The sequence below is a fragment of the Podarcis tiliguerta genome, assembly GCF_965153285.1.
Source record: "Podarcis tiliguerta genome assembly, chromosome: 1".
NCBI lineage: Eukaryota > Metazoa > Chordata > Lepidosauria > Squamata > Lacertidae > Podarcis > Podarcis tiliguerta.
Genome location: NC_139534.1, coordinates 43724512 through 43796355, shown reverse-complemented (window position 1 = coordinate 43796355; position 71844 = coordinate 43724512). Strand labels below are relative to the sequence as shown.

The 71844-nt window shown below is 46.0% G+C and overlaps 1 protein-coding gene and 1 long non-coding RNA gene across 2 annotated transcripts; one reads left to right on the top strand and one right to left on the bottom strand.

Moving 5' to 3' along the window:
- The first annotated feature begins 26428 nt into the window (after positions 1-26428).
- On the top strand, positions 26429-37776 carry EN1 (engrailed homeobox 1). The gene is made up of 4 exons (XM_083441944.1): positions 26429-26768; positions 28120-28191; positions 30198-31232; positions 36563-37776. Exons 3-4 carry the CDS (start codon positions 30401-30403, stop codon positions 36877-36879), a joined length of 1149 nt encoding a protein of 382 aa, XP_083298070.1. The 5' UTR covers positions 26429-26768; positions 28120-28191; positions 30198-30400; the 3' UTR covers positions 36880-37776.
- Positions 37777-54954: 17178 nt separating this feature from the next.
- On the bottom strand, positions 54955-62745 carry LOC310672144. The gene is made up of 3 exons (XR_014508428.1): positions 62521-62745; positions 57466-57603; positions 54955-55711 (listed from the first exon to the last, which is right to left on the bottom strand). It is a non-coding gene; the product is annotated as an uncharacterized lncRNA (long non-coding RNA).
- Positions 62746-71844: the final 9099 nt, after the last annotated feature.

Genomic DNA, 71844 nt, shown 5'->3' with positions numbered 1-71844 from the left:
ACTCGCAGAACAAATTAATTTCATCTTGCGAGGCACCACTGTAGTGTCATCTATGTTTAAGCATGGCCACCCCACCTTTATGGAGTTCCATTTCATATCCTGCCTCAGCCATGAAATTCACTGGTTGACATGGAGCCAGCCTCTCTCTCTCTCTCTCTCTCTCTCTCTCTCTCTCTCTCTTTCTCTCTCTTTCCTAACCCATCTCACTGGGTTCTCATAAGTTCTCAAATCCCTGAAGCACATTTAAGATTGGGGAGGTGTTCAAAGGGTAATTAATGTTGCCTGCTTTTCAGGAACATATTCACACCTGCTCATTTGATAAGCAAATAATAGCATTATAAGCTCCCCCCCCCACCTTTTTCTTTACATTGACCTAAAAGGAATCAAAGCATTGGCTTGTTCTTATAAATTACACAGACATTAATATTAAAATAAAATTTCTTCTGAATAAAGACGCTTAGGAGCAGGCAGTTAGATAATATGTTTGCTCTGTTTGAAAAGGTGAGGCAAGCTGAAAACTGGGGCAATATTAATTTAAAAACAAAACAAAAACAAGAGTGATCCCAACTGTACTGAAGAGACAGAAGTGAGTTCATGAGTAGTAAAGGTAAAGGTAAAGGTACACCTGCCCGTACGGGCCAGTCTTGACAGACTCTAGGGTTGTGCGCTCATCTCACTCTATAGGCTGGGAGCCAGCGTTGTCCGGAGACACTTCCGGGTCATGTGGCCAGCGTGACGAAGCTACTCTGGCGAGCCAGCGCAGCACACGGAACACCGTTTACCTTCCCGCTAGTAAGTGGTCCCTATTTATCTACTTGCACCCGGGGGTGCTTTCGAACTGCTAGGTTGGCAGACGCTGGGACCGAGCGACGGGAGCGCACCCCGCCGTGGGGATTCGAACCGCCAACCTTTCGATCAGCAAGTCCTAGGCACTGAGGCTTTAACCCACAGCGCCACCCACGTCCCTCATGAGTAGTAGAGTTTGGTAAAATAAATTTGAAGCTCCCTTTTCAGAACTCAGCCTGCCCACTATCAATCTCAGCTGTGTGTAACTGGAGCCTGAAAGAAGTCTAATATCTCTTGCTCAGCTCTGCACAAGACTATGTTCAAAGTGTGGTCATACAGGGAACTTTTATTTTGAATATCTCCAATCCAAAACATGGTCCTGCTCCCAATCAGGGCCCCACACCAGTTACCACACCAAAAACCCTCCCCTGTGGGTGCTTTATGTCCCTGAAGGTGCTGTTTGCAGTAAACAAACAGCTTCCAAGGCAAAGTGAACAAGGCACAGCAGTGTGCTGCTGGGTCCTAGAGAAGGTGATGCTTGCCTCCCAACCTTTTATCATTTTGGCCTGATCACCAGGGGAGGGGAGGATTCTCTGCCTCTAGGAATGGGGATCAAGTACAAGGTTTGTGTGTGTGTGTGTGTGTGTGTGTGTGTGTGTGTGTGTGTGTATAACCCTGAATTCATTGGTGGAAGGGTGGGGAAGATCGAGAGAAAGTGATGCTAGCCAGTTCTCATTAGGTCTCCACAGGAGTTAGGTTTGTCACAACTGGGATGGATAAATCTGTCAGTTATTGCTTCTCTCTGTTTCTCATTTTACCTGTCTTAAATTCAGCTCTCCACATTTCTGCAGCAATTTGTGATTTTTTTTCAATTTAAAAAACCCCCAGCCTTTTAGTGTGGATTTCTCCTTATATACACTTTTTTTTTTTTTTGCAAGCTATCTTCCCCAATATAATGAATTTATGTATGCTGTTTTCACTGACGTATGCATTTATATGCATGTGTTACTCCAGTATATGCATATTTGTGTATAATGGTCTGCTGGAGAACTGTGCTGCAAAATTCAGAAAGGCACAAATTCTGAACGGTGGCTGCCTTTTGATTCGCATATTGCTTTGGAAAGTGCAACTTTGCCAAGCTGGCCTTTAAATGTGAATTGAATCAAATCTCTCCTCCATCCATAGCCATGACTCATTGGTTCAGTGGGACATGCAGAGCAGCTTGATGCATGTTTTCCCAGACAGAAGTCCTGCTGAGTCTAATGCAGAAATGGGCACATCCCCCCCCCCTTCTGCTGGAGCCTGATTTCCCACAGGGGTAATCTGTTAGGATCCACACACTGTGGGTAGGCAGGGCCAGAGACAAAAGTGGGTGTGATCAGAGCCTCCCTCTCTCTTCCTGCCACCCATATTAACTTAAACCAAAGTCTGCATGAAATTAATGTGAGAGCCACAGGCAGTCCAGCCCCTGGGTCAATGGAACTTCCTACCAACTGCACAGTATTTTCAACCTAAGGCAGCGAATCTTAATAGCCTTACTAGGGAGTAAGCCTCACTGAACTTAACACACTTAGGATTGCACTGTGAGTGACTACTGACTTCAACCAGACTGACCCCCTGGCCTTCACTTCTTTGGGTCATTTTCTGCACCACTATGGAGAAGATCTAGGATGCCTAGCAAAAGGCATTCTATCTCCATCTTGTGGTTTAACTGTGGATTGCTTTCCATCAGCTGCAAACCCTGCATTTCACATCAAACCAGTTTCTGGAAACTTGAGAGGAGAGGAAGTATCCTTCTTCAGATTGCAGCTTAATTTCATTGGCTCTGTAGGAGAAAATTACTGGGGCCTTGTCCCGTGCTGATTCGCATTAGCAGATGCTGAGAGCCTCCACTCTGAGTATCATGTTGATTATTACCAAATTCACATGGCCCTGCTGCTGCTGCAACGCTATATTTCGATAAGCTAATATTGACCTGTGCCGTATCAAATAATGACTCCCTTGTTCCTCAAACAAAATCACCAATGAAAAGAATCTCTGAAGCTTTTTGTTAACACCTCATAACCAGTAAAGCTGACAAATAAATGTTGAGCCTTTTGAAGGTATATTGCTGCCATATGAATCAAGTAATCCACACGATATCTGAAGCTTGTGGTTGGTCAAATACTGAGAGAAACAATTGAGCTTTCTACATACCTGAAAACTATCACATTCCTCATCTGAAAATGTACAGCAGAAGTTGATACTTGGTACTGATGAGCTAAATTAAAATAATAGGAATCATGAGTTATTGATATTTAAAGAGCAACCAGTTGCTTGTGAAAAAGCTCAGCTGAAGTCAGAAGGACTGTGAATGACTGTACACTTGATGGACTTCGAAGAAATCAAACCATTTTAACCATCTGAGTTTGGACAATTCAAGTAATACAAGGAATTCACAGTTTGCTATCCTCACCCCATTTCAAATTAGTTCATGAATCAAGTTACATCTAGCTTTTCCCTCTAGCAAAAAGACTTTCAGGTGAATTAGATTACTCTAAATTTCCAGTGCATTAGAGGCAGTATTCTCTGAAGAGACCCCCCAGTCATCATGTCATGGAGAGTAGTAGCTGTTGTTGTTGCTGCTGTTCTCATCTCCCAGCAAAGACTAAAATCAATATTCTCAACAGCGCAACAGAAGCCTAAACATCTTGAAACATTCAGAAATTTTTATTTTTTTAAAAAAACCAAGCCCTTAAAACATTAAATGGGGTTGTTTCCAGCCTTAAAAAGCCAAACGTTCTTCTCTTTGTGCCAAAGATACCACAGCATAGGCAAGGCTTTCTGGGGTGGACATTTCACAACTGGGGTGTCACCATTAAAAAGGCCCTCATCCCAGTAGCTGCCTTTTATACCTTACTTGGCACAGCTAAGAGCAGTGCCTTAAAAGATAATCTAAAGCAGTTGGGAGGATATGATATTTGAGTTTGGGACGTTATAAGATTAAAACCAGCATCAGGAGCATCCTGGAAGCCATTGTAGACAAAGCACTGTTGCAATTTGATCAAATCGTCAAGTCCCAGTAAACTGTTTTTCACCACTGTTCTGGACGAGCTGAAGATTCCAGGTTGTTTTTCAAAGGTGGGCCCACTTACAGTGCACTAGTTAGACTTCATCCATTTTGACTATGCTTGATACGCCACTGCAGAAAAGATGCCATGGATAAAGAACTATTGACCTTTGGAAATGGATTTATTACAGACACAAGTCAACATAAATCAACACAACAACACTTATATTATGGGGCTTAGCTGATGGACACCACCTGAAGATCAAGCCGGCTTCTTCCTAGTGTTGTTTTGTTTGGATAACAGAGCCCACTGCCACCTGACCAACAGGAATTATTCACCGTTAATATCGAAACAAGCTGCCCATGATTTTTAACTAGCCAGCACCCGATTTACACAGCTGTGTCCCTTCTGTTCTTTAAGCTTCTATAAAAGCTGTGAAGGTATTGCTGCAATGAAAACAACCCATAACCATTTCCATCAGGAGCCCAAGAGAAGGAGGAGGAGGAGGAACATAGAGCCCTCTTCTTCTAAAGTCAAGATGGGAGGTGTGTTAATGAGGGGACAGCTTGCAGGTGTGCTCTTCAGAAGTATTGCTTCTCCTGGGAAAACACATCTAATCTCAACCTGCTGGTTATTTAATATGAAGCAGAAGTCTCACAGCAGCGAGAAGCCAGAGTACTGGCTGGTGAAGCCTGGGCAAGCTATTGATTCAAAAGGCAAAACAAAGCAGGTCCTTAGAAACTATGTGCTCATCTACATGAACCTCTAGCAGTAGTGGCATGTGGATTGTTGTTTCATATTTACTTATTCTAATCATTACACTTATACCCCACCTTTTGTCCAGGGAGCTCAAGATTGGTCCCAGTTTTCATTTTACCATCAGAGCAACTGTGTGGGGTAGGTAAGTCTGAGAGACAATGACTGGCCTAAGCTCACCCAGTCAGCTTTGTGGATGAACGGTGATTGGAAGCTCGGTCTTCCTGATGATGGGAGTTGTAGTCCAAAAACTCCTGGAGACCCAAGTTTGGGAAACCCTGTCCTAGTCCAACATTCTAGTCACAACCCCACACTGACATAGTAACTAGTCACAAAAGAGGCACATCACGGTATCCAGGCTGTGACGCTAACTTCCAGTTTATTCCATGTTTCAAAAGAATATTTGGAGGCACCACCTTAGCTATCCAAAGAGTCTATCAGCACACAAAAAACCATGTGCAAACGATCAATTATCTCAGTGAAATATGTGTTTTGGAGTCAGGAACAGATGCTTTTTGTGCCGTGTTTCCATTCTCAAACCATTGCCCTTTGTCAAGGGTAAATTTATTTCAAAGGCAGCTGTTTAAGATAAACATGTCTATCTTGGACCCATAAGCTATTTTTGATTTTGACTAAGATAGTTTATCATTTTGAAACTCGCAAAGGATGTGACATTCTCTGGGCCTCAGATATGGACAAGGAATTGACAGCAACTCTACCAGTGATCTTGGCTAGGCATCTCTCATGATCCCTGGACTGTTTGGCCATACAAGGCGATCTGTCTGCTTACAGCTGCCAGTCATGGCTTGGATGCAAGGAGGTTTTTCTAAGCATTAAGTGGAACATTTGCCAGAAGGCATTATATGGCTTTAGATAAGAACTCGAAAAAAGTGTAAGTAACCAGGCTCCTGCAGTAAATCTTTTATTGGTGCTCAAACAATATGTGTTTACATAAGGTTGCCTCCCACCTGTTCAAAAATCAGTGCCGGCTCAGGATTGGACCAATCTGAGAAAGGAAAGGTTGCAGTCCTGATGCATTCTTTCCTGGGAGCAAGTCTTGCTGAAAGCAAAAGGACTTCCTTTTGAGTAAGCAATGCCAAAGTTTGCACCACAAGGCTTCTTGCTGGCAGACCATGAGGCCATCTCAGCCAGTACAAATAGGAAAAAGCAAAGCCAACATCATTTGTAGCCTCATGGTATAATGAGCAGAATCATCATCATGGAAATCAACAGGGGACTGGACTACACAGAGGAAAGCAGAGAGTTCAAGGACCTCCCTGGTTTGGATTCAATGGAGAAGACTCGTTCTGTCATCTTTACGTGTATCAGATGCCTTCCAACTTCACATGTGTACTTGTTAAATTTAAAAATCAATACATAACACAATACAAACTTGCCCCCCCCCCTGTTTCTTACATGTTTATTTTTAAATGGATCCATTTTGCCTTCAAATCATTTAATTCGAATCAATGTTTCCTTTGCAGAGAATGGCACCACCCAGCAGCTGCGGTCCCATGGCCAACTATGCCTTTGCTGTTCCACTGAAATCTGCATGGATGCTGGGGATTGGCTGGATGACGAGGAGCAGGGAGAGGCTCCAGCCGGAGAACCCCCTAGAGAAGCTTCAGAGGATGAAGGATCAGAGCCAGGGGAGTGGTGGTGGGACACTGAAGACAGATCAGAGGATGATTCTGGGGCAGAATGGTTAGGTGCTGAACAAGCAACAGGCTTGAATGAGAGGGAGGAAGAAGAGGCAGAAAGCACTTGCAGATGCAGGACAGGCAGCTGAGGAGAAGGTGGGGACAGATTCACAGGAGCCTGCCGGTCCTACTGTATTCAGCTCCCCTCCAAGGGCACAGAGAGGAGACCTTCAACTCAGCATAACACTGCATGCATCTGTTGCAGTGGACTGTAGCCCACAAAAGTTTAGAATGCAATGTTTCGGTCTTTAAGTTGCCACAAGGATCTGCTGTTTCTGCTGCAAGAGACTAACATAGTTATTTCTCAGGTAAAAAAAAAGAAAGAAAGAAATACTCCAGCCCTACCTACCTACCATCTATCTAGCACACACATCTTGCCCTTCCTCCAGAAAGCTCAGAGCAGCATACTCAAGGCTATCTCAGGTTAGAGAGCTTCCAGGCAGGGTCTTAATATTGCTAATGTTGTTGAGAAACTGGAAATGGGTCACTGGCAACATTTCTGCAAGTTCAGGTTGTTGTTTTTAGTGTACATTAATAAGTTTATTATCCTAGCTATGACAAACTTGTGTCAATAATATTAGTAAATAATAATAATAATAATAATAATAATAATAATAATAATAATAATAATATTTATACCCCGCCCATCTCTGGGTGTCTCCCAAAAGAATATTAAAAACACAATAAAACATCAAATATTAAAAACTTCCCTAAACAGGGCTGCCTTTGATGTCTTCCAAAAGTCAGATAGTTGTTTGTTTCATTAACAGCTGATGGGATGACATTCCACAGGGCGGGCACCACTGCCGAGATGACCCTTTGCCTGGTTCCCTGTAACCTCACTTCTTGCAGTGAGGGAACCACCAGAAGGCCCTCGGTGCTAGACCTCAGTGTCCGGATTGGACGATGGGGGTGGAGACGCTCCTTCAGGTATACATCCTGGGTGATGGCTCATATTAAGGATGTAAGAGAGAGAAGTTACTAACAAACTCAAATCCAGCTTGATTTCAGATTAAATCTCCAAATCACCACAACAATCTATAGCAATTTCATCTAACTCCTTTTTTCCTGTTTTGATTTGTTTTTTTTCTGTAGCTAGTGCATAAAGGACCACTTTGTGTGTTACATAGCTATTATTGTCTCTCAAAAGAAACCAGACCATTTCTGCCAGGATGTACTTGCTTGCTTGTGTGACAAACTGACAGATTCACCCTACCTTACTTACTGGTTCACAGCTTTGTTTTAACCACAGGATTGCCCTGTGCCTGAGTGAATGGGGGCAGGGGTAGTAGTTTGACCTAGGGAACAATGACATGGACAATACAATCCACATGGAAATGCACTGAATTTATCTGCAATAGTGAAATGAAGCCTCAGGGGCAAGGCAGTTTAAAACCAGTAGGGACATTTTCTATCAGGGTGCTGACAAAGGCTCAAGTTATTTCAAGTATTTCTGTAACTTGGGCCCACTGCTAGTCCATGAGTTTACTATGGCGAATGAAATGCGTATTAACGATGCCCATGTTGTCGTCTCTGTGATAGTGGTGACACTCCTAAGAAGAATTTCGAATTGTGTGCATTAATATGCTGTGAGTGGACTGGACCAGATAGTGAAATGGTTTGCATCAGCTTGTTTTCCAGGCAACTCCAAAAGTAGGACTGCAGATCCATCTTACGAAATGCTATCAAACCACAAACAACCAGGAAATCAGTGTCCCATCTCTGCATGAGGATTCCTAGTCATATAGCTACACTCCACAGTGCTAAATGCACATGAGAGTTTGCTGCACATTCTCAGACACACTCTGGTTGTTTCTACAGCAGAGCCCCATGCTGCATTACAAATTGCTTCTGAACTGTCTGCGCATCAATAGGGTCTTAATACTCCTCTGAGTATTAAGGCAGAGGAAAGAGTGGCTATTCGATAAACACATGCAAGTCCCACTGGGCACACAGAATAGTTCTGCAGCGCTGTAGAATTTGTAGCCATTCTTCTTCATTAAAAGGGGGTGGTGAGGACCACTTAGGGATGTGCCGTGCCTAAGGAAAGCCACAAGATGTCTCTTGAAACCTGCAGTTGAGAATAAGAGGCACAAGATCTGGGAATTAATCATCACTGCTGCCACCACCATCATTATCATCATCACAAGAGTCCTTTTTAACTTGCAGGGTGTTCTGAGTTTATCCATGGGCATAATCTGAGAGGCTGCATTCCCTGCTGGAATGATAGTGGTGGACAGCACAGCCATGACTCTGACACCAGGGACAACACACACCATAGGGCCAAAATAGGGCTGGTGATGAGGTCATTCCTGATGACTGATTGAGAAGCTCAGGTGCTGGACTGCATTATGCGTGCTGTGAGGCCCATGTCCCTCTCTCCTTCTGATAAACACTGTCACCCCCTGCTACTGAATCATCTCCATCCCTATGCCATGAATCTCAGCGTCAATGGTATTCTTGCATGCCACCCCAATAAGCACAGCATCATCAGCCCAAGAGGTTCTAGCTTCTCCCATAGGCACAGCCTTGGACTCAAACAGAAATCAACCACAGTGCTCTGACCTTCTCTCCAGTTTGCTGCCTTTACCAGCCTGCAACCTTTTTTCCTCTTGGTCACAGCCAACTCTAAACTCTGCCTTTGACTTCTAACTAAGGGAGGGGCCCCACCCACCCATTTGCCAGCTAGCCCAAGCCTTTGCTTTCTTAATGGCCCATCTCCCAGACGATCTCCTCAACAAGGGAAGTTGGGTCCAGGGATTAGGAGCCTGGGATCCAATTTAAGTCTCCAAGCCTTGATTAAATTCTAACGCCTTCTGGACCCAGGAATTTAGTGGAGCTTGGCACCCACAAACTCATAACAGTATTCTAATTTATCTCAACATAATGCTAGCAGAATGGCTGGAAAGGACCTGTGTGCCAACTAAGCTATTTCCTTAGACCATCTGCTTGCCATCAATTGACCTACAGACCACAATCCACCTCAAAATAGGGAGCTGATTCATAGGAGAAAGGGGCCTACAGGCCAATGGCTCCACATGAGCATGCTTCAAAGAAAGACAAACACCAACTCAGTGAAAATTTAGTCTATATTTAGCCTGAAATTGCGTACACACGTTTCTGGAAGCAAATCCCATTGAACTCTAACTCCCAGCAGCTCCAGCCAGCATAGTTTGTGGTCAGCAATTGTGGAAGTTGTAATCCAACAACATGTGGAAGTCTACAGGTTTGTCACAACCATGATGGCAGAAAGTGAGGAGGAATTAAAGAACCTTTAATGAGGGTGAAAGAGGAGAGCGCAAAATATGGTCTGAAGCTCAACATAAAAATAACTAAGATCATGGCCACTGGTCCCATCACCTCCTGGCAAATAGAAGGGGAGGAAATGGAGGCAGTGAGAGATTTTACATTCTTGGGCTCCTTGATCACTGCAGATGGTGACAGCAGTCACGAAATTAAAAGATGCCTGCTTCTTGGGAGAAAAGCAATGACAAACCTAGACAGCATCTTAAAAATACATCACCTTGCCAACAAAGGTCCATATAGTTAAAGCTATGCTTTTCCCAGGAGTGATGTATAGAAGTGAGAGCTGGACCATAAAGAAGGTTGATTGCTGAAGAATTGATGCTTTTGAATTATGGTGCTGGAGGAGACTCTTGAGAGTCCCATGGACTGCAAGAAGATCAAACCTATCCATTCTGAAGGAAATCAGCCCTGAGTGCTCACTGGAAGGACGGATCCTGAAGCTGAGCCTCCAATACTTTGGCCACCTCATGAGAAGAGAAGACTCCCTGGAAAAGACGTTGATGTTGGGAAAGATGGAGGGCACAAAGAGAAGGGGACGACAGAGGACGAGATGGTTGGATAGTGTTCTCGAAGCTACCAGCATGAGTTTGACCAAACTGCAGGAGGCAATGGAAGACAGGAGTGCCTGGCGTGCTCTGGTCCATGGGGTCACAAAGAGTCTGACACGACTAAACGACTAAACAACAACAACACTGTAGTGCTTTGGGGTAAGAATAATTTGAGTTTAGGCTGTTTGGGATTTTCTGTCTGGGACTAGATCAACCAAAATCTATCCAAGTACAGTGTTCCAGTTTTAACTGGACTGAATTGAGCTGAGTGACATTTTGATGACTCAAGAAGCATGGGCTTTCAAAGAGTACTGAAAATAAGACAACCTTAAATCATCATCACCCTATCCAAGGCTCCCTACAAATTTACAATGATCGTGAAATTCTGGGTGGGAAATCTCTGGATCAAAGAGAAATTAGTAAACCCCGTGTTCATAAAATGTTGAGAGATAATTATATGTGCCTCTCAAAGCTCATGGGGGGGGGGAGAGGGAGTCCTTTCATGAGAGGGTTGCTGGGAGCTTTCATCATTTGCCTAGTTTAGGAATGTCATGTTTTTAGCCTGATGAAGGAATTCAAACATGGCTGTAGGGCTAAGCAGAAGTGTAGCATATCAAACCAAGTAGTACATTTTCTTTTCTTCTTTTTTGGTCTACAGCATGGATTTTAAAAAAAGACACACACAAATTGAAGGTGCCTTTATTCAGTGGTGGGAAAACCTTGGCCCTCCAGATTCTGTTGGACTTCCATCATGCCTGGCCATTGTTGATGCTGGCTGGGTCTGAAGGGAGCTGGAGTCCGCTGTGGAGTGCCACAGATTCCCCAACCCAGCCTTTCAGGGAGTGATGAGTAACACTGGAGTCCAAGATTGGCAGCATTGAAAGCAACCCAACAACCCAACTTGCTTAGTCCAATGGAAGCAGGAGTGGATCTACTATGAAACTAATGAAGCTTAAGCCCCTAATCCCAGAATGGCCCCAGAAGTGATTTAAGCCTACAGTGCTTAAATTTTTGGGTCTAGTAGACCCAATTTGAATCACAGAACTCGAAAACTGTAAGCCACGGGAAATTTGTATTCACGCCAGTGACTTTGACATGTAAGATAATGCAGTGCAGTAATTTTAACCGAAATCTGTGATGCAGCAGTTAATTATTTTGTGTGTGTGGTGATCTGTTGTAGAATAAGTCAATTGAAGAAGATAACAGTGGCTACCCAGACACCACTGCTGAATGTGAAGGGTGCCCCATAACAGTTTGAGCTTCAGGGCCTCCAAAATGTAGGTCTGCAACTGCATGGAAGGTGAAGTTGGAAGGTCCAACTGGTCATGTTGTGTGGATGCCTGATGATCGTCTTCCAAAGCAGCTACTCTATTCCAAACTTAAAAATGGAAAGCATAATGCTGGTGGTCAACAAAAGAGGTTTAAATATTCTCTCAAGACAAATCTAAAAAAATGTCATATAAACATCAACAACGGGGAAACGCTGGCCTGCAAGCGCTCCAGGTGGAGAACAGCCTTTACCAAAGGTGTCGTGGGCTTTGAAGATGCTCAAACTCAGGATGAAAGGGAGAAACATGCTAAGAGGAAGGCACGCTTGGCAAATCCACACCGTGATCAACTCCTGCCTGGAAACCAATGTCCCCACTGTTGAAGGACATGTGGATCCAGAATTGGCCTCCACAGTCACTTACGGACTCACTGTTAAAACCGTGTTTATGGAAGACAATCTTACTCGGCTATGATTGTTCGCCAAAGAAGAAGAAGGAAGGTGGATGCAGTTGTCTTTATTAAACTTCCCTCTGTATAGGATCTGTCAGTTGAATAGCGGATGAATAACTTAAAGGAAAGAGAAATGACTCAAACTGTTTAACCAGTTATGAAATGCAGCCCCGCCCGCCCATCCCCCCAAGCATTTTACATCTCTACTGTGCAAATTAGACTTGTGAATATGTGAAGCAGGCCACCTTGGGCTATACTTTACCATCTCCTCTTTTCTGTCTATGGACATAGGAAGCTTTTAAGTATCTCTTTAAACAGTCACAATAACAGCAGGAACTTTTCAGAGGGGTAGCCTTATTAGTCTGTTGCAGCAAAACCAGGAAAGGGTTTTACAACGCCTTAAAGACGAACTAATGTATTATGCATTAGCTTTTGTGGACAATAATTCATTTCGTCAAATGCATGAAGTGCTATTCTGAATTACAGGGGTTTTGGGGGGGGGCGTCGAGGATGGATGCAAAGAGGTCAAAGGGAAATAAAATGTGCAGCGCTCAGGTAAAAGCTAACAAATAGACCACCTGATAGTGGTGCAAGACATCTGTGTGTATACACTGTATCTTTAAAGTACCTTCAAAGCACATCACCCCCTCAAAGAATTCTGGGCACTGTAGTTCACCTCTCACAGGGTTACAGTTCCTGTTAACAAACTACAGTGCCCAGAATTCTTTGAGGGAGGAAATGTGCTTTGAAGGTGTTTAAAAGGTATGGTGCGTACACAGCTCCTCACGTTGGTTGGTGAGCTGGTTGTTTGCAGGGCAGAGTTGGGACCACACATAAACAGAGATCACACTTCAAGGTAGTGCAGCCTTGACTTCCTCAGGCAGGCTAAACAAACCTGATCGGTCCCACCCACTCCAGCCTTTGTGGGAAATCCCTTGTTTCCTTGCAGGTCTTTCCATCACCACAGAAAGCAAGTTTGATGTTCAGATAAGGATGAGTCAGCTTCGCAATTGGCCTTTGATGCAATGAGATCAGCAAAAAATCAGCTTCAAGGGATTCTCGGAGCTGGCTTTGTTCTCTGAAACTTGTTGAATGGTCTGCTGATATACAGCTGACATATATCATGATGAATATCAGAGCTCCCTGCCATAAGAGCGTGGAGTTCCACAGAGTGGGCTGCTGAGACGGTAATGAACCCATCAACATTTTTAGTTGGGGGAAACACTCGAGTCCATGCTGCCGAGACTCTCAGAATCATCATGAGCCCTCTTCACCAACACCGCCCAGTTCCTTCCAGTGCATCAGGGATGGGGAACTGGTAGATCTCCAATCCTCATCAGCCACAGCCAGCCTAAGGTAAAGGGACCCCTGACCATTAGGTCCAGTTGTGGCCGACTCTGGGATTGCGGTGATCATCTCGCTTTATTGGCCAAGGGAGCCGGCGTTCAGCTTCCGGGTCATGTGGCCAGCATGACTAAGCCACTTCTGGCAAACCAGAGCAGTGCACGGAAATGCTGTTTACCTTCCCGCCGGAGCGGTACCTATTTATCTACTTGCACTTTGACGTGCTTTTGAACTGCTAGGTGGGCAGGAGCAGGGACAGAGCAACGGGAGCTCACCCCGTTGCGGGGATTCGAACCGCCAACCTTCTGATCGGCAAGTCCTAGGCTCTGTGGTTTAACCCACAGCGCCACCCGTGTCCCACAGCCAGCCTATGCCTATCTATATCAGCTGCCTCAGTGACTTTCCATCGCCACTTGCTCATTTTGATTATTTTCCAGCTTACGGGAAGAAAGCTCGGTTTCTAAGATGAGAAGGAATGGCCTTGCTGCCCAACACACAGAACAGGGAGCTTCAAGTGCCGGGTGTGGTGCTGTGGTCAGTTTCAAAGGGCAGGAGCTCATCACAACAGCCCCACTAGCCATGGGCGTAGCCAGGATTTTTGTTAGGGGGGCAGGACTTTTGTTGGGGGGCAGAACCGACATGATTGGTCAGTTAGTTAAGTATTTCTATTGTTTTACTTGATCTAGGGGGCACAACTGTCCCCCCTGCCCCCCTTGGCTACGCCCATGCTAGCCACACATCCCAAGGATAGTCCAGAAAAAGAGGCAAAAAGGCTCCTCATAGGAAGTTGTCGTATACTGAGCTGGACCGTTAATCCATCCATTGTGTACACTGACTGGTAGTAGCTTTCCAGAGTTTTGCGCAGGAGATTCTCCCTGCCCTACCATGTTATGCCACAGGTTTCCTATCCCTGCACTGAAATAATATGCTTGGGGTTAAAAATGAGGTTAAAATGGACCATCCTTTTCAGGTTCATTTTAGTCTCCAAACAGACTGGAAGCTTTACAAAGGACCGACACTGGGATGGAGCCGTCTCCATAGGACTGCTATAGCAACGGGATCCCTATGGGAGTGCAAGAGAAGCACTCATTGACAGGCAAGGAATCTTGAGTCTAGGTGGCAACATGGGCAAAGCCAGGATTTATAGGGGGCGGCCAGGACACCCACCTGTCATCTCCCTTCTAGCGGATTTGGAATGAAATGTCTCAATGACAGTTGTTTTAAATTACTTTCTTTGGACCCCAAGTGCTCAGGAAAATCTGCCAAATTCTTTCTACAATTTCTACTTTTAGTTAATTATTTCTATTTATTTATTTATTTATTTATTTATTTATTTATTTGATTTAGGTGGGGTAGCTGCCCTCCTGCCCCCTGGCAACAAGGACCAAGAAATGTGGGGAAGGGCTTTCCCCCCAGCATTTCTCTCTTTGGCACCAGGATCCGTCTCCCTTCTTTGCTTGTGGGTGCAGGGAGAGGCGAAGAGCGCCTATGTGCCATGTGCCTTATGCTCAGAGAGCAGGGGCTTAATATTGGCCTCTGGGCAGGGGCTTAATATTGGCCTCAGATCATTGAGATTATCCGCCTGACCCCCACCCCCAAAAGCTTACTAGATGCTCTGCATAAATCTGGATGAAACAGCAGGGTGGGGAAGAATATAGGCTGACATTCTGATGCAAACATCATCATGTCGATGCTGAGGGGGGGACACCCACATACACGCGTTCCACAATGATCCCACAATGCGCACCTGCCCGGAAGCACCCCAAAAGTTATTGATTCATTTATTTCAACCATTTGTATGCCACTTAATCACAGTTGCTTCTAAGGAGCGTGCAGAAGGCTCAGTACAATGAAATCAATAATAAGTTTAAATAATCACATCAGAATTCAATATAAAAGCCTGCTGGAATAAAGAAGAAGTCAGTAAGTGTGGGGAGTTTCTGCGCTGCTTGGTGCACACTCATGCATGCACAGACACACACATGTCAGTCTCTCTGGCGAATTCTTCACACCTGTGATAGATATCTGTGTGCAATGGCCTAATCTGCATTGAAATCGTCCTTTGTTTTTGTTTTTTTGTTTTTTTCTGGTGTTATGTTTCGCTGACTAGCTGTACGAGTTAATCTGGTCTGTGACCGTTTAATAAAATTTGATTTGATATCTGTGTGCTGCATTAATGGCATCAGCCAGCTTAGCTATCAGTTGTTTTATTAGCCTCCATAATTAACCCTGCCTCCTTTTCCCATCAGCTGCACTTCAGGAGGGTGGTTCTCCTGACCCGCAGGAACCTTTCTTTTCTAGTGAACAGCACCTGTCACCTTCTCTATGCCCTCAGTCCTGTATCAGGAGCCCCTTCCACGGGGACCAAACCTGTGCAAAGATCAATGCTGTTCAGCAGTCTTTCACTCCAATTCCAATGGGCAACATTTGGGACCATGGTGAGTGAATGTGAATCAGACGACTGTCAAACTGCCTTCCACGAATTTCTTTGGAGGGGGGATGAGGATGGTTTCATATTCCTGGCGGGAAGAGGGGAAGGGGTGTGGTTGCTTCTGTTTTTATTCTGCTTGGTACAGGATCTTTTAAGGGAGGTGAGGTTCCCAGTCAGGCCTGTAGCTTGGATGAAGGGTTTAAGCATGTACATTATACCTAGGCTGTGAGCTAATGCCTTAACACCATCAGGGGAGCAGGTGTCTGGAGCAGGTGTAGGCAAACTCGGCCCTCCAGATGTTTCGGGACTACAACTCCCATCATCCCTGACCTGTTAGCTAGGGATGATGGGAGTTGTAGTCCCAAAACATCTGGAGGGCCGAGTTTGCCTATGCCTGGTCTGGAGCAATCTGCCCCAGCCAAGGTTGAAGGTTGCCTTGCTCACTAGGGGGCACCTTCGCTCTCCATTCCTACCTTGGTGCTTGATTCATTGGCAGAAGAAATCAATACCATCTAACAGCACAACCTAGCGTGCCTACTCAAAAGTAAGCCTGGTTGAGTTCAATGGGCTTTACTCCCAAAAACAACAACTGGATGGTAGCCCAGGCAACCTAGAAAACCTATTCAGGTCAAATTACCGATGTGAACATAAAAGTTATTATTTAGTTAAAAATTCGAGAGCAGGACTATATCCTACCTAGGTCCTCATCCTAAGCATCTCAAGTTCAGGATGTCCAGGCCACTGAACCCAGTGTGACCCTCGGGTGCTAGCCTAAGGACACACGAGACAGAAAGTCCTAGTGGAGGGATTTCTCACATTAGGAAAGTGCTGGAAGAGGAACGCAGTCATGGGACTGTGCTGTGCCTCTTTAGGATTAGGTTGGCCCATTGGCAGGCAGAAGAAGCAAGCCAGCAGCATGTGGTACAGGAGGGTGCTGTGTTGACAAGTTAACATCCGAATGCATCCAGCCACTGAGAAGTGGACTGGGGTGTTAAGAGTGCAAACCACTGAACTCAATGGGGAGGGGATGGTGCCATTGAATTGGTGAGGTGCAGATTAGTCCTTGGAACAATAACTATTTCCTATAAAACATTGCACCAGATGTGAATATCAATGAAGACTTGCTTTTTTACAGGTCCTTCCTTATTTTATGCCACGTTGGAGATCTCCCTGTCTCAGGTGTTTGCTACCTTCCTGACAAGTGGCAACTGTCCATAATTCAAATTGACTCCGGATTATTGCTTAGATACTATTTTCTTTTCTCCCAGCCCTTCTGAAGGCTGATTTGGACGCATCTAACCTGGGATCTGTAGCTTCTTACTTCCAAATCACAGCGCAATCCCACGGAAGTAAATCCTCCATGCCTGTTATTCCTAGTTAAGGGAGCGGGTGGCTCTGTGGTCTGAACCACTGAGCCTCTTGGGCTTGCCGATCAGAAGGTCAGCTGTTCGAATCCACGCGACGGGGTGAGCTCCCGTTGCTCTGTCCCAGCTTCTGCCAACCTAGCAGTTCGAAAACACCAGTGCAAATAGATAAATAGGTACCACTCCGGCGGGAAGGTAAACGGTGTTTCCATGCACTCTGGCACTCATCACGCTGTACCATTGCGTCAGAAATGGTTTAGCCATGCTGTCAACATGACCTGGAAAGCTGTCTGTGGACAAATGCTGGCTCCCTCGGCCTGAAGCGAGATCAGCACCGCAACCCCATAGTCACCTTTGACTGGACTTAACCGTCCAGTTACCTTTCTTTTTCTTTTTTAATCTACTCCCAGTTAAGTATGTATAAGGGTTGCAGCCTTAATGCTAGCGCCTTTTCACCTCGGTGTAAACTTGGGGGGGGGGGCGAGCCCTCTTTTGCAGCAGATGGGCTCAGCACAGCGAGGGTCAAGGTAGGCGTCACTTGCTAAGAAGTGGCAAGGTCTTTCTAACCGTAAATTACGCGCACTTCCCCACTCCGCATCCGAAAAGGGCGCAGAATGTTCTAAAACCTACAAGCAACACAGTGGCAGCGTTCCAATACCCTAGAAAATGCTACTTTCGCCGTAGGGACACCATTACGATTCGTCGCAGCAAGAGACGCCTACTAGTGCTAGGAAACCTCTAAAGAGAGGGGCATCCACAAGCGCCGGAAAGAAAACGCGCTGCTTCTTCCTCCCTCCAAATTTGCTGGCGCACGGTGCGAGTTCAGTACAGTACTGACGACTAGACCTCGCGCCTTTCCGAGAGCAGCCAGCAGATGGCGCTTTCCCCTTGCAAATGGCGTCTGCCAGAACCAGTTCCTAAGTAAAAGGAAGCAGAGCGCGCTGGGGGCTCAAAGATAATGTTCCTTTGTGAGATAAAACTTAAAACTGAGGATCGTGGACGGAAGCGAGCATTTGATAACACAGGGAAAGTGAAGGAGCGAAAGTGTCAAAGTGTGGGGTGCGGGGGAGGATGGGAAAAGACCCAATGCGTGTCCGTTAGCCTAACTTTAAATACTTCAATCTAAACAGACTCGATCTGCGCTCGTTTCCCGTGTTTAGGTTGGCTACCCAGATCGGATTTTAAATGAATGCAAGAAATGCTTCAAAGTGACGTCAGTGGAGGCTTGCATCTGCAAAGTACTGCGCAATCCCTTTCAGTGTAGTGTTGGGGAAAAACTAGTCCAGCTTCCCCCCCTCTCCCCCCCCCAAAAGCTAAACATCCCTCTTCCGTGTTGCCTTTCTTTACTTTTCGTTTCTTTGGGAAATTTGGGGAGAAAGCTATTTCCAATTACTGAAATAATTGCCTGGGAGATGAGTTTCTTAATCGCTCCGTCCCTTATTGACTCTGGCGGTCATATTTAGCTTGTCTCCCTTGTATCGCGCCAAGATCACGTCCCGGCCTCTTTTGCATAACCATCTCAAAAAGAGGGACCCGTCCCCGCCGTCGAAAAGAGGCGAAGGGGAGGACGTGACTCGAATGCGGCCGCTCTTTGGCCCGATGGAAGGGACCAGCTCTGCGCAAGCAGTCCCAGCTCCGGCTCCTCTAGGCTCTCCTCTCCCCTAGCAGAGCTCCGTCGGAAAAGTTCGAGGTTTATTCTCGCTCCTCTGGCGGCTGCAATTTCCAAATTCCATTCCTTCTAGTTAGAGTTTCATTTGAAAGAGCAATCGCAGCGCTTTCAACACAGAGACAAAGCGAGATTAAACTATGTTAAGCAGTGGAACCTGAATTCAGTAAATGGGCGAGATTCCCCTTCCCCACTGAATACAATTTGCCTGCCTGCCTATCTATCTATCTATCTATCTATCATCTATCTATCTATCAATCTATCTATCTATCTATCTATCTATCCAGCTATCCATTCATCCATCCATTCATCATCATAAACATCATTTATTTTATTTGGCACCAACCCCTGCTGGTTTCAAGAGAAGCAGGATCAAACCTCGGATGTCTCAGAGAGACCCCACTCAGAGGCGCACCCCTAACGCGAACGGGGGGACTGACAGGCAAAACCTTATTTGCCTAAGAAACAGGGGGAGGGGGTTGTTAAAAATTAAACTTGCAATCCTAGGCACATTTAACTGCCTGATAGTATGCGAGTTTGTTTATTGGGTCCTGATCCCAAGATTGCAAAGTTTCTGGGAACAAAGTCCCTTTGGAGTTAACAGGGTTTGCTCCCCTCGCATTGTAAGGCGTCCAGTATCTATATCGAGTTGGTTTCTCCGCTCCAGACGAGCAGAGATAGAGAGATCTCCGATCTGTGGGACACAAATGTGAAAAAGTGCGCTCTGGGGAAGTCGATCGGAATCAGTGGGGTTTGAGAAGAGGAGAGGGAGAAATAGAAGGGGTCTCCCCGACACCTGAGAAGAAGCCCAGGTACGAAGTTGACCGCGCCTGGTAATTTAACCGAGGCTCCGTGGAGACCTCTTCCAGGTTCAGGGAAACTTGCCTTTGCTTGTACCCAAGGCACTATCCGTGATCCTTGCCGCTTCACGGCACTGCCGCCCCACCCAGGCCCCATATAAGGCTGGTCCATTTCAGAAGGAGGAAATTCACCTGGAAGATGAGAACTGTTTAACAAGAAGAAGAAGAAGAAGAAGAAGAAGAAGAAGAAGAAGAAGAAGAAGGAGAAGAAGAGTTTGGATTTGATCACTACCCGAAGGAGTCTCAAAGAGTCTAACCTTCTCCTTTCCCTTCCTCCCCCACAACAAACACTCTGTGAGGTGAGTGGGGCTGAGAGACTTCAAAGAAGTGTGACTAGCCCAAGGTCACCCAGCAGCTGCATGTGGAGGAGCAGAGACGCGAACCCGGTTCACCAGATTACGAGACTCTTAACCACTACACCACACTTGCCCTCCACAAAGAGAGGAAACGCCACCATCCCAAGCACATCTCACTCGTAGGCACACCTTTCCCTTAACAGAAGGACCCCAAATTCGGTGGGGCAAGGGCTGCCCCTTTGAAATCTTAAAGGTTCCCCCGGCTGACAGGTTTGCGGCCCCAACTGAGAGCGGCTGCTGTCCTCGGCCACTTTTGCGAAAGTCCCCCAGGAGAGCGGCCGTCGGGTGGGACTCTTCCACATGCGGGACCGCCTCGGGGCTTCTCTCTCTCTCGACCCTCACAGATCTTTCCACCTTGGGGGGTGGGGCGAAGCGGTGGGGAAAACGGATTCCTTGGAAGTTGGGGTTGATCGCATCATCTAAACGCAGGTTGCAAAACCAACCCCTACGAGCCGGATCTGCTCCAGGGAGAACCCCCCATGCTAAGACACCCTTCGTCCCAGCCCCCCCCCTATGTTTCCTTCGGGAACCGGCCCCGTCTTGTTCAATGGAGTTTCCTTGCGAATAAGTACGCATATGTACTTGGATGGATGGATCGTACGGATTGTCTTTGACAAGTCTCGTTAGGAGCTAGCGGAAAGGAAACGGGGTTGGTGCAATTGTGGTTGAGTGTCGCGACTCTGCACAGATTTACTCTGGAGTAAGTCCCATGGCGCCCACTCCTCTGTAAAGAGGCAGCGAGGCGCGTTGCTTTCCCGAAGAGAAATTAATTTGTCCATTAATGGCCTTATCCGGCTCCCCACCCCGCTCAAAACATGTCTCCTTACGTAACCTCATCAACAACAAATTAATTACAAATCTCGTGAACCTGAATAAGGGAGAGAGGCGGCTCACACCTGAGTCCTCGGCAATCGACTGTATTTCACCCTCTTTTTATTATTGCTGTGGTGTCGAACCTTGCCCCAGCCCTCGTTTGAGGGAAATTAGTAAGCCACCCATTATTTCTCACATCTCTGGGTTGTCAACTGGCGGCGTCTTCCGACCGGGACGGCGATCGAGGGCGGCGGCGAGGCAGACAGAGAAAATCATATTGGAAGGAGCCTAGGAAAAGACTAGGGGGGGGGGGTCGAGTGTTTGGGGAACCGGGGGGCAGCCTCGGCATAGGCGGGGAGGCGAGCTGGGCAAATGCCCCCGCTCGATGTTTGCCAGTCCACCCGATCTGAATTAGGGCAAGAAGAAAGGGCAGAGACCCGTTTATCTCTGGGAAGTCATATGGAGAAGTTTTGTTTATTTGGCAGATTTCTACCCAGCCTCTTCTCCTCTCCCGAAAGACTCGAGGCGATGCCCAGAGGGGTTCCCGGGTGGTCTCTCCCCTCCAGGCACTGAGAAGAAGACCCGCAGCTCCTGAGCTCCAGCAAAGGTGGCGTTACATCATCAGCTCCTCTCAGGACAGCTCTGGAATGAGTGGTCGTCTTTCCTCCCCTCCTCGGTAGTACGACAGACATGTTGCACACAAAGGGCTCCGGGTTCAATCCTGGTGTCCGAAGCCCTAGAGAGCCTCTGCTAGTCGATCCTGAGACCACTCCAAGAGCTCAGACTTTGTGTGAAGGCAGTTTCCGATGGATAATGGGTGTGACTCCCCATCTCTTCTGTACATCCTGATGAGTGGGGACACCTGCTCCCCCCCCCCCCAAAAAAAAATCCTGACCTGGCAGCTCCTTTCTCTGCCATCTTGCTACAGCACACCCTCGGGACATTATTTATTATTTGCCGGTTGCATTTATATACCGCCTTTCCGCCAAGGCACCTAAGGCGGTTTACAATGTAAAATATTAGAACAAACCTAACGCTGCACAAATATTCTCAGACCAACTTCAGGAGTTGAGGACACTAGCTTCCTGGCTCGGGCTTCCTCGAGGGCCGGTGACTACCCTTCTGCAGGAGTAGGAGTCCTGCTCATGTCCTAGGTGCTTTTAGAAACCGCCCGGTTGTTGTTTTTTAAGCAGTTGTTTCATAACTGAGGACTGAAATCCAGGATACCTCTTACCCCGTCTCCTCTAAATTTCAGTGGAGCTGACTTCCAACCAAGCCCAGGGATTTAGGATCAGAAATCGGAACTTGGAAGAAAATAATAATAATAATAATAATAATAATAATAATAACCTTTAAGGATTGTTTGTTTGTTTTGTCTCTTTGTATCCCCATCGGTGGCTGAAGGTTTAGGGCACAAGTGAATGTCATCGTCCCAGATGGGTGATAAATGGGTGAAACACCAGCGCCCCTACCATGCAGAGGAAGGGGAGAAGCTATTATCAGAAGAGGAGGGGGAAGAATTAATTCGTTTGAACTAAAGGATACGATTTGGTGTCTGGGGCTTCTCTGCCCTCCTCTTCGTTCTCCTTCCAAGTCGCGAGCTTCGCCCTCCTGCATGTAGCAGAGCTGTCCAGATTTGCCAGAGGCAGCCGTGGGCCCGCACCCGATCCTGAGCTACGCCTCGCTGGATTCAAAGGGGACTTATTTCCCAGCAGGCATGTTTAGAAAGTGCAGCCTCCCTCAGTCCCGCTCAAATCCGTGACACGGTCCTTACATAAATCCCGAAAAATTGTAGCTGTGGGTAAAGCTTGGGAACTTGAGACCTGCAGAAAGGAGGGAGGGAGGAAAAGGCTGACATACAAAAATATATATATTTATCTCTCACAATACATCCCTCTAATATGCGCACATTATATCTCTCTCCATCGCTCACTAGATACACAAAAATATACAGTATTCCTACAGGACAGATCTCTCTCGATCTCTCTTTATATCTATCTATCTATCTATCTATCTATCTATTTATCTATCTATCTAGGAAGGTATGGAAGTTTTCCACCTAGTAAATAGATTTATTATACAGTACAATGAGGGGGGTGTCATATCCGTCAGTCTGTAAGGTGGGCAATATTTTCCGCTCATATTCACTGCTGATTCCCTTCTATTCTGTATCAATGTGTCAATTGCATTCGTGGGCACTAATACCTTTATGACTTTCTGCCTCCCCGCTCTCTTTATCAAGACAGACAGACAGCCTGGTGGATATATACATGTTCATATTCGGTCTTAAATTACAAGCCAAGACACATCTCCTGTTGTTGCTGTTGTTGTAGTAGTTTGGGCTAGGGGAACGCGTCCCTAGACGGACGTCTCCATTTTTATCCAGCTGTACGGATTTATTGACTGATTCCCCTCAATAAATTAGGTGTACCAACACCCCCCGATTGTTTCAGAGCATCGGCGAGTAAGTAAGGGAGCGCAAGGTTGCTTGTTAGGCTCCTGTGATTTCTGCTTATTATCTTTCTGCCATTGTCCAGATCATAAGTGAGGACCGATAACGTGCCAGCCACTTTCGTTTCCTTCTCCCTGTCGCATTTATTTTTGTTGCTGCCGACGAAGTTTCCTAGCGCATCTCTATCCTGTCGGGAGATACGTATCGATGCTCGCAGACGTGGACGGGGAGACGCAAGGAGACGGACTCATTTCGTGCGCCTAGATAGACGCAGCGCATCTGCCGTCATAAAAGTGCGTATGCGTATATATATCCATCAATCCGTCGATCAAAATTCTGCCCACCTGACACATGCCTGCTCTGCCTCACCCCACATGCATCGGGGAGGCTCCCTCTTCTCCCCTGCTGGCCTCACCAGGAAAAGTGCGGGGTGGGTGTGTTTGTGTGTATGTGAGAGAGTGAGAGTGTGTGTGGAAGCCCTGAATTCCTGATGGTGGAAACGCATGAAACTTCCAACAACCCCACGCCGAGCTGTAAGCTACAAAATTAATAATAATAATAATAATAATAATAATAATAATAATAATAATTAATAATATCCCCGGACTCCAGGGGAAGGAGGAGGAGGAAGAAGGAAGGGCAGCTTCTGCTCCTGTCACATAGAAACAAGTCGTTGCAAAGGTAATCCTTGCCCATTATTAAACTCTAGACAACCCTTCCATTTCGGAGAGAGAGAGAGAGAGAGAGCGCACTCATCTGTAGCTTCTCCCCCCCCCCCCAATAAGGCACTAGAATGATCAAAGCTTCCACATCTAATCAACACCCTCCAGTCCGGAGACAAAAGCCAGTGAGCAAAATAAAAAGAGGGCAGGGTTGGGGGGATGGGGGAATTCTAATTCTGTCGGGTGCTCTGACTGGCCTCCCCCCAACCCATCACCATTTTGGACCAGGATCCCACTTATCCTGATGCTCAGGCACCGTTAGGATTCTATTTGCGAACTCCTACACACACACACACACACACACACACACACACACACGCCCAACCAGGGTTAAGCCTCGCCGGGATGGATGGGCACTCCTCCCCAATGATCAGGGGTGGTGGTGAGTTTGAAGAGTGGGGAGAGGGAGGAGGAGAGGAAGTCTTTGGCCGCCACGGTTAGGAGCAGAGCAGCTCCGGGACCTGCCCGTGCAAACCTTTCTTCAGCCGCACCCCCCCCCCCTCCACCGACATCCCAGCGTTCCTCCCCACTCCCGCCAATAACTTAAACCAGATTGTCGGGGTGGGTGCGGGGTGGGGGGGTGGGGAAGGACGCCGGGCTGCAGAATGCTACTGAGAGAGGGTCGGCTCGGCTCTGGAGAGGAGGATGTCGCCTTGGCCGCTTCGGACGCCCTCCCTGCTGGGGACCTGGGAAAGGAAGAAACATTTCCTGTGCCGGCGGTGAGGTAGCTCACTCAGGTGGCTCTGCCTGCTTCCGGACAGAGGTAGGGAGAGAAAAGGAGGGAGGAGGGGGGGAGGGAGGGAGGGGGGCATCTCTCTCCCTCTCTCCCTCTCCCTCTCTCCTCTCTTTCTAACACACACACACACACACACACACACACACAGAATGGGGCTCTGTAATTCACCTAGCTGGGAAAAGACGGTGGAAAGATGTTGTTATTGTTTATTAAAAAAATAAAAATTGCACACATACACACACGCCTCCCTTCCCATTGAAACTCCACCTTCCTTGTGTTGTTGGGCGGAAAATCAGTAATCACTCCCTGAATCTTGCCCTCATCGCCTTCGGTCCTGTGAGAGGGTGAGGGCTGTGTGTGTTTGTGTGCGTGTGTGTGTGTGTGTGTGAGAGAGAGAGAGGCGCGCGCGCGCGCACACACACACACACAGATGCCTTGTTTAGAGAGTCCTCCTTAAAACGTGTTTCGAATTCACTGTTCGTTTCAAATCATTATTCCTGGTGATACTGCCTGTTCCCACATATAACTTCGGAAGCGGGAGAATTAACTGCTCATAACAAAATAGGTGTCGAGGAAGACTGGATAGGGACTGGGACGGGAGAGAGAGAGGAATCCATGTCTGTTTGTCTTGGAACCAGACATTTTACAATCCAAATTGCAACAGTCTTAATTCCACGCGGGTCCGAGTCTTGCAATTAATCCGGCGATGGCCCCCACAGTTGGTCCCCCGAAAAGTTGATCTGGCCACGGCTGCCTCCCCCCCCCCCGCCCCCCGCTCCCTCCATCGCCCTCTCTTTCTTCTGCCTTTGCAATGAAGACTGAATCCCCCGAGCGCTAATTGAATTAGCCTATTGAGAAGATTGTCAGGTACAATGACGTGGGATCCCCCTGCATTTCTCCGGGTCTATAGGCTTTGGGGACCCGGAATGTATAGCCTGACCTTCCCGCTCATAATAATAATGCCGCACTTGTAGGAGAAATCTATTCGCATTCACTTTTAACAAAACCTCTGGTCAGCCAGTCCCTGTAGGAAGGATGAAATCTATTGTATTGCAACAACTCATTTATGTCCTTCACCAAAGGCCCCAATGAGATCTGATCTGGCCCTAGAAATAGGATTATCAGCGTGTATATTAAAGGCGGCGATATATACTTCCTAAACGGAAACGGCGAAGGCCAGCCTGGCGAGAGGCGCAGGGTACACACACGTGTCCAGGGGAGAAGGGGTATCTTTTTAAAATCTGGCAATCTGGCGTTGTCTTGCCGTAGAAATCTATGCAACCCTGTGTAGGCCGAAGGAATCGCATAAAATATACATCGAAAAAACAAACTCTAGCCATCCCTCTCTGGTTTTTTTTTTTTAAATCTACACTCTGCTGCTGCTTTTATTATTATTATTAATCCTTAAAAATTCAAAGCGTGCCACGTTTTCGTAATTTTTATTTTTGGCTTATTTTGGTTGCAGCAGACTTATTTTCCATGGTTAATTAACAAAAAAAACGGAGGGGGAGAAGGAAGCAGAGGGGGAAAGGGGGGGAAAACACCCCACTGAAATTCTTATTTTAATGAATGCACCATAGATAGCTAGATAGATATAGATCGAAAGAACAGTGTTCTTTGAGTCTGATTTTTCTATCTTTGGACAAAAAAAAAAAAAGGTCTAATACTGATCAATGTAGGAAGAATCAAAATACCATGCAAGACTCTGGAACTGGGAGGATAACAGTCACCACCACCTCCAATTTCTCTTGTGTTTGGCGATTATAAAAGAAAAAAAAAATGTACAGACTGGGCCCACGAATAAGGAGCCATCCAAAATTCAAAGCGGGGGAGCAGGCTTTTGTGGTGGTCGTGGTAGTGGTTGTTCCTTTCCTACTTGACGGATGGAGTAGGTGGGCTTCTCTTCGTTAACTCACAACAGCTCTGTGTTCGAGAGTGTCATAGGAGCAGCCATAAAAAGTTGCAGTCGTTAGTTTCCCGCACCCCACCCCTCCTCGGAACCTCCTCCTCCCTTCATTTGGCCACCCACCAAACCCCAAACCCAGCAGATGCCCGCACAAGACGGAGAACCCCTGAATTCTCCAGGACGACCCTCCTCCTCCTCCTCCCCCCTCCAGGAAGGACCGGAGGAGTTTCAGCAAACCCCTGGTGCTATGCAGGTAAGCGGAGGCTCCTTCCTTCCTTCCTTCCTTCCATCCATCCATCTAGCCAGCCAGCCAGCCAGCCAGCCAGCCAGCCAGCCAGCCTTCCTAGTGGCAGGTCGGGGCTGGTTTGGCAAGTTCTCTCGCTGCCCGGTTTTGGCCCATTTCGGGATGGCGCGCGTTTGAATGCGCGCGCGCGCGTGTGTGCGCGTGTGCGCGTGTGTATTCCAGTGCCTAATCAAAGCTATGGGTCCGCCAGCGCATTTATCATCCCATTACTGTAACAAATCCGGGCTCCCACTCCATGAAAGGTAAAATGAATTACCGACGTTAAGCCGTCAATAAAGTCATTTCTGTAAATGGTGTCTCCGAAGGACTGCAGCATTATTCAACCAGCTTTATCAGCAGCTGGGAAATTACGTGGAGAGGCGCGCAGCGTGTAATAGGGGCCCTGCTTACTTTGATTAAGCGCCGTGCCAGGGAATAGTGACAGTGCTTTTTGACCAGGTTTTATTCGCCGTCTTCTGATGAACGCCAAGCTGATCAGGCGGAATGAAGAGTAATTAAAACCTATAAATTATCTTTCGCAGCCCTTCTCAAGGCGTCTCTTTGCAGGCGAGATAAGGCGGCGGGCCCCCATTTACGACTCTGAAAGGGACTGAGGCGCACAAAGGCTACGCAGCTAAATGGGATATTGATAGTGTCCTAATTAGAATTTAATTAAGTACCCACGCTCGCTTTTGGGATAAAGATTTCAATTTTTTGTCCTCCCCCCTCCTTTGGCGAACTAAAATATAAATAAAACCCAAATTTAGGGAAATGGGGAGGGGGTTGGCTAAATCCGAGGAGATTTGGGAATAGCGAGATGTGGCTAATTTAATGTTGGGGGCTTTTGTGGGCTTGCGTCGAGTCTCCTCTGCCAGGTTGTAACGTAAATATGTATACGAATGTACATATACATATGCTTGAAGTTGCTTTGAAAATGGGCCTTCTCGTGGGTCTTTCTCGAATAACCGCGATTTAAAGTCGTTGCGCTGTAGAATACTCTAATCCAGTTATTAAGAAACAGTTACTCTTTCTTGGAGTTCCTTGAGGGGGGGATCTCCTCGTTTCAGTGATTTTGGAGTTTTTAATTTTTGTTTAAAATAAACGTGCTTGCACATGTACGTGTACCTGCATGCACACATATCCTGTATACATATATATACATGCACGCACACACACAGAGAGAAAGAGAATTGAAATTATAGGATGCGTCCATTGCAAATCAATTTCAGAAATAAAAAGGGAGAATTAAAGGGGGGGATGAGAGAAAAATAACAATCAAGTCACGTGACTCCGATCTTCTGTCTCTCTATTCTGTGAACAGGTTTTCAGGCCTTTCCACCTGCAGCCTCAGAATGTTTATGAACACCTGGAATTGACGCGGAGTCACTGAAAGGTAAAACTTGTGGCCTCATAAATCGCCACCACGGGGACCCAGCGAATCCTTCTCAGCTCCTCTCCATTAAAAAAGCAGTTTTAATATTTCATAACAGTGTTACGTTTTGACCAGGAAGGGGAAGCGTGTGTGTGTGCGTGAGAGAGAGAGAGGGAAGAATGCGTTGCAGACAATAAATGATCCATGCAAAAATGATTAAAGCAAGGATAACATTATATTAGAGGGCAACGTGGTGCAAACGAAAAGCAACAACAGACCAATCCTGTTTTGTCTGCAAAAAAAATAAAAATCTCAGCGTGCGAATAAACTAAATGAATCCAGTTTGGATTATTGTTATTAGTTTTTATGAGGATGATTTGTTTTTCAGTGTTCTTTCATATCACGTGTGTGTGTAACATTGGCCCGTCACTATCATGTAAACGAACCAGCTGATAAATTGGCCGCTTTTGTACCTGCACGTTCAACCGCAGGTTAGGCTAAGATTGAATACACTATCCTTTAAACCGACACTCAGCTCTCCAACTATTTTCCTGTTCTTTTAAATGCCACCTGTTAATGAGTGAGGACATTATGGGGGCATATGCACGCTGATAGAATTATCTGCAAGAAAGAAATATTGATAAATGTTCCCTGGAATTGACAAGAGTGCTTGCCCAAAAGTCAGCGTTTAACCATCGTGTTTGGTTTGGGTGTTGTTGTCGTTGTTTTAAAAAAAATAGTGAGAGGGGAGCATGTGCTTAAGTCTGCAATCCTATGCACACACATACCAGGAAAAAATTCCACTGATCTGTTCCTGAGTCCACCTGTGCTCAGGATTGCTCAGCCACTTTCCTATTTTAAATCAATGAATCTGGAAAGTGTTGGGTCGAGCCCTTTTAGTCTTTTAGAAACTCCCTGCATGGTCTTTTTGACAAAGCTCATCTATGTCCTTTTTTAAAGTTTAAAACAAAAAACAGCGGACACAAACCATATCTGCCACCGCAAACATACACAGAGTATTGATAAATCTGTTTGGATTGGAACAGAGATTTCATAATTGGTTAGGTTACTAGTCATACTCAGAATACACTTCCACCCCATAAACGTGTTTTGTTTTGTTTCGAATTTAGAAAAGCATTCTATAAAGAATTTAGCATCTACTCTTTAGAAATAATAATAATAAACAACAGAGGAAAGATTTCATTCCGAATTTCTTTTCCGAACCTCAGAAGATACACAATCATCTTGTGGAGTTTCAACACGTTGTTTGTGGGGTTGATTTGGATATTTGCTTGTTGAGAAGCATAAGTAAATGAAAAGTCCTGGGCAGGAGGGAAAAGGGAAGGAGAAGCAGACTCTAGAAAGGATGCGCCATGGAAAGCGCAAAGCTCCCCAGGTCTCCCTCTCTCTCTCTCGTTCGCTCTGAATCAGCCAGCCCCTTGGATAATGTAACTGCAAAGTTCCAATGCAGCTCATTGGCCGACGTCAGGGGCGTCACAGAATTCCCGGGCTGCTCATTGGCTCTTTCCACGTGCGGGCCATCCTCACGTGCTTCCGGTCGGAATGAAAAAAAAGTGTGGCTGAGAGATTTTTTAAGGAGAGTTTGTTGCAAGATCGGAGCTGTCAGAGATTTTTGCTTTCTTTTTTTGCTTTTTTTTTTTTAAAGGAGAAGTGGGGGAAGGAAAGGTGGGAGGAAAAGATGCACGTGCGAGCGGGCGATTAAAGCATCTGCCAAGGCTGATCCGTGGGCAAAGCGGACTCTGACATTTGGGGAAACCCCAAAGCTGCGGCGCTCGGAGAAAGATGGGTAGATTGTGAGAAGACTTGCGGGGAGGGGGAGGACTTTGGGGGGGGCTGGTTTTGTTTTGGTCTCTCTCTCTCTCTCACCCCCCTCTCTCTTTCGGAAGAGGGGTGAGAGAGAGAGGGAGGGGGAGAGAGAAAGAGAGAGCGAGAGAGGAAATATAAAACAACTGCCCCAAAAGCGCGAATCGCTCCAAATGTCTGAGCCTTTGGATATCTCTCTCTAGATTCCTCGGCGAGCCAACAAGTGGATTTTATTTTGCATTTCCCCCATCTTTCCAAGAACAACAGCAGCAGCAGCAGCGAGGACCCAACTACCCTGCCACCGCCCGGAAAAGTGAGGCGTGGTGGTGGTAGGTGGAGGGGGGGACCTCGAGTGAAGAAGTGGAAGACGAGCCAAGACGCCCATCTGCGGAGCTGGCAGCTGACTATGGAAGAGCAGACGGACAGTAAAAGTCTGCGAGACTCTGCTCCGACTCCCGGCAGCCGCCCCAGCAGCAGCAGCCCCAGCGCCAGCGGCAGCGATGGCGAGAGCGTGCCGCTGTCTCCCGGCAGCCACGCTCCCCTGTCCCCGGCCGCGCCGTGCCTCGTGTCCCTGCCTCTCCACCCGCACCACCACCACCACCCTCCGCACCACCAGCACCATCTCCCGCAGCAGCAGCAGCAGCAGCAGCATCAGGCGCCTCCGCAGCAGCAGCGGCCGCCGCCGCCTCCGCAGCAGCAGCAGCAGCAACAGCACCGCACCACCAACTTTTTCATCGACAACATCCTGAGGCCGGACTTTGGCTGCAAGAAAGAGCAGCTCTTGCTCCTGGCCGGGACTGCGGCCGGAGGAGGAGGAGGTGGCGCCGGCGGCGGCGTGGGCGGCGGCCGGGACAGGGACCTTGACCGCGCGGCCAGCTCAGGTAGAGAAAATGTCAACCCTCTGCTCGGCAGGCCCCCCAACCTTAGCGCGGAGTCGCACGGGAGCCCCGACAGCTCCTCCACGGCCTCCAAAGCCAGCCCCGCCGCGGCGGCCGCAGCGCTAGGGACGGCCAAGCCCCCCATCTCCTCCTCCTCCTCCTCTTCCTCTTCCTCCTCCTCCTCCTCCTGCTCGGAAGGGAGTGGAACTAACCCGGCGAAGTACGGGGAGCACGCCAACCCCGCCATCCTGCTCATGGGCTCCAATAATGGAGGAGCTGTTGCCAAGAGCGATTCTCAACAGCCGCTGGTTTGGCCTGCCTGGGTTTACTGCACTAGGTATTCAGACAGACCATCCTCGGGTAAGAATCCTCTTCCGTGCCTTCAGCGTTGCCCCCTTCCCCCCTGTCTTATATATACACCTGCCATTTCTATATATATATATATCTATCTCTCTGTGATATGAGTGTAATCCTGCGGGGAGCGTTAACCATCCCTCCGAACCCAGGAAGCCAAGCCCCTAAACCGGCCACCCTGACGGTGCGCTAAGACTTGAGGCGCAGAGCGCGCCGAGGGATCCCAAACTGCGCTGGATTAAGCAGATGGGAGGTGGCCGCTTGAGACTATTTAGGAGTTTTGTGGGACTGAGTCGGCTATTCCCCTCCCTCGCCCGCCCCAGAACCCTGCATTTTCTTAGGGTGCCCCACTCCGAGGTTTGCGGGGCTTTGGTGTTCAAGAGCGTCTTTTGCGCCCCCCCCGGCCAGCCTTGCCCTTCGGAGACTGCAGTCTTAGGGTGCAAAAGAGCGGGGCCGAGGCTGCTTGGTGATTTCCCCCTCGGCCCGAAGCAGCTTGCGGCGGAGCTGCGACCGAAATGCCCCCCGAGGATGTCCGCAACCTGGGCAGGGAGGTCCGTGGACGTGTCTCTAGTGGAGGCAGAACCTGGAGAGATTGGAGGGCCCACGCCGCCGTCTCTCTCTTTCCTTTTCAGGCCTTGAAGGGTGGGCGGGGTGCCTCTCTCTTTCTGTAGTTAGGAAGGGGGCATAAACCATAGTGTGCTTTCTAAAACTTTTTTCCGGATATATCTATGGCTGGGGAAAAAATTAGTGATTTTGGTGTGGGACGTGGCTGCAGACAATCAGTGCTTTTGTTGTTGTTCAGAAACATTCGCTGCTGTGCAATTGAGGAGTGAAGGAGACAAGTGTTGCCGTGTGAAGGATGCGTTTTTAAAGGAACTGGCACTGGCGGGGGCCGAAAAAGAAAGAGGAAGTGTGTGAGAAAGAGAAAGAGAAAGAGAGATAGAACAGAAAAGGAAAGGGCTTTCTTGGGAAACCCGCGGAGGCCTCCCGGCAGCGGAGCACAAGAATCTAGGCCCCTAGGCCTTCATTTTTCCATTCCCGTCTTCCAGACCGGGAGCAATTCCCACCCCGTAGCCGGCATTTTCGCGCTTCCCAGCAGCCGGTTCTCCCTCCCGCCCCAGATGCTGCCTTGAGAATAAAGGTGTCCTCCCCCCTAGTAGCCCCCCACATCCCCACCCCAATAAAAAACCCCCCAGAATCCTCGATCCCGCTCGGAGGTTGAGGAATCTTCGGTTTCCAGGGGAGGGTTTAAATCCTTCCGGGAAAGGAGGTGTGGGAAGAAGAGTGACGAGAGGAGAGGGAGAGAAAGGAGCGCGGGGGGGGGGGGTCTGTCTCTCTGAATCAGCCCCTCCAACCCGTAAGGGCGAAGGAGTCGAGCGAGGGAGGCGCTCCGGGTCAGCGCCCGCGAAAGCGCCCGAAAAGGGCGACCGCTCGCCTTTGCGCTCCTGTCAACTTCCAGGGCCGAACGAGAAAGGCAGGCTGTGGAGCTGGGCGATGGGAGGCTGGTGGCGAAGGAGCTCCGGCCGGGTGCGCTCCCGGGTCGCCTTCTTCGCCCCACTCCGTCCATCCCTCTCTCCCACAGCCCCCCAACCTCACCAGCCCCGGCTCGGGGCTCTTTATGAACTCCTTTCTGCCGGCGACTGATCAGTCCTCCGCTATCAGCACCAGCCATCTCGATCACGCCGCTATTGACACATCCCCGCTCCTTGGAACTCAGAAAAGCCACTTTGATTGACTAAACGGATTGATTGAGTGATTGAGCTGTCAGCTCTACCTTCCGCGGCCAACTGCAATGATTTTATTACTGCTTTCCCAGGGCCGCTGCCTTGCAAAGTGTGTTTTGATAGGAAGGCTCCCCACCACCACCGGCAGCGGCACCCTGCAAAGACAGCGCCCCGGCTCCCTGGAGAGGCCAGGACGGGCCTCTCCTTGAGAGAGGCTGCAGCGGCTGCTCTGGACGGTGGGCCCTCTCCGAAGCCGGCTAGGCCCCCCCACCAAGCCCTCCTCTTAGCCCACCTTTCCCTGGATGCGAAATAGGGGGTGTTGATCTCTTGAGACTGGCAGTTGCCCCCACCGCCTCTCGCTTTCTCACGCCCCCCACCCGAGATCTGCCCGCTTCTTGGGAACGGCTCCTTTAGAATCTGCTCCCCACTGAACAGAGAGATCCGAGCAGCGACCATCTATCCCCCGGCCAAAAATCTCAGCCCCCAAAAGAGCTTTTCGCCGCTAGGAAATTTCTCTTGGCTGTTGTTATTTTCCGTAAATGAGGGGACTGGGGAAATATCTTGAGATTTATTCAGCCGGCTCTGTTTAATCCCTTTCTGTAGTTTATTCAGCCGTCTCTCTCTCTTTCTCTCATCTATATATTTTTAAGCCTGGTTTTGAAAGCAGCCGGGCTTCTCAGAGCTACTTTTGCGGCCTGCTGACCGGAGAAGGTTTTCCTCACGTTCAAGCGACTGGCCCCAAAGCTGGCGATCTTCGGAGGAAGGCTACATTTTCATTTTGTACCCTTTAAAAAAAATATTCGTGTTTGCGTAATTTTAAAAAATAGCGTTTTAAGGTACTCTTTTTGAATCCCCTTCACGGTATAAACTGCTTTGAAGAGGGGAATCTTACCCACGTATGAATATATCCCTTCCCTAAAATAATTTGTATTTGATACATTTCCCAACAAAGCAAAAACAAGGCGGCTTTGGAAAGACGATGTCTGAACGACAACGACTTAAACAAGGATCTGTCTAGATTTATTCCAGTACTTATTCGGGACACACGGTTTCGGAGTCCTTGGCTGATGCCTAAAGTGCTCGAATTCTTTTAAGGGGACGATTTACTTCCTCCAGTCTATCTCCCTCCACTCCTGCAATTTTTTAAAAAAGTTTCCCACCCATTTCCTTTAACAGAGAAAGAGAGAGAGCGCGCTTAGAAACGAGAAGGGATCCAGAACAATTTGCCTTAATTTCCGAGGGCTCCTCCAAGGCTATGGGTCTAGTTTTGGAGTCCTGCGAGGCCAAGATGTGTTGATATTAAATTGCTGGGAATCTGCTTCTAAGCAGAAACGCGCGGACTTCGAGGAAGCAGCCTTGAGCGCGTTTCGTTGTTTTTAAGAGATGTGCATTTTGAACGTGAGGACACCGGCTGGGCCAGATCTCTCAGTGAAAGATAATGTAGGAACGCCCTCCACTTGAAAATATATTTATCTGCGGCTTTTATTGGAGGGGTTTTGGTGGAGTGGAGACCAGCGGTTTCAGTGAAGTGTTCCCCTAGTCATTGTAGGAGTTGAGGGTTTGTCTGGAATTGTGTATTTGCGTTTGCAGAATATACTTTTGCGGCAGGCTTCAAAAAATGAGCATCCAGCGCAATTTATTTTCCCTTATCATCATCATCATCATCATCAGTAGTAGTAGTAGTAGTAGCTGCCTTTGGACCAGCTTGCAATAGGGGTTGCTTAGTTTCCCAAAATAAGAAATTTATTTTCTGTCTGTGAGGGGAAAGAGGTATGAGTCTACAGCTGAGCACACATTGAAATAGGTATTTATAATCCGAGAGTCTTGCCTAAATTTATTGCCTGATGTTTTTTTGTTTTTTGTTTTAGAAAATAATGAAATTCAAAATTATAATATTAAATATAAATTAAACACACACATATACAACTTCCCAGGCTTGCTTTGTCGAGGGACGCCTTGGTTTGATTTGGAGGAGGAAAGTCTGGGTCCCGCTGCGGATCAAAACAGATTTAAAATCCGGTGTTGTCCCGGCGCATAAGAACCTCCAGCGCCGTCTGAGCAGCTTCTACTACGAAGCTGATCCTGCCGAATTTAATGGGGCGTAATAAAATTCGGTATGACTTGCTCCCGAGTAGACAGGGTGAGGCCTACGCTGTTACTCTTCGTGCCTGCTAGTGGTACCGTTAGGCCCAGCCCAAGCAACAACAGAACCCGCTTCGTAAACAGCTTGCAGTGTTTGTTTTGGGTCCAGTCTTTAAGTCTGTTTACCTCGATGCTTACAATTCAGCGAGAACTTTCTGGTTGCATTATTTCAAACATGTCCTTGTAGTAAACATGTATGTTGAGGGTGAATGACGTTGGGAAAGGTTTCCTGGGGTGTTACCTCTAACACGTACTATTTAACTCTAGCAGCGCCGGAAATGCTGTATGTTTGATTTTTAAAAACAAAACAAATCCAGGAATCCCACGCTTTCCTAAATGAATATAAACTGCAGCGAAGGCCCATAAGTGAGGAGCCCGCTTCCCTAACGCAGCCATCTGCTGAGGAAGCTGTGTGTGTGTATTTGTGTGTTTTTTTTTAAAGAAACTTTCTGATACTTTTTGCTGAAGCTCATAACTAATTAGTCAGACTTCTCCCCCACTTTCCAAGTGTGTGCTGTAAAGTTAAGACGCTTTGCCTTTAAGAGATGAGAGCATTTAAGGGGAAGAGGGCCAAAACACCGCCTCTCCCATACGTATATTTTGTGTATTAGAAATGTGTGCGTGATTCCAGCTGCACCAGACTTGATAAATCCAAATTAACTGATTGATCTACCTCTCAGTCTCTTTCTCAAACTGTCTATCCGCAGATATAGATAGATGGATAGACAGATAGATGGTGATCAATAGAAAACTGCTTTAGATCTGGTGCGATCAAACAATTGAGCTTGGGCCCGGACGGGGAAAAGTTAGCAGAAGCATCCGAGGGCCTGACCAATACCTATCCTGACAAACGTTTCCCTTTGGATTTTCCGCCCCACTCCCCTTTGTTTCTTTGCTTCCCATCTCGCCCCTCTCGCCTTTCTTCCTTGGCGTCTTCTCCTTCGCGCCAGCTAAAAGTGGGCGACGCTGCTCTTCTAATGTACTCGCACAGAACTTGGGACGAAGAAGGGCCTAGACTGTTTTGAAAAGCGCAGGGGTGGTAGTGGAAACAGGCGTCCTGAAGGATGTGGGGTGGGGGAGAAATGCACCCACGTTTTAAACAGTGGAGGAAAAGACGTAGGATATATGTGGGTTGGGGGAAATCCAAGCAGATCAGTTCTGACCCTGCCCATCCATCACGGTTGCCGGGTGCCCCTTTTGGAAAGGGGAAAGGAGGCGCCCCCCTTTCCTTCAAAACAGAGTCTCCCCAATTTCCGGAATGCCCGGCGTTGCTCCCATGTGGCAGGCTCCCCTCTATATGTGTTGCATGTGTGTGTGTGTGTGTGTTTTGGGAATGCTTCTGACCTGGCAACTGCTGTCCCCTTTTCTCTCTCGTGCCCCTCACCCCCTCCTCCTTCCCCTTTGTGTGCGTGTGTGTGTTTCTCTCTCTCTCCCTCCCTCCTCCACCCCTCGCACCCCCCCCCTTTGTAGGTCCCCGCACGAGGAAGCTGAAGAAGAAGAAGAACGAGAAGGAGGACAAGCGGCCTCGCACCGCTTTCACGGCGGAGCAGCTGCAGAGACTCAAGGCGGAGTTCCAGGCGAACCGCTACATCACCGAGCAGAGGCGGCAGACTTTGGCGCAGGAGCTCAGCCTCAACGAGTCGCAGATCAAGATCTGGTTCCAGAACAAGCGCGCCAAGATCAAGAAGGCCACGGGCATCAAGAACGGCCTGGCGCTGCACCTCATGGCGCAGGGACTCTACAATCATTCCACCACTACCGTGCAAGACAAAGAGGACAGCGAGTGAGCGCGCCCGGAGAGCACAGACCTTGTCGGGTTTATTTTGTTTTTTCGTTTTTTGATGCTTAATATTATTATTATAATTATTATAATTATATTATTATTATTATTATTATGAACCTGATCGCCAGGGAAGACAAAGAATAACCATACAAAGCAAAGAGGAACAATTAAAAAGAGAGAGAGCGCGAGAGGACAATTTGGGAAAAGACAAAACACACGACAAACACAAAAGGACTTCTTTCCTGCAGTGACACACAGTTGTGGGGGACTTGGAAGGGTGCTATTTAAGAGAGAGAAAAGAATCAAATTTATTGTCTATTCATAGTTATAAGGATTCCGATTTAAAACAAAACGAAAACCCCGAACACTTACAAACAAAAAGTTATCTATATAGCCAAACATCGTATGATCTTGTATATATTTAATTTCAGGTAAGAAATGATGATGATGATAATGATGTGTAGCGTTTTTCTATTCGCTCAGCCGTTGATCTCCCCCCTCCCCGCCCACCAGCTCCACTTTGGTCTCCCCCCCCCCCGTCTTCTTTTTCTTAATTATAGCTCTCAACTCCTCCAGCCCCCCCTTTCAGCCTCCTGATTTTAAAAAAAATTGTCTGGCTCTTCCCGACTTCCCTGCTCCCCCTTTCTTCTTTTCCCTGTCGCGTTTTCGTGTGTGCCTTTCTCCCTCTCTTTCATTTCGTGCGTGTGCGTGTGGTGTTTCTTTTTCTTCTTCTTCCTCTTCCTCCTCCTCCTTCTTCTCTCCCCCCCCACCCTACCGAGTAAGAACAATAACACTATGACCCACAGACTGCGAGACTGAACCCCTTGCTGCAAGCCAAAGATTTTTTTCTTATGTTCAGAAATCTGTAGTCTGAAATAAAGTGTAGATTGTGTTCAGGATATATACCGATTCTGTAATTCTTCTCTGTTCTCCAACCCCACTCCCCCTTTAATACATTAATATATTAAAATACCCTGTTCTTCTTATTCTTTATATACATTTATCTCTAAAACTATCTGGCATATATCTCTCCCAGATTATTATTTTTAAGTGGGGAGAATTTTTTTTTAACCAACGTCTTGTTTCCCTTGCTCATTTGCTCTCAGCTTCTTCCCTCGCTGTTGGATCCCTGGGTGGGATAGTAGGGCCCCAATCCAATGAACTGCAGTCCTACTAACTGCCCGGCTCTGAGCATGTTTACTTAGAAATGAGTCTTACTGAGTGCAATGGACCTACCCCCTCCCAAAAAAACCCCCACACCCAACAACAACCCAAAATCTCAGCCTAAGTCCCTTGGGAAGAGAAGGGACTTTTATCTTCCGGGCTAACTTGTTTCAACGGGATATGCTTAGGCTGAGCTGGTGTATAATATTTGTGGAGGAAGACTGAACACCACCAAAGATCTAGAAATAGGTGCTTCGGTTCCAGAGATGATATATTTGTGTGTTTGTGTGTGAATATGAAATGAATGAAAGCTAATAATGTCATGAAATTTCCTGGCTCCTTCGAGTTCCAGGATGGGTTGGAGAGAAATTTGTCTGACAGCTCCCTGCCTCGCATCCAAGATTATATTGAATTTCTACTGAGGCGCTTTTTCGCCAGGAAGAGCAATAGAGGCAGGAGAGGGAGAGGGGAGGAGGGGAGGGGAAATGATCGGTACTTTGCAGACGGTTGCTTAGCAGCGCGGCATAATGAATGGCGGGGCGGGGGGGGGGATTAGGTTTCCCTCCGCGGCCTTCTTCCAGCAGCCATTGCCTTTTAAAAATGTTTAAGTAAATTCGGCCTTTTAATGTTAGGGATTTTTTTTTAACTCCTCCTCCCCCCCCCACCCCCAACACTGAGATGGAGCAAATGGCCTCGCTTTCCAAGAGAGTTCCCCCGTGCCCATGAGGACGGCCACTTGAACTAACAGTTACGAGCAGGTGGATAAATCCGCCTTCTCTGGCAGGCCAACATTATTAAGAACAGACACCATTTTTAATTTGCTTGGAGACACCGCGGTCGTAGGAGCTCAGTATTAATTTTGTGTTCTGGTGACTCTTCCATGAAATTGTCAAGTACCTTGTGGGCATCTGGGCGTGACCTCAAAGCCGGGCGCCCTCTTTCTTTCTTTCTTTTTTTCTTTCTTTCTTTTCTTGTCCCGGATCTCAGTCGTTTGCAAAGGGGCATCCTAAGCACAGCCATCCCCCCCCCCCCCACTACGTTCAGGAACAGAGCTCATGCTTTGCCCTCAAAGGTCCCGAGTTCCTTCCCTTGGCATTTCCCGGGTAAATTTTCAGGCAGTGCGTACAATTATTGAGCTACGTGGACCACTGATCCCCAGGTAACAGCGAGTCCAACTGACTCGCAATTCAGAGAGTTTGGGCGGCCTTGTTCCAAAGTATGTCCCCTGAATTCAGTGGGCTTTGCTTTCAAGTAAAACATGGCTAGGACGGCTGCTTGAATTCCGCTGGGTGGGTATGATTATGGTTAGTCGTAATGGTAGTGGTGGTGGTAACAGCGGGAATAGCGGACGTAGCATTCGGGAAAGGGCCTTGGCTCAAGGGTAGAACACCTGATTTTGGTGCAGAGGGTCCCAGCTTTACTCTCCAGCATCTCCAGTTTGGGCTGGAAGAGGCCCCCATCTGATACCCTTGGGGAGAGCTGCCAGCCAGTAGGTTCGTTACCCCAATGGCCTGACTCAGTATAAAGCAGCTGCCGATGTTCCTATTTCGCTTCCCTTCCACTCCTTCATTTATTCATGTATATATTAAAAACTGACCAATGTGGAATTCAGTTCATGATGCTTCGCTATTAAAGCCATCCTTTGTTTACAAGCGTCTATTTCTCTCCCCTTGAAATGCCCGGGATTTGTAACACTGAGTCAGTTCTGACATAACGCAGAACCCCCCCCCCCAAAAAAAAGGGAAGGCACTTCCCCACCAAGGCACTTAAATGCCCTTCCTTCCAGTGGGAAAGAGAAGGAACTATTTAAATTTCTCCCCCTGAAATCAAAGGGCCTCTGCGCTTGAAGGTGCAGTGCTACTACACGCGTGTATCCCGGAGAAAGTCCCATCGAGCTCACAGGAACTTAAGAGGATTGCGCTGCTCTTTTGGTCACGGGCCACGCACGGAAAAGATAAAAATTTAAATGTTTGTTGTTGCTGCTGAATGGCAACGTTGGCACACTAGGCAGTCACGGCGCTGGGTTGGAACGAAATCTAGTCCCTTAAGATAAGATCAACCCTCCCCCCCCCCCCAAAAAAAAAACTTTAAGGGAAATATTGTAGTTTAATGGAACTGTTGGCATGTTGACTCACAGTCTTGCTGCGGACAATGGAACTCGCTCTGCACAAAGCGTGTTAAGGCTTATAGCCCAAATTCAAGTGCGCCCAGCCTACGAATATTCCGCTACGACCCTTCCAGACTGGGGTTTCTTGGGTGCATTGATAAAGTCCAGTGACTGAAATTCTGGAGACGTGTGTGTGTGCGTGTCTGCCCTGTCTGAAAAATATTTTATTTCGTGACAAACACTGACACCCCCCCCCCCACCTCTGTTGCTCACCATTAATTTTACATGCCGTTCCACACTGGCCCAAAGAAGTGTGATCCACCAGTCCCCCTTCTGCTCCATTTCCAAGTAAGGTACAATACCTGCAACGCAATCCTAAGCATGTCTACTCAGGAGTGGACACCACTGAGCTCAATGAGACCTTCTCCCAAGTTAAGGGCACATAGGATCCGGGCGGGACCATTGAATTCAGAGGAGAGAATTGAGTGGATAGGCCCATCGTTCAAAATAAAGCGAAATGATTCAACAGCGCTTCCCCTCTCCCTCCAAACATGGGCACCCTCTACCTTCAGAGAATGACGCAGAGCAGCCTTCCCCAATCTTGTGCCATAGCTCCCTTCAGTTGCTTTGGACTACAACTCCCATCAGCCCCAAGTCAGCTTCCTGATCTGGGTTGATAGGAGTGTAGTCCAAAGCAGCAGGGTACTGGTGGCAACAGGTTCAGGAAGACTGGGGACAGCGTGGCCTGTGAAACTGATGAGAGTTTTGAGGTCTTCCATAACAAACTTAACCTTTCCCGAAAACGTGTGTGTGTGGAGGAAACCCCATCTGAATGAGGTGATTTAGATTCTGGTCAAAGCTTATCCAACCTTTCCTTCCACGGAGTTTACGTACATGGGCGCCCTGCCATGTTCCCTTCACAACAACCGCGTGTAAGGTAGGTCAGGCCGAGAGATGGCCATTGGTGAACTCACACAGCGGATTTCACGGCTCAGCGGGAGGACCACGAGGCCACCATCTAGCTAATTTGTGCTTAACCTTAGAAGAGGCTAGAATTGGTCTCAGGTGACATCAGGGTGGCAGTGAGCGCTGTACTTCATAGAAAATACTACACTAAAATTTGACTCCCCCACTTGCTCGTCCCGTAGGAAACTCCACTCCTTTGCCTGTAAAGTTTGATCTTCTAGCCCCCTCCTTCAAAAAACTAACTAACTAAACTAACAACACCCACAAAAGCCAGTGGCCTAAACACGCACGATGCTCAAATTTATTGCCTTTTGTTTGTTTCGAACCAATTCCATTTCTCTGTGGCAGGGATGGAGAACGCGTCGCCCTCCAGATGTGGTCAGGATACAGCATCCCCGAGGTCTGGCGAAGCTGGCTGGGGCAGGTGGCACTTGAGCCCAACAACATCTGGGAGGGTCACAGGTCCCCTGACCCTGCTCTATGGATTTGGCACCTAAGCTTCCTAATCATGATCTGGGCCTTGTTTTTTTAAGGAGCATCTCACAGCTGCAGTCCTAAACACATCCACTTCCGGTTAGGCCCTGCTTCCTCTTTCTGGGCCCTGATAGGACTGCAATCCTATGCACACTTACTTGGGAGTAAACCTCAAAATTGGGACTAAATTCATGTAAACCGTTTAGATCTTTGTTGATGTGGTTGCTTCAGGGGTATACATAGGAGCCAACTCTTAGGGGCAGTGGGGGCTTTGGCTCCCACGATCAAATATTTGAGGGGGCTGGGCCCATGAAAAGTTGAAAGCCACTCCCATTCAGATAGTGTGTGCGCACTGTGTCATGTGATCAATTATGTGAGGCGCCCACAACTTAGGCCCCCACAATCTTTTCTTCAAGTTGGCACCTCTGGCGGTATATAAATCTTGTTAAATCATAACTAAATAAATTCCCAGTAAACTCTTCTAGGATGAGGCTGCCCTGCTCTTAGCTTCCAACTTCCAGCTTCCAGGCTGTTTCTGCATGGAGAGAGAGAGATTGGGCAAAGTCACCCAGAAGGTAATTTTGAAATACATACGGTAATACTTCGGAGCAACCTCAAAGAATGGAGTTTTCTTTTTTACACTTGCAATGGCCTTAGAACTGTGATGAAGGGGTTTAAAAATATAATTAAAACAAAACAATTGAACCTGAAGCATCAGCTCCTACTCAGTCGCTTCACAGAAGGAGAAAGTTAAATGGAGTCTGGAGTTCAAACAGTATCGATTAAAGGCAAATGATGCGGGTAAACAAACAAACTAACTAACAAATATTAATTTCTCTCGGAGCTGCTGCTTGGCACTGCTTGCCGTTTAACTAGCCGCCCTACCCGCTCACACGAAAATCGACGGCCTTTTGCAAATAGGAGGTGGGGCGGTGCTATTATTGCTCGCGGAGAGATATGCAGGCGTTTTAATTATTTCTCTCCTCTCATAGCCTCAGGGATATTTATAGAAAGGTAAGCCCCACCCACCTGCCACACCTCCTCTTTTATTTGCTGAACAGGGAGGAAGAAAGGGGGAAAAAATAACTACTTGCTGTCGTTAAAACGGCGAAGAGAAAACCCCCTCCCCATTTTGGGACTTTGTTATTTAATTTTTTAATATATATATATAGATAGATAGATAGATAGATATAAATCCTTACAAATCCAGCTCTCAGTTTCTTCCTGTCGACGGACACGCCTTTTTACTGAAGCTGTGAAGGAGATAATGCACTTTCTTTTTATTTAGTCAGAAGCCAGGTCCAGTTACTAACACAAGCCTAATGCGTGCAGATACATAAAAATGTAAGGTGTCATCATAGCAAAATACCCGCTGATTTTAAACAGAGCAAGCTTATGTATCTAATCAGGGGAAATTTTGCTATTGACTTCAGTGGGGACAAATATATTCATATCTACAAACGTAGATCTTTCTCTCCAAAGTACCACATGCGCACATGAATGTATGCAGGCGAATGCCCACTTTATAATTTAAACTCAGCATATGAAAGTTTATGCTTATATCTTCTTCTTTTTTAACCTATCCCATGCACACGCCCTCCTATCTCCTCCAAGGAGCAGAAATGCGTTGACTCATTTGTTGTGAATCGCGGTTGAAACGTGCTAATCACGCAGGGCTTCCCTCTTCTTCTGCAGCGGCCTGCATACATGCAAACAAAGGTTTCTATTGTCCATTTGTTTCTCGGCGTGTTGATCAACACCAGGTTTTTGAGAAGACACCGTGACAAGGTTTGACTCTGTGCCCACTCTGAATTTGCCAGAAAGCTGAATACCAAAGGGGAGAGCTTTGTTTCCATTGAGGAGGAGGAGGAAGGGGAAAAAGAAGGAACCATCAAAGCCCAGTTGAAAAGGGACACGCCCCCGGGTTCGAATGTTCGTAAAGTTCCAACATTCCACCCTCGAATGTTGGCAAAGCGGAAGTGATCAGTGGAATTTTCGACTCGGGCCTGTGCAAAACTGCAGGGAGGCGGAGTGTGGCCGCAGGACAATCGAAATGCCACGTCTTTGGGCATGCTAAAAAGAATGTTCGAGCACACCTCTCTACAAATAAATATCCTAATTTATTTTTAATGTTGAAATCCCAATGGTTTTAATGGACATGTGCGTGAGTGATCGGAATCAGAGGAGGGTAGCCCAGTGTTTGTCCTCTCTCAATAAACATGGCTAACACACACTACATAAATCACGAAAATGTCGACCAGTAAAGAGGACTGTTGCATCCAAGGGGCGATTGCGCTTCGCGTGCTTGTTTGGTCAAGCTCACGTCCATGAGAGGGCAACAGAACACAGGACACGCAATAGATACCGGAGTAGGAAGCAAGGCCAAGCGTTGCTCATGTGAAGTGATCCTGGCTGGCCTTTTGCTTTGGACAGGGTGCAGCAGTTTCCCTAGCTTTCGAGGGCAAAGGGAGGCCGGAGGTGGCCAGTCGCTGCGCGTGGCAAGTTAGTGAAAGAAGGCAAATGCTGTCTCAAGCGGCGAGGCCTGAAATAAAAGATCAGGGCGCGCCCAGCAAGGCGAGGCGAGAAAACCGAGTAAGCATTTGCCTATTAGCCCCGGGATGTGTGCTGGGCACGGCTCTCCGCCGGTGAATCCTCGCCAGCGGTTCCCGTGCACAACCGCGGGCGATCAATCACACCCATCTGCGTGTGAGGCTGGTGGGGTTGTTTCCTGTAGCTCGCAGAAATCCATTCCCGGTAGTTGTTAACAAGTTTCACAGCAAATAGTTCTCACAGCAGAATAAGTCTACGACTTTAGCAGCGGACGCAAAGCAGTTGCTGATGCCGAAGGCGGCGTCCCGTTTGCTAACATTAGCCAAGCAGGTGGGAGGAGGGAGCGAGAGGCACCTGCCCTCTTTGCCACAGTCTTTCCCCCTCAGGGTCACAGGGAGCCAGGCTCACTCTTGGCAACCTTCGGAATGCTTCCCCTTGAATAATGCACCCCCCTCCCCCCATTGCCAGCTCTAACAAGCAAACAGGAAGGCGAGCAGCATCTCAAGAGCCGCGTAAAAGCAACTGAACTTCAACCACCTGCTGTTTCCACCTCCGGCGCTGTGCTCGCCTTGTCCCGTCTTTGCTTTCCGGAGAGGGGCTCCCTCCTCTCCCGATACCTGATCATTTCCAAGAGATCTTAATCCCCTTTCACCCCAAAAAAGCAACGTTGTGTGTGTGTGTGACGTTGCAAGCTGAGAGTGAGAGACCCCAAAATACCACATCGCCAATGCACGCTGATCCCATCCTCTACTAACGATTTGCACCGTGTGTTTGTGTGTGAACTGGGAAGCTGACACTATTTCTTCCTCAAGTGAAAAGGCCTGAAGGAGAATCACTTCTCAAAGCGGCTAGTGGAATTTTAACTGACTGTCCCATCATCTACCAATCAAAACAAAGACAGTGAGTTTTCAGGATATTCAACTGGGTGGTATAATAATAATAATAATAATAATAATAATAGTCTCAGGGCGATTTATAAGCACAAGGTAAAAGTAACTAAAAGGAAGTTTAAAAACATCACAGAAAACGACCACAGTTAAGTCTGAAGACAACAAAACGGGGCACCGTAGCAGTGGCGTAGCGTGGGGGGTGCAGGGGGGGCCGGCCGCACCGGGCGCAACATCTGGGGGTTAGATTTAGGGGGCGCAAATCCACAGGTTAGGGGGCGCAAATCCACGGGTTAGGGGGTGCAAATTACTTGCCTTGCCCCGGGTGCTGACAACCCACGCTAGGCCACTGCACCGTAGGCAGAGACCTAAAAGCAAGCACCTTTCTCTCCCAGCTGGAAAAGCTGGCGGCAACAGAAATGCTTTCGGTGGTTCCCACAAATTACAAATAGTGGGTGTCTGTCGCAGCTCAGCAGGGATGCTCTTCTACAAAACAGGGACAGCCTTTCTGAAAGCCCCGCTGTTGTGATATTTTAGGGACTTTAGAAGCTTTCCTGATGAAAGTAGTGACCCCCTGGGTTTATAGGGGTCTCTCGAGTAACCTGGCTTCCAGCTCCACGTTAGTAAAAGAATGTTGAATATGGCCCAGTAGCAGACTGGGAACCAGTACAGACCCCGCAGGGAAGGTGTCAGCTCCTGGAAGTAGTCTGTTTCCACAAGCAGCCTAGCCTTTTCCTGCATTTTCAGTTTTCTGCATTGGCTGCGGCCTTTTGGGCCTTCCTCACATCGCAGTAATTCAACCGTACCAGGGTCACCAGAGCATGGGCAACTGTGCTCAAGCCATCCCGGTCCAGGAATGAGTGTAGCTGTCTTTACAAGCTGGAAAAAGGCTATCCCGGCAACGGAGGGCAACTAAGCTCTCAGTGTCACAGCTAGTTCCATGACCACCCCCAGACTACACACCTGCAAGTTATGAAGTTAGGGAGGTGACTTGCTGTTGACTATTTAGGACCGTTTCCTCCCCCCCCCCATTCTCCAGAAAGCCACCTCCGGAAGAGGGCTGCTAGAATCAGGAGATCGTCTGTTTACAGCGTTGAAACCATCAACCTTGCGCTTCACGTCAGATGAGAGAGGGAAACGTGTCAGCCCTGTAATGTGGGGAAGCACCCCAAGTTCAACGGGCTTTACTTCCTGCTAAAACGGTACACAGTACAGTGGTACCTCGGGTTACATACGCTTCAGGTTACAGACTCCGCTAACCCAGAAATAGTACCTTGGGTTAAGAACTTTGCTTCAGGATGAGAACAGAAATGGCGCGCCTGCAGCGGGAGGCCCCATTAGCTAAAGTGGTGCTTCAGGTTAAGAACAGTTTCAGGTTAAGAACAGACCTCCGGAACGGATTAAGTAATTAACCCGAGGTACCACTGCATAGCATTGCCATCTAACTTGATGAGTCCGATTGCTTTTGGGAGCAACATAGATTAAGAACCTTTTTTTGCACACTAGGCAAAATAAGGTGGCGAATTAATATGGTGGGATTGTGGGCATCCGATTGCAATTGCAGGAGCATCTTTCTCAATATTTCCCCGCGTGAGGGCAAGTTCTCAAACGAGCACTGCGGGGAGAAGGCGAAGCCAAACCCGCCCCACCCCCATGCTTGTTTACAACATTCATGGAAGTCTAGGGTTGTGCCTACACGTGTGAACCAGCCATTTCTTAGGAGCCTCTTCAGATTGGGTCCTCTGCACGTATCTTTCAAGACACCTATCACTCATCTCTCCCTCCATCTCCTCCATCCACCTCGCCCAAATCTCCACCACTCCCTTCCTCCCTCTCAGCTCTCCGGCCTTTCTGCCCTTCCTTGGTAAGAGGTTCCTGCGTGGCTCTGAGCGCACATGGCAAAGGTCGACCAGCCCGCCGCTATTTTACATATTCAGATGGGGGACTGACTGGCCTCGGCCGGACCCTTTGGTCTTCCCCGGGAAGGCCACGCGCTCATTTGTCCCCGCTGCCCCCTTACTCTGGAGGTGCCTCTACCGATGACTTCTGTCAAGGAGCTTGTTCCTTTGTCCCTCCTTCCAGGAATCAAAGCAGACACTATTGTGAGCTCTGTCTTCCCCGGTCAAAGGTCAGATTTCACCGTCCCAATTACAATGATTTGCTAACGATGTTTATCTTGAGCGCGGCGGCTGTTTTGATGGCCAAACAATGTCAGGGAAAGGTGTGTGTGTGTGTGTGTAATCCGAAATATAGCTTCCCCTCCTTTTTAGTTTCTTGTTTTTAAACTACAAAAACGTTTCTCAACACAGATAGCAAAAAAGGGGGGAAGGATTTCCTTTAAGCCCCCCAAATCACAGAAATAAAAGTTTGCGCGTGTGAGAGAGCTGGGGAGCAGGAGTTTGTGTCCCTTGGTCTACTGCAGCGGGACGTGGAATTAAACGAGAAGGTAGAGCGAGTTGTGAAGGCCGGCGCTTTGCCACCCTCCCTAATGACACCCCTGTTTGCTTAAGGTGCCCCACCCTGCCCGTGCCTTTGAAAACAGCTGCCTGGTTGACCTTCACCTCTAGCCTGTATTTATATGCTTCCTTAAGAGGGAGGGATAAGGAAATATTTCCTAGGAAGTTGAAAACTTGATGGCTCCTTAAGAGCCCGAGGACATGTCAAAATAAACCTTTCTTTCTTTCTTTCTTTCTTTCTTTCTTTCTTTCTTTCTTTCTTTCTTTCTTTCTTGTCGTTCCTGATTATATATTTTCTCCAAGTAAATACCTTATATGCAGGATTTTAAAAATCCTCCTATATACAGACATATAAGGAAACAGATCTGGACTTTAAGAGTGGCTGTTGGAGTTTTTTTAAAACAACAACAACAACAACAACCATGATATGGTTTCTTGTGCCCTATAGCTGATTGCAAAAGGTTGCAAAATGCAGCATCTATCATCTATCTATCTATCTATCATCTATCTATCTATCTATCTATCTATCTATCATCTATCATCTATCTATCTATCATCTATATCTATCTATCTATCTATCTATCATCTATATCTATCTATCTATCTATCTATCTATCTATCATCTATCTATCATCTATCTATCATCTATCTTTCTGTTTGTCTGTCTATTCTGTCGGTGTCATGGAAAAAGCTGTTCACTGTATAAGGAATTATTTGTATATTATTTCCCCCCCCCAATGAAGATGGGCAGAGGTGAAAACACACTCACACTGGGTCTCCGAAACTGAGGTTAAATTTGTCTGAGTGTGCATAAGGAGAATCGCTTAAAAAAAAAATTGCTCGGGTTAAGCAATTTCACGTAGTGATTAGGTGTTGGCAAAGTTTTTTTAAAAAAATTATCCGCGATTGGGGCGGTGTAAATGCAACTTTGGAGGTGTTAATGCAACTTTGTGCAAACTTTGTGCAAAGTGACCAGGATGTGAAGCAACACAAGAATATATAAGCGTGCCTAGTATATTCAGATCATTTGCCTATTAGTCTTCTCCAACCGGCAACATTTGTTTGCTGCTTTGTAAATAAATTTTATTTTACCGAATCAATCAACGCGGTCACCGAACAGGAAACACGATTTTGACTGGACATGAGCTTGAAAAGAAGTTTTCAACTGAAGCATGAAAACGTCGGGAAAAGGCTACATAGGAGAGAATGGACGTTTTAGCATTCCGCCCCCCCTCTCTAGTACTCTTAAGGCTTAAAGTTTCTGTGCTAAATTGTTAAACTAAAGCAAAACATTTAAACACAACCCCCCCCCCTTATTCTTGGAATTGTCAGGAGCGGGGCGGGGAGCAGTACATTGGGTCCTAAATCAAACGGCTTCAAAAGAGTGAACGCAAACTTGCTAACGAAGCCTTTCCCCGGTTGAGTAAGCCGGGGAGCTCAGACGTTGCTGGAACTCAATGCCATTTGCTCCGAGATCCGATGATGACCAGGTGAGCAAATCTTCCATGTAAAAGGAGCGCGCGATTCCCCATCTGCCTTCGAAGGAGCGTGTATTATTTACATAATGAAAGTTTTGATGGCTGGAAGCGACGCAGGGCCAGGAATACGAAAGAGCAACTTGGATCGTTTTGGAAAAGGTGGCTTTCAGCATTAAAAGATGGGACGATCGCTAGTGGCGATGATGGTTGTTTTTTGTTTTAATGTCGGTTGAGGTGTTACCAGAAAAGTAAAAAATGCTCCAGTTTCTTAAAATATTGTATATAAGTGTGTGTGAGTGTGTGTGTGTAATAGACAGAAGTATACTTTTTATCCGGCCCATCCACTACCAATGCACTACTTTGAAATACTTTAAAATATGTTTTGGCGATTTGGGGGAGCAGGGAGGGGGCGTTCATCGAGTACTTGATTTGAGTCTCGAGAACACAGGTTAACGACCAGCTTGACTTTCCTGCAACTATGGGTGGGTGGGTGCGCGCGCGCGCCTGTGTGTGCAATTTTAGAATGAGCGGGTCCAAGCGACAGCTCTTCGCAATGTGAAGGCTGCAATCCGATGCGAGAGTAACCCCCATCCAGTTCAACGGCCCTCCCCCCCTCCAATAAATCTCTGCGCAGCGATGGGCCTTCTCCCTTTATTTTTCCGGGATGGATTTGCATGATGCTCATATCAGAACCACACTATTGCAGTATACTTTATTAGGAAGGAGGAAATCGCGCTGTAAGGTAGCGGTGTAAAGTTCAGATAATTTGAGCAAACAATTTAATGCGGGGAGCGAGAAGGGATAGATAGAGAAATAATTTTTTATTTTTATTTTTAGATAGAGAATGATTTTGAGCGAAAAGTGTGGCAGGTAATTTAGGCCCACAAGGCCACGTTTATTAACTAGAGAGAAAACTCTGCTGAAGTATACAGTCTTTACTTCTGAGTAAACTGAGTGCTTTTATTTCATAAAAAGAAGGGGGGGGGACCTCCATTGTATGTGTGTGTGTGTGTGTAGTGAAGAGAGAAACTATCCCCGAAAGTCACAAGGCCTAGTTTGCTTCAAGCTCCAGATGATCGAAAATATCCTCGTTTTGAAGCGAGACACTCGCATTTGCGCCCTTTTCCTGAATGCTGCTAAACAAAACATTGATTACTTGTCTCCCACAATGAACAGAAGGCGAGCCTTAGGAAAATTAAAGGCGTCCTCTGTGTGTGCGTGCATGTTGGCGTGCGTGTTCTCTTATTATTATCAAAACCAAGACAATAAAAACCAGCTGAAGGCACAAATTTCGGAAGATCAGATCTCATATTTTCTTGGACGTTTTGATAGATAGATAGATGTATTCTCGAAATCTTCAGATCGTCTATTAAAACGTTTTGATAGCTGTCGGTATTTTTTTGCTTTATTTTTTTACGGGGAAACGCCTTCCCGAAGGCGGAGGGAGGCTCAGCCGGATCGGGAGAAGTTGAGTGGCTGTATAGACACGGGGCAAGGTTGTGAAATCGCAAGCACGTTAACAGAAACCATTTCAGGAGATAAGGATCTGGAAGTTCAAACCCAGGAGCGCTGCAAACCACCACCGGAGTGGTGACACCCCCGGGACGGCAAACTTCCCAAGTTTCCCGGGGGTGGGTGGGTGTCTCTCTGGTTTGGAATCGCCCACTAAGGCTGTGCCATTTGGAGATGTGACAGATGGGCATTCAAACACCAATGGATGCTCATTTAAAAACAAAACAAAAGGGGGCCATATTATTATTATCATTATTATCATCATCATTATTATTAAAGATTTTCTTGGTTTACAAAAGTACATGCCTTGTCTCTTTTTTCAAGTTGCACAGTCTTTTCTACAGATCAGTTATATTTGTTATGAGACATTAGTGTTAAGTACAGTATAAGGTCAGGAAGAAGAGGGGGGGAGGTGGTGAAATTTATATTTCTGCAGTCTACACGTGGGGTTTCGTGTCAGCGTCAACTACATACGTTCTCTTTCTATTCACTTGTTACATTTCCTTGGTTGGGGGACCAGGGTATGGTTGCTTGTCTGTGGTTGGCTGCAATGGGGCTTGTTTGCCTTTGTGGGGGTGAGGGGAGGGCTTTCTGGGTCAAGTAAGCCAGTATGCTTTTGGAGGGGTTCTTGTTCTGGTCTTGTTGGGCTGTGTATATGATAAAGGGAGGCAGACTGGGGTGCAGATGTCCTCTTCTATTTGTCCCAATGCCAGTTTCAGTTTATTGCTTAGCTTTTCTAGTAAGGCTGTTTCCCAACGATTTGGTACCACTGGTCCATGTTCACCCTGACAGATCTCTCCATTGTCTGGCTATGAGGCTTCTGGCTGTTGAGAGTTATAAGCTCTGTATAATGTGAGTGGTCATTATGATCTTGGAAGATGTTCAGTAGTGCCGGTTCTGGGGTGAGTTCTAATACCTGTTTAGTTGTTTTGCATATTTCTAGGTCCTTAACCACCTTCAAAAACCTTCTCCTGACAGCAGGGGAACACGACAAAGGGATGGTATCCACAATATACAAAATACTGCTCCAAAAATCCCACAGACCCCCTTGATGCAATCAAAAAACAATGGGAGCATGACATAGGCTATGAAATTAACCTCACCCAATGGACTAGAATGTGGTTTAAACCTCTCTTTAAATCAATCTCAGCTAAAAGAAAAGAACTCACCCTGAAACTCACCTACAGGTGGTACTTAACACCACGGAAACTGATACTGATACACCCAGGAACCTCACCAAAATGTTGGAGAGGCTGCACTCCCACAGGCACATACCTACACATGTTGTGGGAATGCCCAACCCTTCTGGGGCTATAAACATTTTAAAGGCCCGAGTGTTTTGTATTCATAAGTAAATATCAGCCAAAGGGTCCCCTTTGGAGATGGACACACCTATCCAAAAATCTTTTGTCTTTTAAGAAACCATGTCAGCCTCCTGTTGGCAGACAGATGTCTGATCCAAGGTCCAATTAAGCCGAAGCACATGGATTTTCAATTCATACAGTTCCATCAAAGGAGGTGATAGAGCTAACTTTCATGTACTTTGAGTGGGGTCAACCAAATGTATTTTGTTGACTGAGGAGAAGGACCAGAGAGCAGTCCCCTTCTCGTTCCATGTGCAAAAGCTGACTGGACTGGCAGCTGCATCTTGCTTCAGTACCAGTGTTGGGACAACAGACTTAACCACACCTGAAACAGCAGGTAGATTCAGGAAGCCCAGGACAGGCTGTGTGGCAACAGAGCAGGATGCTCAGGAAAAACAGCCCATGAGCACTTGCTGCTTGAGATAAGGTTGCCTCACTCTGCCACATGGTAGGGCTGGCACTGACTTGATTGGACACTGTTGAAAGGTTACCATTCATACCTTTGCAATGCAAGCCTACATGCATTTATTCCAAAGTGAGTGCAATTAAGAAGCAAGATAGGTGTGCATAGGAGTGTATCTTTGGACTGTAAGCTCATGGATACAGTCTATGAAGTGCTGTCCTCTTCCTTCTTGCCCCTGTTAACCTCAGTGGAGGTCTCCATTCTCAAGTCAGCTGACAAAGTGGGTTTGCTTGCTCGTCTTCAAGATCCGAGTGCCTTTAAATCCCATTGCCAATTTGCATCACGGTCCCCCTTCACCCACTCAAAAAGGTATTAAGAAGATGGTTGTCATTAGCATTAATTTAAACTTTTAATGTAAGCCTCTAATTAGCATTCATCAGAGGGAGGAAGAACACGAACTTCACATGAAGCTGAGGATTCAGACCAGGCAAAGCTAAATAGAACATTTTGGGCAGGAAGAAATTAACAGAGAAGGACCATGACTCCTTCATCATCATCCAGGGTGTAAGTGCACAAGCAATTAAGCCACTGCTATTTCTCTGGAGATGCCTTGGGATGCAGAATGAGAATGTGTTTGTCAACCATGTTGCCCTATCTTCACTGGTTCCATCATTAAATGCTTCTTTGGCCCACCCAGGCAGGCCCTGGAAGGAACTTTGGTGTGGGAAAGAAATTAAGCGATTCATTAAAAAAAGAGAGAAGGAAATAAAGAAAAACAACAGGCCTGTCCCAAGTGCTTTGTTATTATTTTGGAGTGGTGACTAAAAAAAATGTAATGAAAAATGGAAGAATGGAGGATGTCACTTAAGAGTATGAGAGAGCCACCTCTTCAAAAGAACAAGGCATCTTTTAAGTCCCCTCCAGTAAATCAATCATAAACATTTGGCAGTTCTTCATTACAATAAGGTGAAGGAAAAGCCTGAAACAATTTTTGTTCTATGCTTTCTTGGCTCTGATAAGTACCTTGTTAAACATGATTAATGTTAACATAAACTGTGTAGCTTGCAAGATCTTTATTGGCAATGTTTAACTGCTTAAAGACACCACCATTCCTCACCCTTTTATCACTTCCCAAATAATGCGGCTTTGGTGCAACCAGACACTGGGAAACGAGGTGGGCTTTTTCTTCTTCTTCCTCTCCAACCTCTTCTTGCTGAGGACCAAAGTCATTTCCAAAATCCTGCCCAACATCATCTCCAACATGCCAAGGCATCTTCATGCATTACATTTTTGGTAGGTGTAGTCCAATACTTTTTCGGTGTACATATGAACACATGGATAGAGAGGGTGACAAAGTCTTTTTAAAAAGCTGTGATTGACTAAGTTTCTCTGTCTTATGAGTAGACATGTGGTGGACCTCCAGATTTGTAGTTACCTAGTATGTAAAATTATGGGACGCGGGTGGCGCTGTGGGTAAAACCTCAGTGCCTAGGACTTGCCGATTGCATGGTCGGCGGGGTGAGTTCCCGTCTTTCGGTCTCAGCTCCTGCCCACCTAGCAGTTCGAAAGCACTCCTAAGTGCAAGTAGATAAATAGGTACCGCTTTATAGCGGGAAGGTAAACGGCGTTTCCGTGTGCTGCGCTGGTGCTGGCTCGCCAGAGCAGATTCGTCACGCTGGCCACATGACCTGGAAGTGTCTCCGGACAGCGCTGGCCCCCGGCCTCTTAAGTGAGATGGGCGCACAACCCTAGAGTCGGACACGACTGGCCTGTACGGACAGGGGTACTTTTACCTTTTTAGTATGTAAAATTGCCCTGGGGCTGCTATTGTGGGGGGCTGGGGAAAGGAAATAGACAGAGATCTATAGACACTCTGGTTCAAGCTAAACCAAGCATCTAAACAAGACTAGTATTGGCTGAGGAAAGACATCCAAGACAAGGTCCCAAATGGAGTTAGGTCTTTTGTACAGTCCCATTGATATTAGTCCTCTTTGCTCTACTCAGGTTCCCACCAAAACTGAAATCACAGCTACTCTCTTGCATTGCCACAAAAACAACATATCTACATATTTTTGTAGACTTAAAGCATCATGCATATCACTGGATACTTGGGCATACCTACTCTACCAGTTGGTTGAACAGTCATTCTCTCTTACCAGGGAACCCTGAGTAATATAGCTCTATAACCAAAGGGCAGAGAAGGAGCAGTCACTGTTCTGCCCTCCAGATATTGTTGCACAACAATTCCCACCAGCCCCAGCCAACATGGCCACTGGTCAGAGGTGATTGTGAGTAGTCCAACAACTGGGGGTCATTATGCTGCCTACCTGGGAACTAGGGAATGTCTTTGACCCATTTTTAAAGGTTGCTAATCTGCTGTCCCATTCAAGGTTCTTGTATAAATTCACAAGGGCCCTAAACAAACTGAATCCAAAACATCTTAAGAACTATCTGATTCCCTTTGCTCCACCTCCATCCCCAAGATCTTCCAATGGGACGTTTTTGCTCATGAGATACAGCCAGCCTTTATTAGGGACTGAGCCTTTAGTGCATCAGGATCTGCCCTGTGGAACTTCTTGCCAATAGGAATTCAGAAAGAGTTGTTGTTTTAAATTGCATTTTTAAAAAAGATCCCAGTTTTTTAAAATAGGTTTTTGATATTTTTTATACTGATGTTATGGTAATATTGTGTTTTTGTGCTGTATACCACCCTGTTAAATTTTCTAGTGGAGTGTGTGGTGTATAAATATTTAAAATAAATAAATAACTTTGAGAACAAAACCACTCATATCTATCACGGCACCTAGGTAGTTGCAGAGTCATTTTCCCATGGATGAATTTCAGTTATTGTGACCCGAGGATGTGGACAGGGTGCTCTGAGGAGTATGACTTGGCAGTGTTTTACCCAATCCTTGCCTGCAACGGCTTAGAACATCTGATAGGAGTGTGATGACTGGTTGGTTCCAAGAGACTGTAAATGCTTCATTTGGAGAGAGAGAGACAGCCTGTTTGCCTTGTAGGAGGTGATCATGAAGCCACTCCTGAAGAAGCTGAGCCTGGAACTGGAGGATAAGCTACCCAACCAGTTGCTAATATCTCTTTCTCTTGAGTGGGTTGGTGGTCCTTCATCTCCAGGCACGCCACTAAAACTGCCTTGGTTGTCCTCAGGGTTATCCTGACCTATGCTAGAAAAAGGATCGGGGTGGGGGCAGAATGTGGCCATGCTGATTGTTTTAGACGTCTCAGCAGCCCTTGACACCATCAAGCATCCTTCTGGATCAGTTAGTCAGGTAGGGACTAAGTGGTACCATGCCCAGATGTTTCCACTCCTATTTGACAGGCAGTTCCAGAAGCTGTAGCTGCGGAATTTCATTTTATGAGAAGTTTTATGATGTGACACTTAACACTTGCCAGTAAGGCTCCTATAACTCTGCTTGAAGATGCAAACCTGGAATTCACTGGGGTCTCCTCACCTCTGGAACCAAACAGTGATAGATCAGACAATTTCAAATGTTCTTAAATATTTATTGTAATGTAATTTAGCTATAACAAAATGAAGAGTAAGTAAGAAATAACAGAAAATGAGCAACACATGCATAGGTTCTCATGTGTCTAACACCAGGTCCTTCTTGCTTCATACTTACTCATTTAGTTCCTCCATTCCAGAACCTACCCATATCTCTGCTACTTATATCTATCTGACCACAGCCTTTTAGCCTCTTTCCCTATCTCCACCCAACTTGCGGTGTCCTTTCTAGTTGACTCCCCAGATCTTTGTCTGCTCCTCAGTGATAACCCAGTTCCTTGTCTTGCTGTTCTATCCTCATGAGCAAAAGGCTCCTAATGCAGTACACCATGTCCCACCCCTAGATTCATCTTCAAGACAGTTGCCATGCTGCCATTACCCAAATCCTTGTGTTCATCAAGGCTTTATTTAAAACTCTTGCCCAAGCATGCACTAGGAGCCTTGCTTTGCTTCTGCAGCAAGTTCACATCTGCTTTTAGCTATATTATACTGTTAGTCTCAAGATTCCATGTCTCCATAATCTCGAACCCTCTTGATTTCCTCTTAAGCAATAGGAATAAACAATCAAGCAACTGTGTACCGATAAGAATATGCCCATGTCTTTTTAGTCCTGCCCTCTGCACCATGGAATCTGTGCTATGATGTTTTCTAGAGATCTATCCTGTCCTCCATTCTGTCCTCAATCTCCATGAACCCTTTGAGTGAGATAATGTCATTACTCTACCCTCTGAGTGGAGTAAAATGTCATCAGCATATGGATGACCGCTGGCTCAACATCAAGACAAGATGAGGCTGCTGTTAGTAGATGGTCTGTTTGACCTGCTTATGTTTCCTTGAAAGCAGTAGTGTCTGTAGGCAGGTGAGTATAGACTGCATCTTTAAAACACAAACACACGCTGGTTCTCTGTTAAAAAACGTTTTCCGTCAAGATGCCCTTACATGTGGGATTTTCAATATTTTCTGGATAGCATTGCTCTTAAAGATCAGATAGGCAGACTGGGAGTGCTTTGAATGCTCAAACAGCATTAGTGACACAAAGCACTTTCACCAGCCTAGGTGGTGCGGAGGAACCCCACCTGGACAGAAGGTAGCTTTGTCATGGTTATCCATGCTCCAGTAACACCCAGCCTTCACTAGGAATGCTGCCAGTGGGACTGTATTTGAGGATCTCTTGGCAACTGCAATTAGTTCAAAATGCAGAACACATCTTGCTAGTTTTGAAACAGCTTTGCTGGCTTCCCAAGTATTTATTGGCACAATTAAAAATGTTGGTATTAACCGAAACAAAAACAACAACAACACTATAGGGGTGTTCACATGCTAAGTTTGACAAATGTACAGTCTGTGTACATGAATCACTGAGCTGCACAGATCAACAAATATACACTGTTTCTCACAAATGCCTAAGAACATAAGGAGCTGCTTTCTACTGAGTCAGACCATTGGTTTGTCTAGCCCAGTACTGTCTACACTAACTGGAAGTGGCTCTCCAGGATTGCAGGCAGGGCTATCTCCAAGCCCTACCTGGAGATGCCAGGGATTGAACCTGGAACCTGGAACCATGCAAAGCAGATGCTCTAGCACTAAGCCGTAACCCTTCCACACTAGTACTTGTGTAGAGACAACTTCTACCTGTTTTAAGTGTAACACGTGGATAAGCCTTATATGATTTGAAATCAGGATTGAAATCAAGGACCACTTACTCTTGTATGATGCCCATGCTTTGAAGTCATCTGGGAAGGTCCATCTCTGGGTCAGGCTGGTGGGGACTGGAGAACTGGCTTTTTCTATGGGTGGTACATCACCTGTTGTATGTCCTCTCTAGATCCGCATGCCTGGCCCTTGTGGTCATAAGTTTGACATATGAAGTGAAAATATTCTTATTTGCACAAGCTTTCATATTGCCTTGTTGTTTATACCATTTGCTTGCTACTTTTAGGATCTAGAGATGTGAGAGTCTATTTGTTGCAGTGTTGGCTTCTGCAGTTGCTGTTTTTAGTTTAGTTTTTATTATGTTCATGCTGTGCTGTAAGAATTCTCAATACCCTTGCTGAAATAATAAGAAGATTCTTTGCAGGAAGTCATGACATTTAAACTTGTAGGTAGAGAAACATACAGCCACCAGTCCTTAATAGGACAAAACTCTCAGGACCACGGGAGCAACAGAGATGATGAGCCATGCAAGAGCCTCAGAGTTGCTGGCAAAGTGGCTGGTCAACTGCCTATGAGGCTACTTAGGAGGAAGGGGAAATGCATGCAAGCACCTGCCAGAATCAGCATCTGCCTAACAGCCAGCTCCTATATAAACTCTCACTCTTGAGTTACTTCACCACTGAAGCAACAGGTCCAAGCTCTAATACAAAGCCATCTTGAATATCTGAAATTCACTTATGTTTAGCCATGATGACAAAGAGGTCCAGTGTCCTTACACATAATCTTTTGAGGGCTACAGTGTCCGTCACTGAATCCTGCCCTAGTAGGCTGCTGTTTAATTTTCCCCAATGTTCCCCAATGCAGTGTTCCTTGGAGATATCATGGGGAATGTCCTTGGGGGTCTGGGAGCCAACCTTTTAATTTCATTCAATGCTCTAGAATAATGCAATGTATGGGGATTGTAGGAAACTAAAATGGCAGCTCCCAGGCCCACTGGGGCTCCATCCAGCGCTGATTGCTATCCCCAGCTAAGCCTGTTGTGGGCGACCACAATTTGCCTCAAATGATACACAGAAAATCTGTAGCAAGCAGGGTCATTAGTAATTTTGGAAGTTCATTTTCTACAGCTTATAGGTGGCCTGATGCAGCCATAATTAAGCTCCACTGTGAAGTTCCACTGTGATCCTCGGATGAAGGGCGGTATAGAAATTTAACAAATAAAATAATATGAATAATAATCCCTTGGAGCAGAGCATATGTTTACATCCTTCCCATTCAAAACAGCGAAACTCAAAAGTGCCTTGCTTGGGTTGGAGCACACCCAGAATTTTCTGGAAATATTTTACACACAGAAAGCAAGGATTCAAGCTAGAGTATATTACAAAGGATTATGAACCCTCCAATGTATCAAAGAACATCATCTTCAGGCAACACATTTATTGCTATCTGCGTGTTGGTGTCCTGCAATAAACTGTAATTATAAAACCCCCAGCAACCTGGAAACCTAGTGAATGCTTATCCCAAACAGACCTATCTAATATCTAGACATTTGTTTTACGTTACTACTGTTACACGATAGGCATCTTCGAATGATGCCAGCCAATGCTAGAAGAATTTGAATGTTGGGTTTGCAGCAAATATTTCTGCAAAATCAAAGGAGTATATGGCATTGGTTCTGTAACTAGAAACCTTTGTTCTTCACGCTCAAGCAACTGCAATCATGAGAATCTTTGAATGACAACTCTAAAAGGGCCTGTCCAGACCTGGCATCACTTACTCGGCAGAGTTATCTTATTAGCATCAATGAGTTGAATCACTAATTGGGGGTGGCACGCCTCACTCAAATTTTAGCTTCACTTTTGGCTGTTATGAAGATATGACTCTGCAGCAGATCATCAGATTCAGCCCATGCTGTTTAGATTGAAGAATTGCTTTGAGCTCTTCACCATGTGTCACAAACCAAACTTCTAAACATGTCTTTCTGGATGTACCTTGGCATTTGCACTGCTTTTGGTCTGGCCGAAGAGTTGTTGTGCTAACAACAACAACCAACAACCATCTTCTGATCTTGTTTTTACTAAATTCTGTGACATTTCCCCCACCAACTCTGAAAACTTGTGGCCCTCCAAATGCTGTGGGAACCCAGATCTCATCAGTCCCAGCCAGCAGAGTCATTCATCAGGGATGATTGAAGTTGTCATCTAAGAACATCTTGCCCCTGCTCTAAAGGATCAGAATCATGCTCTTGTGTTTATTGTGCATGCTGGATCAGGAAGTTTGTGATAGCTTCGTAGGTGTGCAACAGATTTGTGACGTTTTGTGGGTGTAGCATTACTAACATTACTAGTATTTTTGTTTTGTTCTGCTTGCTGAGTTTAACATCTGTTTTGTACTTTGGAAATCTTTCTGGCAATCACATTTTTCTTCTTCCTGGCATAGTTCACCACTGGTGTGTGTGTGTATGCATCCCTCCCCCCACTCTGTGTGTGTGTAAAAACATTTTTACTAAGAACTTTTGTATTCAGGGAAGCCTACCCAGACATAATATTATTTTATAATGGAACAGAATACTACTAGGCACAGTGCCTTAGTACACCTTGGGCAATCTGAAGACTCTTGTAAGTAACCGAGATTCTTTGAGTCATGAAAGATGGTATGAACAGCAGTTGCACATCTCTGTGTTGTTGTAGGAATCCTATCTGGACTAGGGAATGAGCACGGTTAATGCCTGATTTCTCCAGCACCTCCGAGTTGCCAACCCGTTACTTCATGGGGAGCACAACCTCATCTAAAATAGGCTGATGGGACCTGATATCAGAGATGTGTGGTCTGTGGGCTGGCGGGGTGGGGTGGGGGTGGGAACTATGCTAGTTGCCTAACTGTAAATTAGAAGGTGGTGCAATGCTCTGGGGGTCCAAGAGCCCTTCCTCCATCTTCCCAAAGCCTGCCCAGCTTGGGGAAGGAGGCTGCAGGTCTCCAGTAGCCTGCCAGATACTGGGAAGCTTCAGCCTGGGAAGCTTCAGCCCAGTGATGTTGGGATGTCACTACATCACACGCACGACATCGCCCCCCTCCCCCAATTGCTCTTGTAAACTGGCACCTCTGGCCCTAACTGTTGCCCTACGAAAAAATTCATCACATGCCACTGCCTGATACTATAAGCCCATCTAGCTCAACACAGGAAGCTGCTCTCTAAGGTTTCAGACAGAATTCTTTCCAATTCTTAGTCATACCCGGAGAAGCGAGGCGGAGGGGGCGGTGTTTAAATTGGGACCTTTTGCATGCAATCCATGTGCTTTTTCATTGAGCTATGGTCTTAGCTCCTCTGCCTTGTCTGGATTAACATTTCATTTCTGAAACCTGACACAACTCATGGATCTAATTGGCAGGGAATATGGTCAAGGCCAAGAAGCTTTTAAGTTAGAACCTTTTTTGCTTATTTGAGGAGGGCGTCAAACAAAGTTTCTTTAGGGAGCTTAAAATCGTATGGCTCTCTCAAAGTCGCAAGGAATTAAAGGTAGGAGATGCGAATGTCACCCTTTCAGCCATAAGAATGGCCAAAGTAGAAGCTTCAGGCCTGCACAGCAGTGTAAAAGCACCTCTCCCTGCACACAACTTCTTGTTAGTACAGTTGCTAATGACTATAAAATGCACATGGGTTAATGTTGCAAAGAGTGCAAAGGGTGGCAGAGCCTGTCTGCACTGCACGTTGCCTCACTTCTCTTTAATGCTTCCATGGCCTGCAACGCATTTTATGCTGCTTCCTTTGCTTATTCCAGTGCTTTCATTTTGGAAGCGAACCCTCCGTGCATGTGTTTTGGTTTTACTGTGGGACAAAAAGGCGCTGTTCACAGAGACACGTGGAGATAGTTTGATAAGACACAAGAATTGCCTGCTTGACAATCTGGAAAGGCAAAGCCAGCATTGGTTAATTTAGAGCGCTTATCACGGCCGCCGAGAGATAAACTGCATGTAAAATTAACACGGCAGACTCACGTGCACATCGTTACTTACCTGAGCTCAGCTGGACTTCTGAGCAGTGGTGGATTTGGGGGAGTGTGACTGAATTGCCCACACTGGCACTGAGCCAAAGGGGGGCTGCAACCATGACTTAGAATGGAAGGTGATAGGCAGGGGCTGGTGCTAAATGTTGGTGTTACACAGGGTGCCGCTGAAATTTGAAAGCCCAAAGTCCACCACAGTTCTGAGTAAACATGCAGGGCACAGAGCACATATCTGCCAATATATAGTGGTTCTTGCCCCACTATGAACCCTAAACTTGCTGGAAATGGCTTAGGGAGTTGAGGTTAGGAGGTATTTTTGTTATTTTTATTGTACTGTGCCAATGTGCACCTTAATTTTCACAACGTAATTTGGCCAAAAAAGGTGAGCATTGGATTCGAGTAAATACGGTAATTGAAAACAGAAAGTAAGCAAGACAAAAACGAAACCCCCCAACAACTTGCAGAACACTCCTTCAGACCTCAAAGACTATTGGCTGTTAGAGCTTCTGCTGCCGTTCATTAAGATAAGTCCATTGGCTCAGGTGCAATAGAATGCTAATTATATGTCAGAGCTCAAGTCCCAGGAATGGATAGGCTTTGTGTTGCTGGTGGGAAGGAGCATGGCAGGAAAGAGACTAGAGCACCCTGTTGAGGTCAGCTGTTCGATTGTGAGTGCCTATAGTGTGTTTATGTGTGAATGTGGTAGCGGGACTCTAAGGAAAGATAAAGGGAGAATTGCTATAGGCCACATTCACATCATATGTTTAAAGTACTAAGATTCCCCTTTGAACAGTCATGGCTCCCCTCTCCTCAATAATCCTGGGGGCTGTAATGTTTTTAAGAGTGCTGGTGTTGGTGCAGAAGGGAAATAGGTGTAAAAGGAGAATTACTGAATACCAAGATCCTAGTTTGAGGAAAGTATTCTTTGGGGAGTGAACCCCAGCAGAGATTTAAAATATCAATGTATGCAGCAAGTAAAGCATGGAAATATAGGCTGTTAGACATTTAAAATCTGTCCTTTAAAGTGAGTTCCAAAGTTCTCCTCTCCCCCTAGCATAGTAAAAGACAACATGTTAGGGAAGTTTAAAATGATTTACTTACAAACTCTCCAAAGGTCAGATTCATGTGCTTTTCCATATAGCATTCAGAAAAAGTTGCACAGGCAGGAAACTTGTTTTAGTTACAAAATGGTGAAAGTTCCTAAATAACTGGTATAGGAACTCAAGAGTGGCTAATGAGAGCCATGCAGTCTGAGCTGGAGCAACCAGCAACCAACAACCTGAAGCCTCTTCCCTAATTGAACTTCTCAGGTAGACTGGGAGGTTAACAATAGGTTTGCTTACCCATTTCTTCCCATGGTAACAGGAAGTGACCTCACTAAGCCGGCAGGACAGCTTACTTTATGGTATTAACCGCTTTGTGCATTAATTAGATTGAAGCATGTTGGTTATAGGAGATTGGTTATCCCACAGTTAGGAGACCCCATCCCCCTCCAAGAGCTCTGAGAAATTCTCAAAGTTCCTTTTGAAAGATTGTGTAAAGATTGTTAAGCCATTCTGAGAATACTACTGCAATGCGCTCTACGTGGGGCTACCTTTGCAGGTGACCCAGAAACTGCAACTAATCCAGAATGCAGCAGCTAGACTGGTGACTGGGAGTGGCCGCCGAGACCATATAACACCAGTCCTGAAAGACCTACATTGGCTCCCAGTATGTTTCCGGGCACAATTCAAAGTGTTCGTGCTGACCTTTAAAGCCCTAAATGGCCTCGGCCCACTATACCTGAAGGAGCATCTCCACCCCCATCATTTAGCACTGAGGTCCAGCTCCGAGGGCTTTCTGGTGGTTCCCGAGAAGTGAGGTTACAGGCATCCAGGCAGAGGGCCTTTTCAGTAGTGGTGCCCGCCCTGTGAAATGGCCTCCCATCAAATGTCAAGGAAATAAACAACTATCTGACTTTTAGAAGGCAGCCTTGTTTTGGGAAGTTTTTAATGTTTGATGGTTTATGGTGCTTTTAATTCTGTTGGGAGCTGCCCAGTATGGCTGGGGAAACCCAGCCAGATGGGTGGGGTATAAATAATAAATTATTATTATTATTATTATTATTATTATTATTATTATTATTATTACTGCTCTGGAAGCAGACTAGGGGGTCTCCTAACACCACTTAGCATCCTTAAGAAACTTCCAGAATTCTTTGGAGGAATCTATGGCTGTTTAAAGTGGTATTCTAGTGGTTTAATGGTGTGGTTAATAGTGGGAGTAGTTTATTCTATGAATGGGGCCATAGAGTAGCAGTGGTGCACCTTTTTAAATCTGAGGGCCACCTTCCCTTCTGGGCAACCTTCTGAGAGCCACATTCTAGTTGTGGGCAGGGTCAGATGCAGAACAACTAAGGTAAACTTCATTTTTGTACAGTAATCCAGTTTTCTGCACACACCCAAAGACGCGTCACTGTCCTCCGTCCAACTACGCAAGAGGCATTATCAGAAGTTGAGGACAGATTTCAAGTAAATAAAACCATTTGGACAGCAGGAACAGGCAAAGCAGGGCCATTGAGGAAGTGCGGCTTGGGAAGTGTTCTGAAGGTCAAATAAAAGGGCCTGAAGGACTGCATTTGGGCCTGAGGTTTCCCACCCGAGAATGTATAATACATCCAAAACATTCATAAATTGACACAGGTCTTCACTTGTATATTCCTATTTCACAAAGCTCCCTCCAGACAAAACAGTGACTTTAAAAGACAAGCTTAAAAGACTCTCTCATGTCGGGACCATCCACCTAAAATGTTAATTAGAACGTATTTCAATACATTCACTTAATACCAGGTTGCTAAGATAATTTTCTTGCGACTGTCGCCGCAGCCAAACGTGTTAAAAGAAGGCATTTGTTTTTGAATCAGGCTATAAAACCTGTCAACGTTTTTGTAAGCCCATTGGAGGACAGTGGTTTGTGTGGCAATTCTAAGCCGGTCTATTTGATGTCTGGCTCGTACAGTGTGCTACCTTGGGACATATCCAACTTCTTCATAGCATTCGGATTCCTCGCCTCCCCCCCCCCCCCTGCACCCCAGCCGCTGTGGATTGTATAACTGCAAGTATTTGGCAAAAACCATGTATTGATAGGATGCTGTGTGTAAATCAGCTCCTATCCTTCTGCGGCGGGCCGAAGGAAAAGAATATGGTGTATTATGAATGGAAGGTGTTTTAAGGGATGTCTGTGAAAGCTCAGCACAGCCCTTCTTCTTGGCATATGGAAACGTAACCAAAAGGCCCACCTGCCAACATGAGTCATGGCTTGGTTTTTAAATAAGGTGACTGGAGCTGGCAGAAAAGCTGTGGATTTAAAGGAAGGAAAGGGACTACGATTACTGTGCTTTCCTGCATGTTGTTATATATTTGTAATGTTAAGAAGCAATAAAGAGTGTTTTAGCTGAAGTACCAGTTCTCAAGACAGTGGGCCTTTTATGCCTTTAAAAAAACAAAAACTTATTTATCTAGGCCATCTAAGTGTGTCTGTTGAGTGTTCAGATGTGTGGCCAAAGAGCACCTTGTGGCAGAACAAAAACGATTTAAGTTTCTCTTCATGTGCCGTGTAGAAGGAATATGCGCTTCACTTTTTGGGGATTATGATTTGTATTATGAAATGCTTATCAAGTTTCCCCCCTCCTCTTCTGCAAGATTAGTTTAGTTTTAATTAAGTAAACCTTTCTCAGGAGGAAGCTCCCCGACTATTCTTCATGCCCAGAGGCAACCATACTTGTTGTTTTTAATTATTTTTCACTGTTACCCAAACTGCTTTGGGTACTCCTGCCCAATTAAATCAAAGGCACGGGATCCTCATACACAATATGTTTAATATTTAATTTTAATTAAATTAATTAAATTGTTTATTTAATTTTATGTCGCATTATTGTGTGCACCAAGTAATGCAAAATTTATGACAGGGAGAATTTTGAGGAGGGGTAAGAAGAGCTGGGTGGCGACGGCGGGGGGTGGGGTGGGGGGAGAAGGAGAGGAAGCTTTCAAACAAGCTAATCACAGCAGTCAAAAAGAGCCTTCTGCATCATTTCCAGGGAATAAGCCGCCAAACAGAAGGAGATAACAAAAAAACACACACAAAAAACCCAGAAGTTGTTTGGATAAAAATAGGCGGGTGCACAGCATCCAGAGTGGTTTGTTTTACTTGAGTTATCTTGCTGCTCTCACTTGCAGCTGTTACAATAGCACAATGGCATTTCCTGAATTAAATAGGTAATCAGGTCACCATTTAGTGAAACTACAATTTAAGCTTTATTTCCACCTTCCAGAGGACCAAGGACAACAAATATGTGATCATCATTACAGGTTACCCCTGGAGGTTCACGCTCAGCAGTGCTGCCTTACAACTACTAGTAGTTAACTGCTACTATTTTTCACTCCATTCCCACAGTTCTTCCCTCTCTACTTAAATTAATAACAGGGAGCTCAAGTGAGCATTTAGAGGTACATTGGGAACGTAATGCAAAACCATTACGTTTATCAAGTCCAATTTTTTTTTTTAATGTAACAATAAGAGAATAAAATAAACACAAAAAATCCATAGCTCCCAGTCAAAATGATTAGTTCTCTTTTGTGATTGCATGTGAAAGGGAAATATATATTTTTAGTGAGCAGAGATTTCACTTTAATAAGCAAGTTTTCACCCTTCATTTTAGTTATTGCATCATAAATTTTCCTGAAGTTTGGTTTCGTGCCTGGATCATGATCTACGATACGGTATGATGATAGGAACGTAACATATCATAACATAAATTACTGCTCACTCCAATATCTCTAGGGATGTATGGATCTATATCTGTAGTTATATGAAAGGGGATTTCATATAGCATTAATCTATGTTATTGCAGGAAGCAGTTCAAACTTACTGTAAATATGTCAGGGCGCTGCGTGATATTTTTCATAATTTGGACGGAGGAGGTAGTTGACATTCAGTTGTAAGATAAGGAGATAACACAAATGCATACTCACACAGGGAGACACACACCAGCAGATTCCTGTGATGACAAAAACTTAGGGCCTGATTCTGCCTCTCTCTGCACTTAGCAGGCATTTAGTGGGAATCTTTCCCATGAAGGGCAGAACAGTTACTCCCGCTTTCTCGCAACCTGTAGTGTTATGTTCCTTCAAGCTTCCTCCACATTGCAAGATGTTGGCTGGGATTTCCAAATTTGTTTGTCGCCTCTCCCCACCTATATTTATCCAACCAACCTGTTCCAACTCTTCACCTGGATTCCCTGGATTCCAGCATTCCTACAGGTGTTCATGCGCTGCATTATGGAATCTCCACAGCCAATAGGCGGCTCAGGGTCCCTAGAGACTGTTGGTGTATTCTGCAACACATCACTGATGTAATAATAGGGCATTAGTGATTGATTTATATTGGATCGTTCACACACCATTCTGCTCGATTAGTTGTTCTGCAATGCTTCCCCAGTGTTACTGCATTATTGCCACTCAAGGGACATTCTTGTGCTATAGGGCAACTAAAGTGAGACCCCCGTGATGAACATTTGTGGTATAAAAAATTACAGGATTTCAGCGGGAAGCTATGGGACATGCTCAGATTGGAAACGAAGCAACATGCTCACTCAAAACTTTAGCAGGCAATATTTAAAGCAGGATGGTGCCGACGGCCTTCCGGCGGTTCCATCACTGCGAGAAATGAGGTTGCAGGGAACCAGGCAGAGGGCCTTCTCGGTAGTGGCACCAGCCCTGTGGAACGCCCTCCCGTCAGATTTCAAGGAAATAAACAACTACCTGACTTTTTGAAAACATCTGAAGGCAGCCCTGTTTAGGGAAGTTTTTAATGTTTGATGTTTGATTGTGTTTTATGTTGGGACCGCCCAGAGTGGCTGGGGAGGCCTGGCCAGATTGGTGGGGTATAAGTAATAAATTTGTTATTGTTATTGTTTTATTGTTATTGTTATTACCCACCAACCATCACAGGCACAAATCATCCTGAATGCCCCAAAATAGAAAGGATGCCTGGAGAGCTCCTAACAGAACATCAAGGCTGCAATCCTGTGCACATTTACATGGAACAAAATCTCATTAAACATTATGGGACTCGCTACTGAGTCAACAGGCAGGGAGGGTTGGGCTGTAAGCTTCCTATTCGTCCTCCCATCGGTGCTGACCTAAGTACTGCTAATTTGCCCTTGTACATAAGTACTGATCCCAGACTGTAAGGAGGGATGCACTTTTAGCTAAGCAACTTTGACCAATTTCGACAGCGGTTTGCATGCAAATCCCTGTGGCAGCCCTACTGAAATGGACAGAGGCTGTTCAGCAGCACTGGTGCAGCAGATTGCTTACAGTACGAGCCACCCATGTTTTATGAATATAGTCCTCCTTTTTGAACAAAATGGCTGAATGCAGAACAACTGCTGCTATTACTACTGTTGTGGCAAAACAACAGTGTGTGCTTCCCTCTCCTTGCGATGCCCATTTCCCAGACTTAATTGTTAAGAATTGATAGAGATATTCAGCCCATTACTTATTTTTAGCATCATGACAGTAAGGCAAATATAAATATATCCACATATATTATTCATACTGTAATGAGCAGCGCCTCATCCCTCAGGAAGGAATGGCTAAACCCCATTCTCTCTCCAATATTATAGATAGTCATAGGGCACTAGTTTTGTTTCTGCAGATTAAATATTATCATAAAAACAGCTGATGGTGCATTAAATTAAAAATCTGATTGGGGTAGACTTTACAGAATGCTTTTCAAGACTAATGCAATTACCCGTTGTAGCTAAACATTAGAATTAAATGGGTAGTACTTGTCAGAATGATCCCCCCCCCTCTAAAAAATTAATGTGAGGACAATTTAGGATCAAGCCAGATTTATTGTCATAGAATATCTGGCAAATGCTTACTGGGAGGGAAGAAAAGGATTAAATAATGAGAACGTTTCCTTTCTGCTTTCTATATTTACACTGTACGTATTGGTAAATGCAAATTTGGCACTGGTTGGAGTAAATTTACCAAACTAGAGTATAAGGCATGCTTCATCTAGAGATATATTGTAGATTTTGTTTTTCCAGTTTCGGATTCATGTTCAAAGGTATATGGATGTGGGAGAAATATGATCTTCTACAGTAGGATTAGGTTTTCTTTTGGACTTAAGAGCAAATGGGATATTTGTATAGCATCGAGTATTCATGTAACCAGTGCTTTTTTTCTGGGGGTACGCAGGGGTATGTATACTTCTAAACATTTTGTGAATCTAAGCTTGGCCTCATTGAGGGGCAGTATTTCAATATGGGTAGGAAAATGAGAGTACCCCTAAACATTTTTCAAGAAAAGAAAGTACTGCATGTAACTGAACACAATACAGTACAAAACACAAAACACAGGGTTTCCTTTCCTTGCCTTGCTGCAGGCAAAAATGACTGAAAAGTTCTTATCTCTCTTCTACCCCTCTTTCCCTACATTTGGGGCAGGGATGGTGCAGAGCTGCCCGTCAGCAGGCTGTATATGGCCTGCAGAGGATTCCCATCTGGCCCACGGGGTCTGTCTTCATTAGCCCTCCCCCCTCCCCAAATCTATCTGCAAACTGCAAGCACAGAGTCTCCAGTCCAGGCTGGGACCCTGGTGGGAGCTTTAGCTCTTTGCCCTCTGATGTGGTCTCATTCTGGAAGGAGGTATAAGAAACTGTGGTTTGCATTAGAATTTAGGGGTCTCTTGTTGGGTGTGGTGGTGGGAAGTAAACAGGATACTTTTATTTGGAGCCAAAGAGGACCACTGCCCTGGCATCCCCAATGATCTTGAGCAGTATGGATTGTTGTCCTGGTTTTGACATAAGCTCCACTTTATTTATTTGATGCTTACAGGTAAGAGTACTGAGGAGGGCTGTGTACCACATCGTCTAGACCAGTGGCATAGAACTTAAAGGACATGCAGCACACCTCAATCCTCTCTATCTAGCGCTCCCTAGGATACATCCCTAATGGGTCCTGCTCTGTATTTTCTTATGTATTTTTCTTTGGCTGGAATGTGTCCTTGAGCTTTGCTCATGCCTCTTGCTCACCTGGATGGAGGATGCAGAGGTGTGTACATGCGGAAACCTTTGGCATTTGCATGGAATGCAGCCTACCTTACAAAGGAAAGAGTCATAACTGTTGTTCTGCCCACTTTCACATCTGGCCACATCCCCCAGAAGGTTATCCATTCGGCCTTCAGAAGGTTATCCATGAGGGAATGTGGCTCTCAAGCTGGAAAAGTTCCCCATTCCTACTCTAGAAAGTACTCTACCTAAAACTGTCAAAGGGACCTCTAACTGATTATCTATACCTAAAAGCATACTTTAAAATTTCATGTTGTAAAAGGTAAGGAAATTACAGGTAGGAGAAGCAAGTAACATGTGGTCATAGGGGCATTAAGCTTCAGTTTCTAGTCCTGTAGTTTTTTTCTAATGGTTAGAAAAACTTTTTCTGAATCGAGATTTCTGGACAAAATTAGGCGGACTACAGTCTTTGAGGTTGCATCTATACCACATGGTTTCCTCCAAAGATTCCTGCTAACTGTAGTTTACCCTCTTCCAGAGCTACAGTTCCCAGTAGCCTTAGCAAACTACAGTTTCCACAATTCTTTTGGGGAAGCCATGCGCTTTAAATGTTTGCCATAAATGTGACTTGAGTCTGGCATTTCAAAATGACTGCTAAGCAAATGGTATGAGGAGGGCAGCCTGGAGTGGGCTATTATTACATGGCACATTATTTCTTATCTAGAAGAAACAAAACATTTATCTGAAAGACTAGATTAGATAACTGTGGATTTACTGAAGCTATTTAGACTGGTGAAATAAATCCCATTGATATATTAGTGGGCAGCAGGCCAGGTGAGGTTGTAATTGGTATATGTGTAACTGATCACATAACAAACATTCACCATCAGGTGGCTGTGAAATTTACACTTGGGATTTATAGGCCTGATGACCCAAATACCGCTGATGGTCTCTTAGTGATTTGATCATGTAAGCAATTAGCTACTTCAAGGAATATGTTGAGAACAGAAGTGTTGGATGACATTACAGGGACCTCAAGTGAGTGTGTTAGTTGTGCTAATTCAAGATAATGTTTACCTTCGCAGTCTGCAGTCATATTTGTGTGTGTGTTTTAGTTCTAACATTATAAACTAATCAGGATCATGCTAAAAGAAAGGGCGGGATCAGGGCCGGATTTAGGTTTGATGAGGCCCTAAGCTACTGAAGGTAATGGGCCCTTTATATGTCTAGCTGTCTGTTGTCAACAACCAATTGTAGCTGTTTTTTGTGTTGAATATATGCTATATGGTAATTTATGGACCTAATAGGTATCTAAAGCCATTTGCACATGTTGCCATGCAACCAGTCCATGCAGAATGTAGGCACCCTATATATAGAAATGAGCAAACCAGTGATATTTTAGGGAGCAGGCTAGCAGGCGGGGCCCATTACTTACATCATAGGAGCCTACGCAACACAAAACACTGTTGCTGATGTAGGTTTTATTTTATTTGTTTTTTATCTTATATTTTGGAAATGTACATCCAGTTTTTTCCCCTTTAATTTTTTTGGGGGCCCCCAAGAGAATGGGGCCCTAAGCTATAGCTTGTTTAGCTTATAAGTAAATCCAGCACTGGGAAGGCCCACCCTCAGATAAAGGAGGACACATGGCCTCCCTCTCTACAAAGTTAGCTCACTAACAAAATAGTGCTGGTGGAGAGAAGCAAGACTTCATTTGTGTGTGTGTGTTAGTGCCTGTACATATTTAGCTGGGGATGGCACTGAAAGAGGCTGGTGGAGAAGTGGTGCAAGTCCTTCCATTTCCACCATTGTGGGGGACACCTGAATTGACATGCTGCTGTTCTGGCCAGTGTATCACTGAACTACATCTGGCAGCCCTTCTGGATGGACTCTATCCAACCAGGTTGGACGCTGGATCCTTCAGGGCAGGAAGGAGTGGAAAGGGCTTCCTGTTCTAGCTAGAGCAACAAAGTCTTCCTGAGCTCTGGTGGGTTCTTGGACTCTTGAGGGTCAACAGAACCCATCAACTTTTTGTAGACAGGTGTGTATAGTTGTAAAGATTTGTATCAAGTGCTTAGAAGCAAACTTTTCAGACAGGTCACTTCTGAACAGACCTCGTTACTTCCCTTGCCCATTTTGTGTTGCGTTGCAATGTAGTCTTCTTAGCTGGTAAATAACAAACATGAAAGAAAGATACAAGTACAATGTGGCCCCTACCATAAATGCACAATTATGCAATGCATGCCAATCGTACAAGCGTGATTGATATATATTTCCTTCTCTATCTAGAATCTAGACACCAAACCTGCAATGCTATGAACGCTACCCCAGAATAGCCCCATGTATATGGACACCTGATACGCTTCTAAC

Bases quoted from the DNA above. Each gene is read 5' to 3' on its own strand.
- EN1 (XM_083441944.1), top strand. From the start codon at position 30,401: ATGGAAGAGCAGACGGACAGTAAAAGTCTGCGAGACTCTGCTCCGACT. The intron at 31,233-36,562 runs GTAAGAATCCTC...CCCCCTTTGTAG, and splicing joins TTCAGACAGACCATCCTCGG to GTCCCCGCACGAGGAAGCTG.